At 44.2% G+C, this 70,578-nt stretch overlaps 3 protein-coding genes across 9 annotated transcripts; all 3 read left to right on the plus strand.

Moving 5' to 3' along the window:
• The first annotated feature begins 582 nt into the window (after positions 1-582).
• Positions 583-6,172, plus strand: LOC111523861 (zinc finger protein 799). 2 transcript variants are annotated; one of them, XM_023188759.2, is made up of 4 exons: positions 583-778; positions 2,884-3,010; positions 3,638-3,698; positions 4,095-6,172. In XM_023188759.2, exons 1-4 carry the CDS (start codon positions 776-778, stop codon positions 5,734-5,736), a joined length of 1,833 nt encoding a protein of 610 aa, XP_023044527.2. In that variant the 5' UTR covers positions 583-775; the 3' UTR covers positions 5,737-6,172. The 2 variants fall into 2 exon arrangements, with proteins under 2 accessions (XP_023044527.2, XP_023044525.2); XM_023188757.3 differs by lacking the exon at positions 583-778 and having other exon boundaries at positions 2,280-3,010.
• Positions 653-33,608, plus strand: ZNF442 (zinc finger protein 442). Of its 6 annotated transcripts, none has more exons than XM_023188753.2 (5): positions 653-778; positions 11,715-11,839; positions 29,884-30,010; positions 30,903-30,963; positions 31,654-33,608. In XM_023188753.2, exons 3-5 carry the CDS (start codon positions 29,977-29,979, stop codon positions 33,275-33,277), a joined length of 1,719 nt encoding a protein of 572 aa, XP_023044521.2. In that variant the 5' UTR covers positions 653-778; positions 11,715-11,839; positions 29,884-29,976; the 3' UTR covers positions 33,278-33,608. The 6 variants fall into 6 exon arrangements, with proteins under 6 accessions (XP_023044521.2, XP_023044524.2, XP_023044523.2 ...); XM_023188756.2 differs by lacking the exons at positions 653-778; positions 11,715-11,839 and adding exons at positions 15,917-15,953; positions 30,401-30,465; XM_023188755.2 differs by lacking the exons at positions 653-778; positions 11,715-11,839 and adding an exon at positions 15,919-15,953.
• A 15,076-nt stretch (positions 33,609-48,684) lies between these two features.
• Positions 48,685-60,035, plus strand: ZNF563 (zinc finger protein 563). Its single transcript, XM_023188750.1, has 4 exons — positions 48,685-48,842; positions 55,599-55,725; positions 56,971-57,031; positions 58,796-60,035. Exons 1-4 carry the CDS (start codon positions 48,840-48,842, stop codon positions 60,033-60,035), a joined length of 1,431 nt encoding a protein of 476 aa, XP_023044518.1. The 5' UTR covers positions 48,685-48,839.
• Positions 60,036-70,578: the final 10,543 nt, after the last annotated feature.

Below are 70,578 nucleotides of genomic sequence, written 5' to 3' on the forward strand. Positions count from 1 at the left end.
TTAGATATAAAGAGAGAGGGCCGGGGATGGTGGCTCATGCCCATAATCCCAGCACTTTGGGAGGCTAAGGCAGGTGGATCACCTGAGGCCAGCAGTTCAAGACCAGCCCGGCCAACATCGTGAGGCCCAGTTTCTACTAAAAAATTAAAAAATTAGACGGGCATGGTGGCACGCACCTGTAATCCTAGCTGCTTGGGAGGCTGAGGCAGGAGAATTGCTTGAACCCAGGAGGCAGAGGTTGCTGTGAGCCTCCCACCATTGCACTCCAGCTGGGCGACAGAGCAAGACTCCTTCTAGAGAAAAAAAAAAAGTATAATTGTTTTGTCAGCCGTGTCCAGTAGGAAGAAGCAGGAGGTCCTATTGAGTACAGGCAGAAAATTCCACTGAAGTGCAAATATCCCCCTGGAGGATTCAGATCACAGTGCAGGGATGAAGCCCGCCCTGCCAAGGGCTGTGTCAGGAACTTGTTCATCCAGCTCTACTCAGCTGTGCAAAATCGCTTCTTCGGTCACTCAGTCCACAGGGGGCGGGACCTAACGCTCTAGCCAATCAGGGCCATGGGGCGGGTTCGTGGGAACTGTCAATCAGGCGCGCTTCCCGGAGGAGTGTGTGTGGTTGAAAAAGCCCGCGGCGTCTTCTGCTCTCACCTGTGCTCAGCTTCCGGCTCTGTCGCTGAGAGACGACCTGGAAGTTCTGTGGCAACCTTTGTCGCGCTGGAACCGGCATTGGCAACGGGAGCCGTTGGGAGGACCTGGGCCACCGCGGAAGTCGGGAAATGGTGCGTGTCCGGGGCTGGCGTCCCGAGGCGGGGGAGGGGCTGAGTGGAACCGGCCGTATTCGGCTGTGGCTGGACTGGGCCTCCCCGCGGGCGACGCCGGGATCTGCGGACCCGGGCCCCCCTGGAGTAGCTCGGCCCTCTTAGGCCGCAGAGTGGGGCTGGGCCTGCAGCCGGGACTCCGGGCGTCCTGTCCCCTTCCTGCGCGGCGACTGCGGCCCTCGCGCCCTCTCTGGGCAACTCCGAGGCCGAAGCTCCGCGTCTCCCCAGATTGTGCGGCTGTAACCAACACAGGTTTGCGGCCCGAGTCACTGCACCGAGACGCTGAGGGCTGCAGCAGAAACAGTTAAATAGCCGGAGAGGGGAGGACACCCCCAAATCCGCCTCCCTGAGGGATTTGGGGTCTGGTCAGGGGCGGCTGCGATGTAGGGTCGCTGATTGGTGGGGACGTGACGGGCGAATCCTGGGACAGGAGGTGAAGAAAACGTATTCTTCTGCTGAGTGGGCTCCCTCGTGGGGTCTTCAGCCTGTTTGGCGCCAGCCTTTCCACTGGAATTCAGGATCTGAGATAGAATTCCGGCGACTCTTGAGTAACTCTCAGAGATCTTATCCCCAGAACAGTGGGGAAGCCGGCGGTCGGCGTCTGCTGTGACCTGACTCTCAGGGAGGCGGCCCCGTGAGGCAGCGGGGCTGAGGGCACCTGGTTAATATCTAACTGCAATCTCGCCTCCAGCCGGGTTGGCAGTTCCTGTGAGCCCGGTGAGGAGGCTGCACGGTGACGACGAGTCACCAGGCTGAATCCAGACTCGTGTGTGGGGTTTGTGTGTGGGAGGAGCTGTGTTATCTTTGGTCCTTAGTCCCTTCTTTCTTTCCAAGGGCTACCGTTTCCCCTCTGAGTCTTCCAAAGATGTAGGCAGCAGGGTCTCAAATCCACCACTGTGTTCTCTCATCCTAACTCCTCCTAAGGCTGGCAGCAAATCTTTTGGTTTCCAGCGACTTCCCCAGGCTTACTTTCTCTCCTTAATTCACAGCAACAGTGTGAACTCTTTGGCTCCCAGGCGATATTTCACTAGTTTGTTATCTTGTTTTCAGTTAGCAATGTATATGGCTTTTTCTTGAAAGAATTGTTTTGGGTTCCTGAACACAGTGGGTCATTCCTGTAATTCCAGCACTTTGGGAGACTAAGGCAGAGATATTGTTTGATCCCAGTAGTTCCAGACCAGCCTGGGGAACATGGCAAGACCTTGTCTCTAATATAAATGATAATAATAAAATTAGCTACAGAGTCCCTAGGTGGCATAGAGTATCACATTGTGAGGGAGCTGAGCGTCTAGCTCAGATCTCTTTCTCTTCTCAGAAGGACATGAGATAGCTCATTTATTCATTTACACATTATGGATTAATCTATTCATGAGGTCCAAACCCTCAGGACTAAATCGCCTCTTAAAGCCCCACCTTTTTTTCTTTTATTTTTATTTGTTACTGCCACTTTGGAGATTAACATTCAGTGTGCATTTCAAACCTAGCAGTGACTGATCAGGTGCACTCCTTCTGCTGAGTATGTAACAAAATGCCAAACTCTCAGAAGGAAGATGGGAGTTAAGGAAATACTGTATTTTTTTGCATAAACAATTTAGCCACACTCTACCCCTGTTATTAGTTACGCTTGTGGGGCCCTCCCCTAAATACATTGTCTGGACACCATGAAAGGCCCAACTTTGTGAACAAGCATTTGTAAGGACACGCACTCTCAGCACTACTAATGGTAACTCTCTTTTGCACAATAAGTAGTAGGACTTTATCGTGCCAAGGACTGCAGATCCACTGTGGAAATAGACATTAGGGGTGATCCAGGCTATGGAATTCACTCACTCAGTTCACCAAGTGGCATGTTTCTGTTCGACTGTTAATTTACCAAACATGTTTAACTCTGGCTTCAGAGTTACTGTGTAGGAGAAAGTGAATGTAGACAGAATAAGAGTGGGTTTACCATGTCATTGAATAAAATGGTTGGAAACCACAGCATCATGTGAAATGTATGAAGTGAGTATAGATTCTCAGTACTGTGATTTTCACCCTTCCTCTTCTGTACATGTGGGATGGATCAGGCCTCAGTGGCTTTAGGGGATGTGGCTGTAAACTTCACCGGAGAAGAGTGGGCTTTGCTGGGTCCTTGTCAGAAGAATCTCTACAAAGATGTGATGCAGGAAACCATCAGGAACCTGGATTGTGTAGGTAAGGATGACATCACATTTCCACTTATTTAATTGGAGACATTTATTTCTTGGTCATTCACGCTGTTCAAAGATTTAGAATATGGAAAGGGGACATGGTTTACCCTGGAAAAAAAAACCAGAGTTTAGGGGTGCCAGCTCCTGTAGCAGTTGTACATCTTCGTATAATTTTATGTCCACAACATCTTAGCCTACTGTTGATGGGCAGCATTATCAGTCACATAAGCAATGATTAATACATATATTTTATGTCATATTATTACATCCTATATTCTCACAGTAAAGTTATCTAGAAACAAAATGTTAAAAAGATAATCATAAGGAAGAGAAACGTATTTACTGTTCATTAAGTAGAAGTGCATCATCAGAAAGGTTTTCATACTCATTGTCTTCACATTGGGTAGGCTGAGTAAGAGGAGGGGCTAGTCTTATGTCTTGGGTAGCAGAGACTGAAGAACATTCATATATATGTATATACAAATGGACTTGTGCAGTTCAAACCTCTGTTTTTCAAGAGTCAGCTGTACTTCAGTGAATGCATTTTGTACGAGTGCAGTGTACATCAGAATCTTACTGTGTCTATAATTTTGTACAAATTTATAATGATTTTTCTGGGTCTACCTTTTAGGAATGAAATGGAAAGATCAGAACATTGAAGATCAATACAAATATTCCCGGAAAAATCTAAGGTAATTTACACATAAGAAAAAGATATGTCCCTGGAGCTGTTTTGAGAATGACATGAAATTTTAAAAACAAGCAAAGAAAATGAACAAGCTTAGCTTAAATTTATTTATTCTTAGAAAATGTTCTCCAAAAACACATACTTAAATGTTCCATAGCTGTTCAGTGTTTGTAAAATAGTTCCCATGGCAACAATATTATGTATCCACATATGAATACCATTGTCTTGAGAACACCTGTGGTCCAGTTATGTTGCACAACATTCCATCCATTCACGTTCAAGCAGGACACGAAGCCTACACTTTGCATGATAGTGTTAAAAATGTACATCTAATACCTATTAATACCCATAAATGATTTATAAACAGACCTTTAGTGATATATTTCCCATTTTTTTACAGATGTCGTATGTTACAGAGATTTGGTGAAAATAAAGATGGAAGTAAATGGGGAGAAACGTCTAGCCAGATTCAAGATAGTATTGTGACGAAGAACACTCTTACTGGAGTAGGTCCATGTGAAAGCAATATGAGTGGAGAAATTGTCCTGGGTCATTCATCCCTTAATTGTTACATCAGAGTTGGTGCTGGGCACAAACCACATGAGTGTCATGAATGTGGAGAGAAGCCAGATACGCATAAACAATGTGGGAAAGCCTTCAGTTACCACAACTCATTTCAAACACCTGAAGGGCTTCACACTGGAAAGAAACCATATGATTGTAAAGAATGTGGGAAGTCCTTCAGTTCTTTGGGAAACCTTCAAAGGCACATGGCAGCGCAGCGTGGAGATGGACCTTATAAATGTAAGTTGTGTGGTAAAGCCTTTTTTTGGCCCAGTTTATTACATATGCATGAAAGAACGCACACTGGAGAGAAACCATATGAATGTAAGCACTGTTCTAAAGCCTTTTCTTTTTACAGTTCCTATCTAAGACATGAAAGAACACACACTGGGGAGAAACCGTATGAATGTAAGCAGTGTTCTAAAGCCTTCCCTGATTACAGTTCTTGTCTAAGACATGAAAGAACTCACACTGGAGAGAAACCCTATACATGTAAACAATGTGGGAAAGCCTTCAGTGCTTCCACTTCCCTTCGAAGGCATGAAACCACTCACACTGAAGAGAAACCCTATGCATGTCAGCGATGTGGGAAAGCATTTCATCATCTGGGAAGCTTTCAAAGACACATGGTAACGCACACGAGAGATGGACCTCATAAATGTAAGATATGTGGAAAAGGCTTTGATTGTCCTAGTTCACTGCAGAGTCATGAAAGAACTCACACTGGAGAGAAACTGTATGAATGCAAGCAGTGTGGGAAAGCGTTATCTCATAGCTCAAGCTTTCGAAGACACATGACAATGCACACTGGAGATGGACCTCACAAATGCAAGATATGTGGGAAAGCCTTTGTTTATCCCAGTGTATTTCAAAGACATGAAGGGACTCACACTGCAGAGAAACCCTATAAATGTAAACAATGTGGCAAAGCCTACCGTATTTCCAGTTCCCTTCAAAGACATGAAACAACTCATACTGGAGAGAAACCCTATAAATGTAAATGTGGGAAAGACTTTGTTGATTTCTATTCCTTTCAAAATCACAAAACAACTCACGCTGGAGAGAAGCCATATGAGTGTAAAGAATGTGGGAAGGCATTCAGTTGTTTCCAATACCTTTCTCAACATAAAAAGACTCACACAGGAGAGAAACCTTATGAGTGTAAAACATGTAGGAAAGCCTTCAGTCATTTTGGTAACTTAAAAGTACATGAAAGAATTCACTCTGGAGAGAAGCCCTATGAATGTAAGGAATGTGGGAAAGCATTCTCTTGGCTCACTTGCTTTCTACGACATGAAAGAATTCACATGAGAGAGAAATCCTATGAATGTCAACAATGTGGTAAAGCCTTCACTCATTCCCGTTTCCTTCAAGGACATGAAAAAACTCACACTGGAGAGAACCCGTATGAATGTAAGGAATGTGGGAAAGCATTTGCTTCTCTCAATTCCTTGCATAGACATAAAAAGACTCACTAGCATTCTCTCTAAATGTATGGAATGTAGGAAAGCATTTATTAATTTTATGTCATTTCAGAAACTTGTAAGAAACACATTGGAGATAAACCCTGTGAATGTAAGCACTTGGTAAAGCCTTAAGTACTTTCAGTTTCTTTCCAATACAGTCATCCCTTGATACACGCTGGGTATTGGTTCCAGCACTCCGTGAGCCATGTCAACTCCCTTTTATAAAATGACATATTTGTATGTAACCTACCCACATCCTCTTGTATGCTCTCAATTATGTCTAGATTACTTAAAATACCTCATGCATTGTAAAAGCTGTGCAAATAGTTGTATTGTTCAGGGAATCATAAGGAAAAGAGTCTGTTTTCAGTATAGATGCAGTAATTGTGAGCCTGTCAACATAGTATATGTCAGCCAGAACATTAAAGTTTCTTTGTTTCAACCCTCACATATTGCTTTTGTTTAATCTGTTAACACTCACCAAAACCCTGGGTCTTCTCTCTTGATAACCCAAGTATAGTGATTATAACAATGATGATTATTCTGTGGCACCTAATGTTTTGATGTGCTGAGATGACTAGATGTATGGCATTGTGGGTAAGTAGTGAGACATCAGGTTAACTTGAATCTTGACAGGCCATCAGGACTATCATTTACGTTGGAAGAACCAACTATGATTATAGATGTGGACTCATTTGAAGAGGCTATGTAATACTAATGTTAGGATCTGTTTGGCTTGAGGGCTGAAGATATGTAACCATTGAATGTTCCGTCTTCTTTGCAGATTCTTAGTTATAGGAAGCTAGTTCTTCTTTTCCTTTGCTTTATATATATAAAAAAAAAAACCTTACAGTGTTTATAGGCATGTTATTTCTCGGGTGGAGTGAAAGCTTTGTTCCATTGTAGGATCTTTGAGGATCATACCTCTTTTTCACCTTTGCCTACTGAAAAACTGTGGCAAACTTTTCAAGTGTCCAAATCAGTGGCTCTGTGTTTTCTAAAGTTTCTAGATCATCATCATCTGTAGTGGATTTCAGCAGACTTTGTAGTTCCTAGTTGGTAAGAGTTTCTCTTTGCTCTTCTGTGTGTTCCTTAATGTCATCCTCAGTCATTTCAGACAGCGTTCCCCACCAACTTTTTTTTGCAACATTTTGCGTATTCTTAATGACTACATTAATAGTGGGGAAGCCCCTGAAATCACTGACTCTCTTACCCCATGATGGCTTATAACATGCATTGACTGTCCTGGGCTTTAGGGCATCTATAGCCTTTCCAGTAAGCACAATTGTATCTGTAATTGTGAAGCTCTTCAATAAAACCACTGTGGTACATTCAAGGTTAGCATCAAGACTCCATGAATTCACCCAAGGTCAGGTGGATGTAAGTCACTTTAACGCACTTGATGATGCCTTGATCTACTGATGCAGCAGTGATGTAGTTTTAGGAGGCAGAAATATCATTTGCATGATCTTTCAGGCAAAACAAAGAGATTGGAGAGATGGCCCAGAGTGTTGTCAATTCTGAAGAAGACCTTGAGTGGCAGTCCCTTCTCTTTTGAGGTATTCCATCACATCAGGAGTGAAGCACTGGTAGAAGAAAGCCTTCTTATGTTCTTGCCAGGACACAGGCCAGGAAGTTTTGCTTTTGTCCTAAAGAACCTGGTGATTGCTCAGTAGACGAAGCCTCACTTGTTCTCGTGAACTTATGCATGGCCTGACAGCACCAGAATAAGGTGATCTTTCCAGGCCTCGAACCCCAGTACCTACACTGATGGAGGAAGGTACCATTGGGCATCTTCTAGGACATGCCTGATTCATGACAATACAAGATTTACTCTGGAAGGTAGTCTTTCTTTTTTCGGTTTTATGAGCTCTCCTAGGAATGCTGTTGTTTCCCTGGCATCAGCCAATGCCAATTCTCCTGTGGTCTTCAAGTTCTTGGGCTGCAGTGTGTTGCATAGTTAGCCTAGCCAGAACTTACTGGCTTTAGACTCCTTCCTCTTGCTCTCCTCAGCCCCCTCATAGTGATGCTCATAGAGACTGAGTGTTTTTTCTTTTCGTTTTTTGTTTTGTTTTGAGATGGAGTCTCACTCTGTCGCCCAGGCTGGAGTGCAGTGACGCAATCTCCACTTACTGCAAGTTCAGTCGCCTCCTGGGTTCACGCCATTCTCCTGCCTCCGCCTCCCGAGTAGCTGGGAGTACTACAGGCGTCTGCCACCACACCTAGTTAATTTTTTTGTATTTTTAATAGAGATGGGGTTTCACTCTGTTAGCCAGGATGGTCTCAATCTCCTGACCTGGTGATCTGTCTGCCTCGGCCTCCCAAAATGTTGGGATTATAGGCGTGAGCCTCCGCGCTCGGCCTTTTTTTTTTTTGAGACGGAGTGTTGCTCTGTCGCCCAGGCTGGAGTACAGTGGCGTGATCTTGGCTCACTGCAACCCCCGCCTCCTGGGTTCAAGTGATTCTCCTGCCTCAGCCTTCTGAGTAGCTGGGATTACAGGTGCGCGCCACCACGCCCAGCTAATTTTTGTATTTTGAGTAGAGACTGGGTTTTACCATGTTGGTCAGGCTGGTCTCGAACTCCTGACCTTGTGATCCACCCGCCTTGGCCTCCCAAAGTGCTGGGATTACATGCGTGAGCCACTGCACTTGACCTGGCTAAGTGTTTTTTCAAGTATGATGTTACCATCAGCAGGGATGTGGTTCTGTGATGTGTCCTCTAGTCACACACTTAATGCTTTCTTAGTCTTTATCCTTAGTTTATCATGAACCAGAGCCTCCCAAAGTGCTGGGATTACAGGCGTGAGCCACCGCTCCTGGCCTGTATTTTCTTATTGAGAGATAGCACTTTTTGTTCCCTGGTAGCCTTTAGGGATAGGTTTGACCACCTGATTCCTTCTTAGGAGCCATTTTTGAACTTTTAAAAATTTTTTTATATATGGCATCTCAAGGGTCTCTGAATGAACGAAACAGTCTCCAAAAGCCAGAACAGTGGCCAGATGTGGTGGCTCACACCTGTAATCCCAGCACTTTGGGAGGCTGAGGCAGGCGGATTGCGAGGTCAGGAGTTTGAGACTAATCTGACCAACATGGTGAAATCCCATCTCTACTAAAAATACAAAAATTAGCTGGGTGTGGTGGCGCGCACCTGTAATCCCAGCTACTCAGGAGGCTGAGGCAGGGGAATCACTTGAACCTGAGAGGTGGAGGTTGCAGTGAGCTGAGATCATGCCAGTGCACTCCAGCCTGGGCAAAGAGCAAGACTGTCTCAAAAAAAAAAGCCAGAACAAAGTTGGCGAACTCACACTTCCTGATTTCAAAACTTATTACAAATCCATACTAATAAAAACAGTTTAGTACTAGCATAATAACACAGAAATAGGCAATGCAACAATTAGAGATGATTGACTTGTAATTCTGTTCTTGGGCTGCAAATTCAAGAAATGGATGGAAAGGGATCATGACCTGCACAAGAGATAATTTTCTGATTTTATTTTATTTTATTATTATTTTTTTTGAGACGGAGTCTTGCTGTGTCACCCAGGCTGGAGTGCAGTGGCTGGATCTTGCTCACTGCAAGCTCCGCCTCCCGAGTTTACGCCGTTCTCCAGCCTCAGCCTCCCGAGTAACTGGGACTACAGGCACCCACCACCTCGCCTGGCTAGTTTTTTGTATTTTTTAGTAGAGACGGGGTTTCACTGGGTTAGCCAGGATGGTCTCGATCTCCTGACCTCGTGATCCGCCCGGCCAATTTTCTGATTTTAAAAGCAGAGTCAATGTTGAAAAAGAGATATGTGGCTGGGCGCGGTGGCTCATGCCTGTAATCCCAGCACTCTGGGAGGCCAAGGTGGGCGGATCACGAGGTCAGGAGTTCGAGACCAGCCTGGCCAACATGGTGAAACCCCATCTCTACTAAAGATTCAAAAATTAGCCAGGCACGGTGGCAGGTGTCTGTAATCCCAGCTACTCGGGAGTCTGAGGCAGGAGAATCACTTGAACGCGGAGGCAGAGGTTGCAGTGAGCCGAGATCACACTATTGCACTCCAGCCTGGGTGACAAGAGCAAGACTTTGTCTCAAAAAAAAAAAAAAGAAAGAAACCTTGGGGCCATTGGGGCCATAATGTTATGGAATGGATGTAGAGTCAATGTTTAATTAAGGAAGGACCGTAAATTCTGATTTCACATAGTATGTCTTTGCAGTGTACGGGATGATCTATTTTTTGTTATACTTGTTTTGGGTTTTTGTAGTGATTATTCAAGTGTTTATCATGTAAATGATAATATCACAATCAGGGACAGTTTTCCAGTGATTTATGGATAAATTCCATATTCATCCACCTGGTGCAGTGGCTCACGCCTGTAATCCCAGCACTTTGTAGGCCAAGGTGGGTGGATCACCTGAGGTCATGAGTTCGAGACCAGCCTGACCAACATGGTAAAACCCCGCCTCTACTAAAAATATAAAAATTGGCTGGGCATGGTGGCACATGCCTGTAATCCCAGCTACTTGGGAGGCTGAGGCAGGAGAATTGCTTGAACCCGGGAGGCAGAGGTTGTGGTGAGCTGAGATTGCACCACTGCGCTCCAGCCTGGGCAACAAGAGTGAAACTCCATCTCAAAAAGAAACAAACAAAAACAAAAACAAAAAAACTTATTTATCCTGTATAGCTTTGGTATATTTTTGCCTTTCTGGGGTGTTTCATTTCATGTGTAATAACTTTTAGGGTTGCACATCCAATAGTACTTTCTTATAATTATTGCTTTCCTATTAGTAGTCATTTAGTTAGCTCAGGTTTTTATAGTGTTATTTGTAAATATAAAACATGCGTTACATTTTTACGTGTTCTAGGCCCAAGAATTCACCAACTAGTTATTATTTTACACAGTTGCTTTGTAAATCCGTAAGAAGAAAGGTGAGGAAATACACATTTAGTCTGGATTTTATATTCGTATAATGATCTTTAATGGTGTTCTCTGTCTTTTCTTGTGGATTTTGCCATCATTTGGTTTCAGACATAAGGACTTTCTTTCATCTTGTAGGTCTGGTGTGATAGGAACAAATTGTTTCAATATGTATGTTTTTATTCTTGAAAAAGTATTTGTTTTGTCTTTCATTTTAAACCTGAGCTTTGCTTGATGTAGGATTCGTGGTTATGTTTCAGAGCACAGCATGATAAGAAACTGTTGTGTGACAGGCTGAAAGGAGGATCATAAGCTAACAAAAGCAAGCATAGCCAGGCACAGTGGCTCCTGCCTGTAATCCCAGCACCTTGGAAGGCCAGAGCAAGATGAAGACTTGAGCCCAGGAATTCAAGACCAGCCTGGGCAACATAGTGACACCCTGTCTCTACCAAAAATTTTAAAATTAACTAGGCATGGTGTTTTTAACCTGTAATCCCAACTACCCAGGTGGCTGAGGCAAGAGGATTACTTGAGCCCAGGAGGTTGAGGCTATAGTGAGCCATGATTGCACCACTTTACTCTAACCTGGGCAACAGAGTGAGACCCTATCTCAAAAAATAAATAAATAAGTAAATAAGTACTATTTAATTCCTCTCACCATTACAGTTATCTGTATAACTCATTGTCAAAAATCAATGAACAATATAGAAACTAGGATGGAAAAAAAATTATTGTGATTAGAGAGGATAGCCATATTTGGTTGGGAGACTAAAGACAAAACATTTAAAAGTATTAGAAAACTGTTAAAACTTGGGAAGGAGTGAATTTCCTACTTATGGAGTAAACATGTACTACATTTACAATAACATGTATGCTATTGAAATAAAATCACATTTCTTGCAAAAATATATACATTTCTGAGGAATAGGGCTAATGTCTTTTTTTCTTTTTTTTTTTGAAGGTTTTTAAAATATGTTTATTTTGTATACAAAGAACTATCCTGGTTTTTCATTGGGTAGATGCCTTGGATAATCCTTTGAAGGAAGGTCATTTAGTCCAACTTAATGAAGCCTATATCCTTTGTGTAGTTACAGAAACACTGGCGGCACATATTGAGACCGTATTTCCAGATCAGACCATGCTGGTTTGAACAGATGCGACAAGAGTGAGAACCGCTGGCTCCAGTACAGCTGGTGACCCATCTTGCTCTCAGGTAAAAGCCTTTCTTTTATTTTTAAAGACAGAGTCTTCCTCTGTCGCCCAGGCTGGAGGGTAATTGGGGCATCACGGATCTCTGCAACCTCCGCCTCCCGGGCTCAAAGCGATCCAAGCGATTCTCCCACTTCAGCCTCCCAAGTAGCTGGAACTATAGATGTGCACCACCACGCCTGGCTAATTTTTGTTTTTTTTGGTAAAGACGGTTTTGCCATGTTACCAAGGCCGCTCTCCAACTCCTTAACTCAAGCAATCCACCCACCGTGGCCTCCCAAAGTGCTCGGATTACAGGCGTGAGACACTGCGTCCAGCCTAGGGCTAATTTCATGTGCAGCATCTATGTTTCCTGATGAAATGATGTAAGGGTTAATTGATGTGTCACCTCCATGGATATATATATTAATACAACTTTGGTAGATTGACGATTCCTTGTCAGAACTCACACTGGCTAGATATGCTATAAATGTAATTTAGAAAACTCAGATCCGGCCTGGCGTGGTGGCTGACATCTACTGTAATCCCAGCACTTTGGGGGGCCAAGGTGGGCAGATGACGAGGTCAGGAGATCAAGACCATCCTGGCTAACATGGTGAAACCCTGTCTCTACTAAAAATACAAAAATTAGCTGGGCATGGTGGTGGGCGCCTATAGTCTCAGCTACTCAGGAGGCTGAGGCAGGAGAATTGCCTGAACCCCAGAGGCAGAGGTTGCAGTGAGTCGAGATCGCACCACTGCACTCTAGCCTGGGCGACAGAGCAAGGCTCCGTCTCGAAAAAAAAATAAAGAAAACTGAGATCCAAATTCACTCATGCAAAATGTGCCAGAAAATTTGGAACATCAAGGAATTGTCATAAAATGTATAACTCTATTGTCTTTATCAGTGCCTCTGGCTTAAAGTGGATCTGGACTATGGATTCCTATATCTTACTTTCAGAAAAAATCACATTGAGGTGAGAGAATTCTGTAAATAAGTTCTCTTGACACATAAATTCACGAGTTGAATAGGTAGTATTTTTTGATGAAATCAGTTAATAAAAATTTGCCTTTTATTTTAAGTTCCTCTGGATGATTGCATTGATTGAAGTATATTTCATTTTTCTCTGTTTTTTTCCTTTCTTCTTTTTTTTTTTTTGAGAAGGAGTCTTCCTCTTGTCACCTAGGCTGGGGTGCAATGGCACTATCTGGGCTCACTGCAACCTCCACCTCCCAGGTTCAAGCGATTCTCCTGCCTCAACCTCCCAAGTAGCTGGGATTACAGGTGCCACCACCATGCCTGGCTAATTTTTTTGTATTTTTAGTAGAGATGGGGTTTCACCATGTTGGCCAGGCTGGTCTCGAACTCCTGACCTCAGGTGATCTGCCCACCTTGGCCTCCCAAAGTGCTGGGATTACAGGCATGAACCACTGCCCCCGGCCTCCGCATGTATGTCTTCTTTGGAAAAATGTCTATTCATGTCTTTTGACCACTTTTTAACGGTGCTGTTTGTTTTTCTCTTGTAATTTTCTTTGTTTCTTATAGATGGTAGATATTAGACCTTTGTCTGATGTATAGTTTGCAGATGTTTTCTCCCATTTTGTAGGTTGTCTGTTTACTCTGTTGATAGTTTCTTTTGCTGTGCAGAAACTCTTAAATTTAATTAGATCCCACTTGTCAATTTTTTCTTTTGTTACAATTGCTTTTGCTGTCTTTGCCATGAAATCTTTGTCTGTTCCTATGTACAAGATGGTATTGCCTAGGTCTTCTTCCAGGGTGTTTATAGTTTGAGGTTTTACATTTAAGTCTTTATCCATCCTGAGTTGATTTTTGTATATGGTGTAAAGAAGGGGTCCAGCTTCAGTCTTCTGCCTATGGCTAGCCAGTTAACCCAGAACCATTTATTGAATAGGGACTCTTTTCCCCATTGCTTGTTTTTGTCAGCTTTGTCGAAGATCAGGTGGTCATAGGTGTGTGACCTTATTTTTGGACTCTCTATTCTATTCTGAATTTTTTTCCTCATGGTTATATGAGTGTTTATTTTTGTCTGAAAGCTTTTGTAAGAATTTAAATCAACACAGTAATGAACTAAATGCTGCAATTTGTAAAAATATGCAAAATCTGTACATAAACCCCTGACATCACCTTTGACCCACTGCACCCTCTTTTCACAACTATCTAGGGAAAAGTAAGTATATAATATTATTCCAAAGGCAGTTAATGTGAAAGGCTGATGAAGCATGTGACAGAAAGATAGTTGATCCTCCAGAGAGAGAACAGAGTCTTGTGATAATAGATTGTGACTGTGCGTGCATGCATGTGTCTGTAATTTTTAAAGGCATGAATATCATTTATTCATTAGTTATAATCAGACATCATTTTTTTTCTTGTTTTTCAAACATGGCCATTTGTCTTGTCAGGAAACACTATAGTTTTCTTTTTTTTTTGAGACGGAGTCTTGCTCTGTCACCCAGGCTGGAGTGCAGTGGCCAGATCTCAGCTCACTGCAAGCTCTGCCTTCCAGGTTCACGCCATTCTCCTGCCTCAGCCTCCCGAGTAGCTGGGACTACAGGTGCCCACCACCTTGCCTGGCTAGTTTTTTGTATTTTTTTAGTAGAGACGGGGTTTCACCGTGTTAGCCAGGATGGTCTCGATCTCCTGACCTCGTGATCCACCCGTCTCGGCCTCCCAAAGTGCTGGGATTACAGGCCTGAGCCACCACACCCGGCCAACACTACAGTTTTCACAAGTTGATTCAAGATTTTGTTTGATTGAATTACACTTGATGTTTGGCTCCTTTCTTTTTAGCCATGGGTTCCCGGTTCCAGTTCATGATGCTTTTATGTCTGGTACTTTTGTTACTGGGCCAGTCCTGGAAAAATAGCTGAGAAAGCAAAACAGCTGAAATGGATAATTATTTTCTTTTTCTTCTCTTTTTTTTGAGACAGAGTCTTGCTCTGTTGCCTAGGCTGGAGTGCAATGTTGCGATCTCAGCTCACTGCAACCTCCGCCTTCTGGGTTCAAGCGATTCTCCTGCCTCAGCCTCCCAAGTAGCTAGGATTACAGGTGCCCGCCACCATACCCAGATAATTTTTGTATTTTTAGTACAGACAGGGTCTCATCATGTTGGCCAGGCTGATCTTGAACTCCTGACCTCATGATTCACCCGCCTCGGCCTCCCAAAGTGCTGGGATTACAGGCGTGAGCCACCGTGCCTGGCCGCTAATTATTTTCTCAAGCAGTAGATAAAATTTTTTTTTTCCCTAGACTGTTTATCTTTAGGTATGCTAGCTTACTCGGACTCCAGATGGCCTAGGAGCTTCAGGACCCTTTGCCAATTATCAGAGTTAGATAAGGCCTGCTCAAAACCAGAGCAAACCAGAACCAGTTGCCTTTAGATCAGGGATCCCCAACCCCTGGGCCATGGACCGGTACCAGACCGTGGCCTGTTAGGAGCTAGGCCACACAGCAGAAGGTGAGCAGCGGGTGAGTGAGCAAAGCTTTACCTGTATTTGACAGCCACTTCCCATCACTCACATTACTACCTGAGCTCTGCCTTCTGTCAGATCAAAGGCAGCGTTAGATTATCATAGGAGCATGAACCCTATTGTGAGCTGCGCACACAACGGATCTAGGTTGCATGCACCTTATGAGAATCTGGAAGATCTGTTACTGTCTCCCATCACCCCAGATGGGACCATCTAGTTGCAGGAAAACAAGCTCAGGGCTCCCACTGACTCTACATTATGGCGAGTTGTACAATTACATCATTATATATTACAATGTAATAATAATATTTAAGTGCACAATAAATGTAATGTACTTGAATCACCCCAAAACCATCCCCACTCCAGTACATGGAGAAATTATCTTCTAAGAAACTAGTCCCTGTGCCGAAAAGGTTGGGAACTGCTGGTTTAGATCATTGACACCTTATTGTAAGATGAAATCCTCACCCATAGAAGAAAGTCACGGCAGCTTTTTCGTTGTTGTTTTTTGTTTTTTGTGTTTTTTTAGATGGAATCTAGCTTTGTCGCCAGGCTGGAGTGCAGTGACATGATCTCAGCTCACTGCAACCTCTGCCTCCTGGGTTCAAGTGATTCTCCTGCCTCAGCCTCCTGAGTAGCTGGGATTACAGGTATGTGCCACCATGTCCAGCTAATTTTTTTTTTTTTTTAACAGAGACGGGGTTTCAATATGTTACCCAGGATGGTCTCGATCTCCTGACCTCGTGATCTGCCTACCTTGGCCTCCCAAAGTGCTGGGATTACAGGCGTGAGCCACCGCACCCGGTCCGTTGTTTTGTTTTGAGATGGAGTTTCGCTCTTGCTGCCCAGGCTGGAGTGCAGTGGTGCTATCTCAGCTCACTGCAACCTCCACCTCCCAGGTTTGAGCAATTCTCCTGCCTCAGCCTCCTGAGTAGCTGGGATAAAGGCATGTGCCACCATGCCTGGCTAATTTCGTATTTTTAGTAGAGACGGGGTTTCTCCATGTTGGTCAGGCTGGTCTCGAACTCCCGACCTCAGGTGATCCGCCCGCCTCGGCCTCCCAAAGTGCTGGGATTACAGGCGTGAACCACCACACCCGGCCAGCCTTTGGAACATGTGTGGTATAAAGAGACATGTTTATGATTTGTGCCTGCACATCTGAAGTTCCTTTCTGCCCATATTACAAATGTCCCCATCCCATATCTAGCTGCTTAAAATTCCCCAGCTTCCCACAGCTCTAGGAGGAGCAAGTGTCTTCGGAGCAAGAGCTGACTCTGACCCCTTCTTCTCTGGCCAGAAAATAAGTCCTGTTTTGCCTTTTTTTTGTTCCATTAGATATTCTTTCTTTGTGACTCATACAAACTAGAGAAAGAACTCAGTTTACCAGGTACACTTGTATTTCATACAAATATGGGAAATCTTTATATTTTCAAAGTCTAATGCCTTGGCTTTTGATTGGAGCATTTAATTCATTAATATTTAAAGTCTTGAAGGAGAGAGCATTTCCACACTGCACAGAGGACAGAGAAGGGCAAGTTGAGCTCCTTCATCCCTAAATCCTTCAGTGCCCCTGCCCCATCACCAGGTGCTGATCCCACTTGTAACTGGCAAAAGGGTCTGGCTGCTTGCCGCTTGTGGAAAGAAGTCAAAATAATAAGGAGTTGTGATAGGAGGGAGCGAGATTTCTTTATTATCTGTCCTAGCAGGGGAAGAACAGAAAGCAATTCCACTGTTCAATTTGTGGAGGGAACGCAGGGGTTTTTAAAGAAAGTTTGGGATGCAGAAGAGGCAAGGGGGGCTAGAGGTACCAGGTGGCGTGACTTGCTCTGGTTGCCCCCCTTGAATTATTGTCCCATTTGGTGAAGAGACTACTTCAAATTAGTCGTAGTCAGTCTTGTAGTCACTTTTCAGCTGGGTGTGGTTTCAGTCTTTGAAGCATTCTTTTGTTGGAGAGAGAATTCCAGAGGTGCCTGGTCCCTATCAGGATCCAACCCTTAAAGCTTCTAAGGAAATATATGACCAAATAAGAGAGCATGGTGTGTGCTTAATAAGTATTTAAGTAAATAAATGTGCATAGGCCAGGCGTGGTGGCTCATGCCTGTAATCCTAACATTTTGGGAGGCCGAGGAGGGCGGATTGCCTGAGCTCAGGAGTTCTGGACCAGCCTGGGCAACACGGTGAAACCCTGTCTCTGCTAAAATACAAAAAATATAGCCGGGCGTGGCGGCATGCGCCTGTAGTCCCAGCTACTTGGGAGGCTGAGGCAGAAGTGTTTGAACCCAGGAGGCAGAGATTGCAGTGAGCCGAGATCGTGCCACTGCACTCTGTCCTGGGTGACAGAGTGAGACTCCGTCTCCAAAAAAATAAAATAAAAATCAATGTGCATAAGGCATGGCAGTAGAGTATGGGAAAGGAAAGAGAGTGGAGGTTCACAGCACATTCTGAAGCTGTATTTTAAGATGAGAGGTAACATCTATCCGGTTTATCTCGAAGTTATTATCTTGGGATCGGGAAGGGAAAGAGGAAAAGGGAAAGAAGAAGAAGACAAAAAAGGTTTAAAACATGGCGACTCAGCTGCTAAGCTGCTGGTTACACACTCTGGCACTCAATTTCAGGAGTCAGAATCGGGCTTCTAAGCTTGGGAATATGTTTAACCTCCTGAAAGGGGGTTTCCTGCTGAACTGTGGCTGAAACTTCTCTGAACTAATTCAGGTTGGCTTCTTTTCCCTTCTTTTGATTCCTTTATAGAAAATTGCTGCCATATAATTCCAGATTTTCCATGCATTTAACAATTTTATTTCATTGTTGATGTGTTTTTATTTTCTGGTCTGAGAATGAGTAGATTGAGAGAGAAGGTGGGAGAAAGGCTTGACCATGGAGCCAGCGGCCTCATCCTAAATTCCTGATCCCTGGAGGACACCAAGCCTTCCCTCCTGCTTCAGTGTGGTTTGTGTGGTCTGGGCTCCCCTACTGCTCAGAGGCCAGGGGATGGCTCCACTGGGTAGTGAGTCTCGAATTGCCGGCACACACTTGAGGGTCCCCGTCCAGGAAGAAGGAGCAGGAAGAGCACATTGAGTACAGGCAGGAAATTCCGCTTAAATGCAAATATCCCGTGGGAGGGGTCAGGTCACAGCGAAGGGAGGAAGCCCACCCTATCAAGGGCTGCGTCTGGAACCGCTTCATCCGGCTCCACTCAGCTGTGTAAGATCGCTTCTTCTGTCAATCAGTTCCCGGGGGGGGCGGAACTTGGAGCTCTACCCAATCAGTGTTGGGGTCGAGTTCGTGGGAACTGCCAATCAGGCGCGCTGCCGGGAGGAGGGTGGAGCTTTCTCCACCCCTCTGAGCTCCTGGTCCCGGATCGGTAGCTGAGAGACGCCCTGGCAGTTCAGTGGCAGGCTCTGTCACACTGAGTCGTATGCTGGCAGCGGGGAGCCTTGGGGAGAACCCAGGACACCGTGGAAGCCGGGAAATGGTGAGTGTGCGGGGCCCGGCGTCCTGAGGCAGGGCGGAGGGCTGGTTGGAACCGGTCAAAACCGGCTGTGGCGGGACTCGGGCGTCCCCGCGGCGACTGCGGGGTCTGCGGACCCGAGTTCCCCTGGCACAGCCTGCCCTTGTTCCCCTCGGCCGCGGGGTTGGGGGTGGGGGCTGGGCCGGCAGCCGGGACCCCGGGCGTCCTGTCCCGTTTCTGCGCGGCGACTACGGCCCCCGGCTCCAGCGCCCTCTCTGGGGCAGCTCCGCGCCCGCAGCCCTGCGTCTCCCGGGATTGTGCGGCTGTAACCGGCACAGGTTCACGGTCGGAGTCACTGCACCGAGACTCCAAGGGCTGCAGCAGAAACAGTTTAATAGAGGGGTGGGGAAAAGACCCCAGATCCGCCTCCGTGAGATGTTTGGGGATGGGGGTGTTTAGGGGTCTGGACAGGGGCGGCTGAGGTGTGGGGTCGCTGGTTGGTGGGGAAGTGACGGGCGAATCCTGGGACGGGAGGTGAAGAAACCTCATTCTCCCGCTGAGTGGGTTCCCTCGTGGGGTTTTCAGCCTGCTTGGCTCCAGCCTTTCCGCTGGAATTCAAAATCTGAGAAACAACTTGGGCGAATCGAGCAGCTCTCCAAGATCTTATCCCCAGGCACCATGGGGAAGCAGGCGGTCAGCGTCTTCTGTGACCTGACTCTCAGGGAGGCGGCCTCGCGAGGCAGTGGGGCTGAGGGTGCCTGGTTAGTATCTAACTGCAATCAGAATCCAGATTCTTGCATGGGGTTTAGGCGTGGGAGGAGCTGTGGTCTGCGGGGTCCCCAGTCTCTTCTTTTCTTCCCAGGGTGACTGAATCCTCTTCGAGTTTTTCGGAGATGAGGGTAGCAGGGTCTCAAATCCACGACCCTATTTCCTCATTCTAACTCCTCCTGGAGGTGGTAGTAACTCCCTTGGTTTACAGAGCCTTACCCAGGCTAACTTTCCTCCTCAATTCACAGCAACATCATGAACTCCTCCCTCCTCCGCCCCACCCGTGCTAAATTTCAGAGTCCCAGTGTGTTAATTTTCATTTTGTTTTCAGAGAGCAATGTCTGGCTTTTTTTTTTTTTTTAAGACGGAGTCTTGCTCTCCAGGCTGGAGTGCAGTGATGCGATCTTGGCTCACTGCAAGCCCCGCCTCCCGGGTTCACGCCATTCTCCTGCCTCAGCCTCCCAAGTAGCTGGGACTACAGGCGCCCGCCACCTCGCCCTGCTAGTTTTTTGTATTTTTAGTAGAGACTAGGTTTCACCATGTTGGCCAGGCTCATGTCGAACTCATTACCACAGGTGATCCGCCCACCTCAGCCTCCCAAAGTGCTGGTATTACAGGCGTGACTACCTCGCCCGGCCGGCTTCTTGAAAGATTTGTGTTCCTGAACATTTCACATGTGAGAAAGCAGAGAATAACCTGACACTCGACTGTAAACAACAAACAAAAAACCTTTGTGCCTCTCCTTCTTTTCTTTCCCCTGGGTGCAGATACCTTCCCAACATTGAGAGTCCCCTTTGGAAACTTTACGGAGTGATGTGTTCTCAGCCCACTCTGCGTCTTTTCCTGGTTCTGTTTCAGAACTGCCTGGGGTTGACCCAAGAGACACACAGCTGCCCTGTCTCTGGGAAGGTCTAGTGAATATCAGCCCCTGGGTCATTTCTCCCAGTGAGCAGCCTGAGGGGGTGGGGCCTCACAGAGAACAGCTGGATGCCTGGGTGGGATGGGAGGAATATTATGGTATATCATTTCTATAAAAAGCTAACCCTTGGGACAATCACCTTTTTCCTCCCCAACCCCAGTTTCCATTCCTTGGGGACACAGGCTGGTCAGCCAATTGAATGATTGTATTTGGGGGAGAAGACAGAAATGATTTCTTCCTTCCTGACTCTCAGACTAATGAAGAGAGAAAACAGTATGTAAGCACTGGAGAACCCACTCATTCCGGTTGTGCAAGAACCTCCTATTCAGGTCATGTGTGCATGAGCCTGAAAAGCACACAGTGCAGTATCTCCTGGGGTGGTGGCGGGTGATCACTTTACTGAGCAGATGGGGGTGACTAATGTCCCAGGAGATAGGATGACCTTACCTGACACCTGAGTTAGACTTGTTTGTGTTCCAGTCAGCACTGCTCATCTCTGAGGTTGTCACATTGAAAAGAGGTATTCACTCTTTTCAGCTTCAACGTTTTATTAACTATAAGATGCATCCTGTCATTACAGATTGATAGAGAAAATAAAGTATTTCCACAGAGGCCAGAAATAGTTGGATTTCAGAAAACAGGTTATATATGTAGTCATCTGTTCCTTGTTTTTTGTTTTTTTTTTTTTTTTTTTGAGATGGAGCCTCTCACTGTCTCCCAGGCTGGAATTCAGTGGAACAATCTCGGCTCACTGCAATGTCTGCCTTCTGGGTTCAAACAATCCTCCCACCCCAGCCTCCTGAGTAGCTGGGATTACAGTCCTGCACCACCACGCCTGGTTAATTTTTTTTTGTATTTTTAGTAGAGTCGGGGGTTTCACAATGTTGGCCAGGCTGGTCTCGAACTCCTGACCTCAAGTGATCTGCCACCTCAGCCTCCAATTTTTGTTTAAAACAACAACAGGCCGGGCGCGGTGGCTCACGCCTGTAATCCCAGCTCTCAGGGAGGCAGAGGCGGGAGGATAGCTTGAGCCCAGGAGTTCGAGACCTGCCTGGGTAATACAGCGAGACCCCGTTCTCCACAAAAAGGAAAAAAAAAAAAAAAACAACAACAACAACAACAAAAACCCTTCATTTACTTTTTTTTTTTCCCCCAGAGCCTGTCAGGTAAGTTTCTTCAATTATTTCAAATGGAATTTCAGGACTTAGCAGTGATAGTATGATGAAGGAAAAATGTTTGGTCGTGCTTTGTTTATGGCTGCAGAAAAAGTGAACACATATTAACAGAAAATGTGGTAGTTATTTGATTGAATTATAAAGATATACCAAAACTTTAGTTTCTTTCCTTTTTAGGGTGGGGAATTTAGGACAATGGATAACTGTTCTGTTCCTGTTACGTATCCTTGACAGATTAATGCTAAGTTCTGTGGCACAGGACTTTCCAACAGCTAAAGAACTCAAATATTATTAATTTACTAAATGCCTTATTATTATGAAAGTAGTAACTAAATGGTATTTGTTGTCTGAAATGGATAGATACTTGTGCTTTTCCTATTTAACTTTATTTTTTATTTTTTATTTTTTTGAGACGGAGTTTCACTCTTGTTGTCCAGGCCGGAGTGCAATGGCGTGATCTTGGCTTACCGCTACCTCTGCCTCCCGGTTTCAAGTAATTCTCCTGCCTCAGTCTCCCGAGTAGCTGGGATTATAGGCATGCACCACCACGCCCGGCTAATTTTGTATTTTTAGTAGAGACGGGGGTTTCTCCATGTTGATCAGGTTGGTCTCAAACCCCCAACCTCAAATGATCCTCCCACCTTGGCCTCTCAAAGTGCTGGGATTACAGGCATGAGCCACCACTCCCAGCCTACCTTTATTTTTTATTTATTTATTTTTTTGAGATGGAATCTTGCTCTGGTGCCTAGGCTGGAGTGTAATGGCACAATCTTAGCTTACTGCAAGCATCATCTCCCAGGTTCAAATGATTCTCGTGCCTCAGGCTCCTGATTAGCTGAGATTACAGGTGCCCACCACCACGGGCATGGTGGCCCGCACCTGTAGTCCCAGCTAACTGGGAGGCTGAGTCAGGAGAATCACTTGAACCTGGAAAGTGTAGGTTACAGTGAGCCAAGATCGTGCCACTGCACTCCAGTCTGGGTGACAGAGTGAGACTTCATCTCTAAATAAATAAATACTAACTAAACTAATTAATAAATAAATACTAACTAAACCAAGTAACTATCCATGTAAGGCAGGGGAGAGAAGTGAACGGCCTTGAGTGGGGTGGAGAGGCCTGAGGCCGGTGACTCCCAGTTGAGGCCAATCTTGAGTCTGCAATGGGAGGTTATTGAAGGCCCACTTAAACTGGTTCTTCCTGGAAGCCTCCCCCGCAGGTGTCCCAACCTGATCAGTCCAGCCATGGGAGGAGGCTTTTATACTGAGAGAAGCTACAGAGCATTAGAAAGCTGAGGTGGTTGGGGTGATTCCCTGTTTGAGGTTGTATTTCTTACTGTTGTGGGGCTGTCGCTAGACATTCTTGAGTAAAATAAATCTGGATTTAGCTAAGTGACTTCATTCTAAAGGGGAAAGCGTCAAGTATAAGATCTGAGGCATCCCAGCGGGGCACAGTGGCTCACAACAGTGAAACTGGGTCTCAAAATAAAATAAAATAAAGATCTGCGGCATCTCTAAGGTTGGGCAGAAAAGTTCTTTTCTTGCTAAGGGAAGAGCAACCAAGATTAGAAGGAAGATGCAAAGGGGAGGGCAGGATGGAGGATGAGAATCAGATTTTTTTTTTTTTTTTTTTTTTTTGGGATGAAGTCTCGAGAGCTCTGTTGCCCATGCTGGAGTGTGGTGACATGATCTTGGCTCACTGCAACCTCCACCTCCTTGGTTTAAGTGATTCTCCTGCCTCAGCCTCCCGAGTAGCGGAGACTACAGGCATATGCCACTACGCCCGGCTAATTTTTTGTGTTTTTGTAGAGATGGTGTTTCACCATGTTAGCCAGGATGGTCTCAATCTCCTGACCTCATGATCCACCCATCTTGGCCTCCCGAAGTGCTGGGATTACAGGCGTGAGCCACCATGCCCGGCCGAGAATCAGATTCTAGATCAGAGAATGTTTTACTCTGACCTAAGTCTGTTCTTCAGATGGATTATGAAGGAGGGGTTTTTTGCTGGCTCAGGCTGAGGATGGGTCAAAGTTCACAGTCCTGGAGCAAGGAGAGAAACTTAAGCAAACTTTTCTTTAGTTGTATTTTGTTCAGTATGATCAGCAAAGACAAAACTGCTCAGCTAATCATAAGATAAAAAATGGGAATTTGGAGGTTCTTTATCTGGCCAAGTTATAGTTTAGAAAAGCGGGGAGGGGCATAATCTAGGTAAGCAAAGGGTGCTTTTGTTTTGTTTTGTTTTGTTTTGTGGCTGCTTGTCCAGAACACAAAGAACTGGGCTTGGGGATTTGAGGTGATTTTCTGTCGTCTTACTTATTTACCAGAGTTACAGGGCTTGGGTAAAATTCAACATTATCAGCATCCTGGTTTTGCATTCACTAAGTTGGTTTAATCAGAGTACAAATTAAAAAGTCTGTCACAGCTGATTTAGAGAAAGATACCTTTTGATTCTGCCTGATGGATAAAGCGTTTATGAATCTGAGAGTTTATCTGGGTCTGTGATATAATAAAAAATGTATTTGGATGTGCTGGGTGGGTAATCTCAGTCAAGAGGGGAAGATTTGCCAATCCCTCCCCTTCCTTTGCTGTGTCTCTCTCTTTTTGGCTATTCTTGAGATACCTTTTATAACAAACTGATAACCTTAAGCAGAGTGACTTGCTGAGTTCTGTGGGTTGGCTTAGCACATTATTGACCCTGAGGAGGGGGTCATTGGTTTTATACACATTTGATTAAAAGGAAGGTCTCTGGGGCTTGCCACTGGCATCTGCCTGGCGGCTGATGGGTTGTGATACTCAACCCTCAACTTGTGGGGTCGGTAGTAATGTTGGGTGGATACCAGTTTTTGTTGGAGAATTAGTGTTCAGCAAATGCCATACGTTTGTTGTCAGAAGTTGTGTGAGGTAAGACACTACAGGTCAGAAGCATAAGTGACCTAGAGTTTGTATTTTGTCACTCATTATAGGTTCAGTGTGTATTTATCTAGAAGCATAGTTTTGCCTCTTTTCTGTTTTCAGTTAGTTAATTTTACCATTAATATGCCCTCAGTATTATGATGAAAAGGCATTTCTGCTACTGGGTATCTACCAAAAGGAAAAGAAATGAGCACATCAAAAAGATGCCTGCAGTTGTCTGCATTTTGCAGCACTATTCACAAAGCAAAGATATGGAATCAACCTAAGTGGAAGATTGGATAAATAAAATGTGGTATGCATACTCATTGGGATACTATTCAGCCATGAAAAAGAATGAAATCATGTTCTTTGTGACAACAAGGATGGATTGGGAGGCAATTATCTTAAGCAAAACAATTCAGACACAGAAAGACAAATACCACACGTACTCACTTAAAAGTGGGAGAATAGGCCGGGCACGGTGACTCATGCCTGTAATCCCAGCACTTTGGGAGGCCAAGGTGGGTGGATCATGAGATCAGGAGTTCAAGACCAGCCTGACCAAGATGGTGAAACCCCATCTCTACTAAAAAAAAAAAAGCTGGGCTTGGTGATAGGCGCCTGTAATCCCAGCTACTTGGGAGGCTGAGGCAGAGAACTGCTTAAACCCGGGAGGCAGAGGATGCAGTGAGCCAAGATCGTGCCACCGCACTCTAGCCTAAGTGACAGAGTGAAACTCCATCTCAAAAAAAAAAAAAAAAAAAAAAATGTGGGCAAATATACCTCCCACATGTAAATAATGTGTACACATGGAAGCAGAGTGTGGAATAATGGTCCGTGGAGACTCTAGGAGGGTGGAGGATGGAGGATGATGGGCGGTTGCTTGGTGAGTACATGTGCCTTGCTGCAGTGATGGATGCACTGAAGGCTCTGACTTCATTCACCACAATGCACTATATCGATGTAGCAACATTATACCCCATGAATATATACAAACAAAACATCAAAATTTAAAAAGGAATGCACATTTCAGGATTGTATTCTAGTCCTACTGAATTAGACATTCTGGGGGAAGGGCTGGGCATGGTAGCTCACACCTGTAATCCCAGCACTTTGGGAGGCCAAGGTGGGTGGATCACCTGAGGTCAGGAGTTCCAGACCAGCCTGGCCAACATGGCAAAACCTGTCTCTACTAAAAATACACAAAATTAGCTGGGCGTGGTGATGGGCGCCTGTAATCCCAGCTACTTGGGAGGCTGAGGCAGGAGAATTGCTGGAACCCGGGAGGTGGAGGTTGCAGTGAGCCGAGATCACGGCATTGCACTCCAGCCTGGGCAACAGAGTGAGACTCTGTCAAAAAAAAAAAAAAAAAAAGAAAGAAATTCTAGGGGTAGGATCTAATAATCTACATTAAGTCCTCCAGATGCTTGTAATGCACATAAAGTATGAGAACCACTTCCCAGGAGCAGCTTGTTAAAATGTAATGCACAAAAATAGAACTAAAATGCAAAGAAAATAAACAAGTTGGAATAATGAAAAATATTTAATTGACTCCAAAGGCGTGAAGAGGTGAAAGGAGAGGGGAGAAAATACGATGAAAAGTTTTCAATTTATTTGCTTCAATCTGTTTGACATATGCTGTTGTCTGAGGCTGTGGGTCACCAGGTCCTCACACATTTCGCTGTTCATGGGACTTGAGTTCTTTCAAGTTAACCTTATGATGTTGTTGAAAATGTTATTCTTTGTCGCTAAGTGCTAACACTTCATGAATTTTTAACTCATTGAGATACTATTCATTGGGAAAAATTGCTATATTGTAGATTATGGATAGTTTAAATTTATGAAGAAATCCTAATAGCAGGTGTAGATCAACTCTCAGACCATGGATGTGTGTGTGTTTATGCCTTGTAAAGATTTATGTTTTACATATCTCCACTGGTTTTTGCTGATTAGCACTGGTGTTGAGCATTTTTTCTTTGTGGTCTTTCATCTTCTGTGAAATAATTTTCAGTCTTTTTTCATGTTTAATTTATTTGGATATTATTGCCTTGTTTCTCTCATTTTTTTTTTTTTTTTTGAGACAGAGTTTTGCTCTTGTTGCCCAGGCTGGAGTGCAATGGAGTGATCTCAGCTCACCACAACCTCCGCCTCCCAGGTTCAAGCGATTCTTCTGCCTCAGCCTCCTGAGTAGCTGGGATTACAGGTGCGCCCACCACCATGCCTGGCTAATTTTGTATTTTTAGTAGAGACAGGGTTTCGCCATGTTGGTCAGTCTGTTTTTGAATTCCCAGTCTCAGGTGATCCACCCTCCTTAGCCTCCCAAAGTGCTAGAATTGCAGGTGTGAGCCACCACACCCTGCCTTTCTTTTTGTTTTTAAGCATACTGTCCATACTAACCAGTTTTCACATGGAGGGATTGCTAGTATTTATTTCCAGATGGTGGTTTATCTTTTTATTTCATTCTACAGTTTGATGGACTTTTTTTTTTTTTTTTTTTTTTTGAGATAGAACCTTGCTCCGTGACCCCAGGCTAGAGTGCAGTGGTGCCATCACAGCTCACTGCAGCCCCAGACTTCTGGGCTCAAGGGATCCTCCCACCTCAGCCTCTCAAAATGCTGGACTTAAAGGTGTGAGCCACTATGACTAATTTTAACAGAGTTAAATTTGGAAAACTCCTCATTTGGGACCAACTTTCTTTTCTCTTTTTTGGTTGGGGGGAGACAGGGTGTCACTCTGTTGTCCAGGCTAGAGTACAGTGGTATCGTCCAGGCTCTCTGCAGCCTCTGCTTGCCTGGGTTCAGGTGATCCTCCTACCTCAGGCTTCCAGGTAGCTGGGACTACAGACACGCACCCCTACACCTGGACTAATTTTTGTATTTTTTGTAGTGATCAGGTTTCAGCATGTTGCTCAGGCTGGTCTTGAACTGCTGGGCTCAAGAGATCCACGTGCCTTGGCCTCTCAAAGTGCTGGGAATATAGGTGTGAGCCACTGCACCCAGGCTTTATTTTCTTACTTAAGGAAACTCTCGGCCGGGCACGGTGGCTCACACCTGTAACCCCCAGCACTTTGGGAGGCTGAGACAGGCGGATCATGAGGTCAGGAGATTGAGACCATCCTGGCTAACACGGTGAAACTCCATCTCTACTAAAATACAAAAAAAATTAGCCGGGCGTGGTGGTGGGCACCTGTAGTCCCAGCTACTCAGGAGGCTGAGGCAGGAGAATGGCGTGAACCCAGGAGGTGGAGCTTGCAGTGAGCCGAGATCGCACCACTGCACTCCAGCCTGGGCGACAGAGCGAGACCCCGTCTCAAAAAAAAAAAAAAAAAAGAGAAACCATATTTACTGTACATTAAGTTGAAATGGATCATCATAAATGTTTTAGCCAGGCGTGCTGGCACATGCCTGTAATTCCAGCTACTTGGGAGGCTGAGGCAGGAGAATTGCTTGAGCCTGGGAGATGGAGACTACAGTGAGCCGAGATCGTGCCACTGCACTTCAGCCTGGGCAGCAGAGTAAGATTCTGTCTCCCCCCACCAGAAAAAAATTATTTATCTGTTCTTGTGAAGCTGTCACTTTGTTGGTGAGAAAGCTTTTAGCATTTTTATACATTTGTGACTTCTATTAGGTTTGGGGATATCATTTTTTTGTTGTTGTTGTTGACTACTAAAGGTCTGATTTAGCTATTTAGGGAATATTATTGATATTCATAAGAGGTGACATTGAGTTCTTTCTAAGAACATGTGCAATCTGTCCCCTTTATTCTCCTTTGACATTATCTAATAAAAAGTTTAAAATTTTTGCATTGGGATGGTGAAGTATATTTTATTAGTCTTTTGTCTTGCTTTGCTACATTTGAGGAAACCTGTTGCCAGCTTCTAAATGTTCTGTCTTAGTGTAATCACATAGGATGGGCTGAATCCCCCAAGTAACATGTTGCAGTAAACATTTTGAAAAGTTATTTATGAATGTCATTCATTAGAGACTCAGTGCCCAGAGTGTTTCCTTGTGCCTACCTTAGTGTGTTTTTTGTTGCTTATAATAGAATACCTGAAGCTAGGTGATTTAAATGAAACAATATATGTATTTTGTAGTTCTGGAGGTGGGGAAGTCCAAGGTCAAGGCTGGACATTTGGTGAGAACCTCTTTGCTGGTGGAGATTCTCTCAAGTCCCTGTGTGGCACAGGGCATCATGTGATGAGGGAGCTGAGTGTCTAGCTCAGGTCTCTTTCTCTTCTCATAGGGACATAAGTCCAACTCTGTCACTACCCATTTATTCTTTAAGCTGTTAATCCAAGAATGGATTAATCTTGATTTTCTTTTTTTTTTTTTTTTGAGACAGAGTCTCGCTCTGTCGCCCAGGCTGGAGTGCAGTGGCCGGATCTCAGCTCACTGCAAGCTCCGCCTCCCAGGTTTACACCATTCTCCTGCCTCAGCCTCCAGAGTAGCTGGGACTATAGGCGCCCGCCACCTCACCCGGGTAGTTTTTTTTTTTTTTTTTGAGACAGAGTCTCACTCTGTCGCCCAGGCTGGAGTGCAGTGGCTGGATCTTTTTTTTGTACTTTTTAGTAGAGACGGGGTTTCACCATGTTAGCCAGGATGGTCTCGATCTCCTGACCTCGTGATCCGCCCGTCTCGGCCTCCCAAAGTGCTGGGATTACAGGCTTGAGCCACCGTGCCCGGCCTAATCTTGATTTTCTTCAGATCCAAATCCTCAAGACCCAATAACCTCTTCAAGCCCCACCTTTCATTACTGTCACATTGCGGATTAAGTTTCAGCATGCATTTTGGTGGGGACAAACATTCAAACCTAGCATTGGCTGATCAGCTATGCTCCCACTGCTGAGCATGTAACAAAATTCCAAGCTCCCCAAGAGAAGATAAGAGTTAAGCAAATACTATACTTTTTCCATAAACAGTTTATGCATACTCAGCACCTGTTGTTAGTTATGTTGGTGGAGACCCTGTATAAATCCAGTGCCAGAGTACATGAAGGATCCAACTTTGTTAACCAGCATCTGTACATATATACAATCTCAGGACTCCTCTTCTTGCACAGTGAGTCGTAGGACTTTGTCATGACAGGAATTACAGACCCACTATAAAGTAGACATTAGGGATGATCCTGGCAATAAAATTCACTCATTTAAGTTATCAAAAAGAGACTTGTTCCTATTTGACTATTATTTATACAACAACATTCAATTCTAGCATCAGAATTGCTGTGTTGGAGGAAGTGTGGACAGAGAATAAGGGTGGATTTACCATGTCATTGAATCATTGCTTAGAAACAATAGTATCATGCAAAGTTTATGAAGTGGGTGTAAAGTTTTGGTACTGTCAGTCTCAACCTTCCTCCTTTGTACATATGGAATGTTTCAGGATTCAGTTGCCTTTGAGGATGTGGCTGTGAACTTCACCCAGGAAGAGTGGGCTTTGCTGGGTCCATCACAGAAGACTCTGTACAGAGATGTGATGTGGGAAACCATTAGGAACCTGGACTGTATAGGTAAAAATGACATTATGTCTTCATTTAGTCAATTAAAGATATTTTTTTCTGGGTCACCAATGCTGTTGAATGATTTGAAATATGGAAAGGGGATATAGTTGACCCTTCAACAACACAGGGTTAAAGGGTGCCGGGTCGCCAACCAGTTGTACATATTCCCGTAACTTTTTGTTTACCACAACTTACCCTTCAGTTGACTGGTCACAAAAACAATTGATTAACACATATTCTGTCTGTCACATGTATTGCATACTATATTCTCACAATAATGTAAGCTAGAGAAAATAAATGTTAAGAAAATCATAAATACATAAAAATGTATTTACTGTGCATTAAGTTGAAATGGGTCATCATAAAGGTTTTCATCCTCATTATCTTCTCATTGCGTAGGCTGAGTAAGAGGAGAGATTGGTCTTGGTGTCCCAGGGGTAGCAGAGACTGAAGGAAATTTGTATGTAAGTGGACTTGTGAGCTTACGCCTGTAATCCCAGCACTTTGGGAGGCCGAGGTGGGCAGATCACCTGAGGTCAGGAGTTCGAAACCCACCTGAAACCCTGCCTCTACTAAAAATCCAAAAATTAACTGGGCATGGTGGTGCACACCTGTAGTCCCAGCTACTTGGGAGGCTGAGGCAGGAGAATGGCTTGAACCTGGAAGGCAGAGGTTGCAGTGAATGGAGATCACACGACTACACTCCAGCTTGGTGACAGAGTGAGACTGAGACTCTTAAAAATACAAAATAAGTGGACTTGTGAGGAACACACCTATGTTGTTCAAGAGTCAGCTATAATTCAGTGAATGAATCATGCATGATTCCATTGTACATAAAATCTTATAGTGTTTTTAGAATTTCATAATAATCTACAGTGTTTTTTCTGTGTCCACCTTTTAGGAATGAAATGGGAAGACACAGACGTTGAAGATCAGCACAAAAATCCCAGGAGGAGCCTAAGGTAATTTGCACTCACAAGAGAAAGACATGTATCTGTGGAGCAATTCTTAGGATGACAGGAAATTATATAACTAGGCAAAGAAAATGAACAAGCCCAGTACAAATTTATTCCTAGAAAATTTTCTCCAGAAACATATACTTAAATGTGACATAGCTATTCAGTGTTTGCAAAAATAGTTCCCTTAGAAATAATATGAAGAATTCGGCCAGGCGTGGTGGCTCACACCTGTAATCCCAGCACTTTGGGAGGCCAAGGTGGGCAATCACAAGGTCCAGAGATTGAGACCATCCTGGCCAACATGATGAAACCCCATCTCTACTAAAAATACAAAAATTAGCTGGCATGGTGGCGCATGCCTGTACTCCCAGTTACTCAGGAGGCTGAGGCAGGAGAAATACTTGAACCCGGGAGGTGGAGGTTGCAGTGAGCCGAGATTGCACTGCTGCACTCCAGCCTGGCAACAGAGCGAGACTCCGTCTCAAAAAAAAAAAAAAAAGAATTCCATGTGTTTATCATTGTCAAAACAGCTGGGCTCTAGTTATCTTGTACAACATTCAGTCCATTCACGTTCGAGCAGTGCATAAAGCCTACACATTGCATGATGATGTAAAATGTAAATCCAGTACCTACTAATAAATATAAAGTCATTTATAAATAAACCTTTATTAATATACTTCTTATGTTTTACAGATGTCTTATCGTAGAGAGATTCAGTGAAAGTAGCCAGATTCCAGGTAGTACTGTGAATGAAAAAACTCGTGGAGTAGATCCATGTGAAAGCAGTGTGCATGGAGAAGTCATCATGGGTTGTTCATTCCTTAATTGCTACATTACATTTGATGCTGGACACAAACCAGATGAGTGTCAGCAATATGGAGAAAAGCCACATACACATAAACAATGTGGGACAGCCTTCAATTATCACCACTCTTTTCAAACACAGGAAAGACCTCACACTGGAAAGAAGCGCTATGATTGTAAGGCATGTGGGAAAACCTTCAGTTCTTCGGGAAACCTTCGAAGACACATAATAGTACAACGTGGAGGTGGACCTTATATATGTAAGTTGTGTGGGAAAGCCTTTTTTTGGCCTAGTTTATTTCGTATACATGAAAGAACTCACACTGGAGAGAAACCGTATGAATGTAAGCAGTGTTCTAAAGCCTTCCCTATTTACAGTTCCTATCAAAGACATGAAAGAACACACACTGGGGAGAAACCATATGAATGCAAGCACTGTTCTAAAGCCTTCCCTGATTACAGTTCCCATGTAAGACATGAAAGAACTCACACTGGAGAAAAACCCTATAAATGTAAACAATGTGGAAGAGCCTTCAGTGTTTCCAGTTCGCTTCGAATACATGAAAGAACTCACACCGGAGAGAAACCCTATGAATGTCAGCAATGTGGGAAAGCATTTCATCATCTGGGAAGCTTTCAAAGACACATGATAAGGCACACTGGAGATGGACCTCATAAATGTAAGATATGTGGGAGAGGCTTTGATTGTCCTAGTTCACTGCAAAGTCATGAAAGAACTCACACTGGAGAGAAACCCTATGAATGCAAGCAGTGTGGAAAAGCATTATCTCATCGTTCAAGCTTTCGAAGTCATATGATAATGCACACTGGAGATGGACCTCATAAATGCAAGGTATGTGGGAAAGCCTTTGTTTATCCCAGTGTATTTCAAAGACATGAAAGGACTCATACTGGTGAGAAACCCTATGAATGTAAAGAATGTGGTAAAGCCTTCCGTATTTCTAGTTCCCTTCGAAGGCATGAAACAACTCATAGTGGAGAGAAACCCTATAAATGTAAATGTGGGAAAGCCTTTATTGATTTCTATTCCTTTCAAAATCACAAAACAACTCACACTGGAGAGAAGCCATATGAGTGTAAGGAATGTGGGAAAGCATTCAGTTGTTTCACATACCTTTCTCAACATAAAAGGATCCACACAGCTGAAAAACCTTTTGAGTGTAAAACATGTAAGAAAGCCTTCAGTCATTTTGGTAACTTAAAAGTCCATGAAAGGATCCACTCTGGAGAGAAACCATATGAATGTAAGGAATGCAGGAAAGCATTCTCTTGGCTCACTTGCCTTCTACGACATGAAAGAATTCACACTGGAAAGAAATCTTATGAATGTCAACAATGTGGTAAAGCTTTCACTCGTTCCCGTTTCCTTCGAGGACATGAAAGGATTCACACTGGAGAGAAGATGCATGAATGTAAGGAATGTGGGAAGACACTGAGTTCTCTCAGTTCCTTGCATAGACATAAAAGGACTCACTGGAGAGATACTTTATAAATGTGGGAAAGCATTCATTAATTTTATTTCATTTCAAAAATGTGAAATAAATCACATAGGAGATAAGCCTCAAGAATGAAAACACATGGTAAAGCCTTAAGATGTTTCTTTTGAATATGCTTATCCCCTAACCATTTGTAGGGGATTGGTGTGGTTCCAGACCCCCTAAGCGTACCGAAATCCACAGATGCTATGTCCCTTTTATAAAATGAGATTTGCATGTAACGTATCCACATCCTCCTGCATCCTGTAAATCATGCCTAGATTATTTAATTTTTCACCAACCCAAAGCTTTTGTAAAAGTAAAAATAAAAAGTAGTTTACTAAAATACCTCATGTGTTGTAAAAGCTATGTAAATAGTCATTTTATTGTATTTTTTTTAGAGAATCATGAAAATAATCCTATAATGTTGAGAACAGACCCAGTCATCGCAGGCCTGCCTACATAGTACATGTCACCTAGAATGTTACAATTTCTTTTTTTCTTTTTTTTAAGACAGAGTTTCACTCTTGTTGCCCAGGCTGAAGGGCAATGGCACAATCTCAGCTCACTGCATCCTCTGCCTCCTGGGTTCAAGCAGTTCTCCTGTCTTAGCCTCCCGAGTAGCTGGGATTACAGGCACATGCCACCTCGCCTGACTAATTTTTTTTTTTTTTTTTTTGTATTTTTATTAGAGACAGGGTTTCATCATATTGGTCAGGCTGGTCTCGAACTCCTGACCTCAGGTGATCTGCCTGCCTCGGTCTCCCAAAGTGCTGGGATTACAGGAATGAGCCTGTAATCTACAGTTTCTTTTTTTTCAGCAATCATAGATTGCTTTTATTTAATGACCTGGAATCGTGTGCTAACACTTACGAAAATCCTGGTCCTTCTTCCTTGATAACCCAAGGATGATGATGATGATGATGATGATGATGATGATTACTACAGTATGGTGCCTAATATAATTCACTGAGGTGACTAGATGGGTGGCAGTGTAGATAAGCAGTGAGACATCAGGCTCACTTGAATCCTGACAAGATGTCAGGATGATCATCTGTGTTGGATGAACCAGGTTCTGATTGCAGATGCTGAGTTTGGAAGAGACTAAATAATACTAATGTCAGGATCTGTTCAGCATGAGAGCTGAAGATGTGTACACATTGAAAGATCTATCTTCATATTTGCAGATATTTAGTTAGAAACATTGTAGGAAGTTGGTTATTTTTCTTTAAATATCCTTGCAGTGTTTGTTGGCATGTTATCCCTCAGGTGTCACAAAGGCTTTGTTCCATTGAAGGATCTTACTTGAGGATGGCAATCTTTTTGTTTATTTATTTATTTTTTGAGACGGAGTTTCGTTCTTATCACCCAGTCTGGAGTGCAGTGGCGCAATCTCGACTCACTGCAACCTCCACCTCCCAGGTTCAACTGATTCTCCTGCCTCAGCCTCCAGAGTAGCTGGGATTACAGGCATCCACCACCATGCCTGGCTAATTTTTATTTTTAGTAGAGATGGGGTTTCACTATGTTGGCCAGGCTGGTCTTGAACTCGTGACCTCAGGTGATCCACCCGCCTCAGCCTCCCAAAGTGCTGAGATTACAGGCGTGAGCCACTGCGCCCTATGAGGATTGTAATCTTTAATACTTTCACCTTGCAGAGGCTGTAGATGCCCCAAAAACTGCTGCAAATTTTTCAAGTGTCACATCTTTGATACTACCTCTTCTAAGTCTTCTGCATCATCATTATCATCATTATCTATAGAGAATTTCAGTATATCTTCAAGTTCCTTGTTAGTAAGTGTTTATGCTCTCTTATGTATGTTGAGATAGATTAAGGAAAGGAGAGATGAGAAGGTGGCTCAACGGTTGAGACAGGTTTATTGAGAGTAAACCTGAGAAGGGCTTCCAGCCGGCAGGGTCAGGTGCAAACTTTTCTTACAGCCTGAGGCTTTTTTAAAGGGCCCAGTGGGGAAGTGTGCTTTGAAACAAAATTATATTAAGGAGGGGTTAGGGAAGTCCTAGCTGTTCTGTTATGGTTAGGGCCATTATGTTCTGTTGAAGTTATGGGTGGGGCTGACATTTGCAGTTTTGGCCAGGTGGCCAAATTAGAAACTTACAACTTAGGATGGAGGGGTGTTATAAAGATGGCAATGCTCTTGTCCTGTCAGTGTGTTCCTCAGTAAAGTCTTCAAGCATGTCATAGATCATCTTCCCCACGAACCTCCCTTACTTGCAGCATTTGAGATATTCCTGATATTGCATCAATAGTGGAGAAGCTCCTGAAATCATTGACTTCCTCACTCCATGATGGCTTCCAACACCCAATGAAGTAGTAGGAGGAAAACATGGGTGTCCTCTCCTGGTAGCCTCCAGAAGAAGGTATTTCAATGTGGGGAGAGTGGTCAGCTATGTCACAGGTCACTGAGAATTTGAATAAGACAAGGAAAAAGGGTTGAGTGTAGATTTTGGCAAGTATTTGGTCACTGGGGGCCTTGATAAGAGCTGTTTCCTTGGAGTGTTCATGGGAATAACTTGCAGAGAAATATATCTCAAATAGACCTCCACGATGTTGCCTAGAGGGCAGTGTTAGGCTTTGAACTACCAACATTAACCACTGGAACTGCCCATCTGGAAGTGTCTTTTACAGTGCTGGTACAAACTAGAATACACCCAGGAAGTGATCATTTTATACATGTTTCTGTGCTACTTGCTATATCTTCTTAGTGTTCCATACATGTAATTACCTATTCCATCCTACCCCAAAGTACTGATAATCTCCATTCTACTTTCTCTGTGAATTTAACTATTCATAGAGAGAGATATATGTGGAAGTATTCATGTGCTCTTCCGTGTCTGGCTTATTTCACTTAGCAGAACATTTTCAAGGTTTATCCATGTGGTAGCATGTATCAGGAACTCATTTTTTTGTGTCTGAATAAATTTCCACTGTATAGTTAAAGCATACTTTGTTTATCCATTTTTATATTGATAAATGTGGGTTGTTTCCACAGTAATAATTTGGCTGCTATCAATAAGGCCACTGTGGATATGGTATGTATATGTCTGTGTGAGTCCCTGCTTTCACTTCTTTTGGATATATACCTAGGAGTGGAATTGCTGGTTCACAGAATAATTGGTGTAAACCTTTTTCAGGAACAGGTGTATTGCTTTACAAAGTGGCTACAATGTTTTACATTCTCTCCAGCAATGCATAAGGGTTTCTGTTTTCCACATTGTCACATATACTGGTTATGTCGTATTTTTTTTTTTTTTCATAGAAGCCAATTAATGGTTCTGTACTGGTTTTTCATTGTGGTTTTGATTTGCATTTCCCTAATGACCAATAATAATGAGCATTGGTTTTTGTTTTTGTTGGTTGTTTATATATTTTTTGAACCAGTTTGTTTTAAAATCCTATGCTCATATTAAAATTGAATCATTTGTGTTTTGTTGTTGAGTTGTAGGAATTCTTATTTAAAATTTTTAATTTTTAATATTTTGAAAAAAATTTTTTTTTTCCAGCTCCCAAGTGCTTGGAAGACAGTTGTAGGAATTCTTTATACACTGTGGGTATTAAGCCCTTATTTTATATGTGATATGCAGATGTGTTCTCCCTTTCTGTAGGTTTTCTTTTCATCTTGAGATTGTCCTTTGGTGCGCAAAAGTTTTTAATTTCGATGTAGTCCGGTTTGTCTTTTATTGGTTGCCTCTGCCTTAAATGTCATATCCAATGAATCATTGCCAACCATAACAAAATTGTCCTCTATGTTTTCTGCTAAGTAATTTTTTTTTTCTCCCTCTGTCACCCAGGCTGGAGTGCAGAGGCGTGATCTTGGCTCACTGCAACCTCCACCTCCCAGGTTCAAGGGATTCTCGTCCCTCTGCCTCCCAAGTAGCCAAGTAGCTGGGATTACAGGCAGCCACCATCACACCTGTATAAATTTTATATTTTTAGTAGAGACAGGGTTTCACCATGTTGGCCAGGCTGGTCTCCAACTCCTGATCTCAAGTGATCTGCTTGGCCTCCCAAAGTGCTGGGATTACAGCTATGAGCCCCTGTACCCAGCCTCTTCTAAGTGTTTTATAGTTTTAGTTTTAGCTTTTAAGTATAGGTCTTTGATTAAATATAAGTTACTATTTATACATGATGTAATGTGATGGTTCACTTTTATTATTTGCATGTAGATAATCCAGTTTTCCCAACACCATTTTTTGAAAGACTGTCCTTCTGCCAAAGAATGATCTTGGCACTGTTGTCAAAAATCATTTCACTATATATATAAGCATTTATTTCTAAGCTGTCTATTCTATTCCATTGGCCTATCTGTCCTTATGCCAGTACCATACTGTTTTGATTGCTGTAGCTTTGTAGTAAGTTTTGAAATAAGGCAGTGTGAATTCTTCAACATTGTTCTTTTTCAAGATTATTTTGGTATTAGAGATCCCTAGAGATTTGAAATGAATTTTAGAATAGGCATTTCTATTTCTGTATAAGAAAGAGGCTGTTAGGATTTTGATAGGGATCACATTGACTCTGTGGATTGATTTTGGTAGTATTTTAATATTAACAATAGTAAGTCTTGGAATCCATGAACATGGGATATCTTTCCATTTATTTATCTTCCTTAATTTGCTTCAGGAATGTTTTGTAGTTTTCAGTGTACACGTCACTGACTTCTTGGTTTCATTTATTTTTAAGTGTTTTACTTTTTTTGATGCTTTTATAACTAAAATTATTTTCTTAATTGTCTTTTTGATTGTTTATTCATTGTTACTCTACAGAAAGGCAGCTGATTTTTGTGTATTGATTTTGTATTCTGCAACATTGCTGCATTTGTTTTATAAGCTCTAAAATTTTATTTTTCCCTTGTAGAGTCTTCAGTGTTTTCTCCATATAGAATCATGTAATCTGTAAACACAGATAATTTTACTTCTTTCTCTCCAATTTGGATTCCTTTTCTTTCTTTTTCTTACCTTATTTCTCTAGCTGTAACTTCCGTTAGTATATTGAACAGAACTGTTGAAAGTGGACATCCTGTCTTGATACTATGAAGAATTATGCTGGATATTATGAAGAATTTATGCTTCAATATTCATAAAAGGTATTCTGTAGTCTTTTTCTGTTCTTGTAATGTCTTTTCTTGGCTTTCATCTCAAAGTGAGGCTGGCCTCACAAAATGAATTAGAATTTGTTTCTTCTTCCATTTTTTTCCACAAACCAACTTTTGGTGTCAGTAATATTGTCTGTTGTTTTTATATTCTCTATTTGCTTTATCTCTGCTCTAATCTTTATTATTTACTTCTTTGTAGTACCTTTTAAAAAATATTTTTAAAGACAGGATCCTGCTATGTTGCTTAGGCTAGAGTGTAGTGGCTATTCACAGGCATGATTATGATGCACTGTAGCGTAGAATTCCTGGGTTCAAGCAATGTTCCTCCCTCAGCCTCCTGAGCAGGTGGGACTATAGGAATGTACCACCACACCCTGTTTGTCTACTACCTTTCTAAAGAAATTTGTACTTCCTTTTCTAGTTCCTTAAACTGAAGAATTAGAATACTTATTGGAGTTTTCTTCATTTTCAATGAATGCTTTTTTTTTTTCCCCATTTGAGATGGAGTCTTGCTGTGTCACCCAGGCTGGAGGGCAGTGACGCAATCTCAGCTCACTGCAACCTCCGCCTCCCCGGTTCAAGTGATTCTCCTGCCTCAGCCTCTCAAGTAGCTGGGATTACAGGTGCCCACCACTAGATAAGTTTTTATATTTTTAGTAGACACAGGGTTTCACCATGTTGGCCAGGCTGGTCTTGAACTCCTGACCTTGTGATCCACCCACCTTGGCCTCCCAAAGTGCTGGGCTTACAGGTGTAAGCCATTGCGCCCAGCCAATCAACGCATTTAAAGCTATAAAATTTTCTCTTAGCACTACCATTGCTGCATCTCATAAGTTCTGATGTGTTAGGTTTTTGTTTTCAGTGGTTTCGAGGTATTTTCCCTTTTTCTTTTCTTTTTTCTTTTTTTGTTTTTTAATTTTTGAGACACAATCTCACTCTGTCATTCAGGCTGGAGTGCAGTGGCCTAATCAGGGCTCACTGCAGCCTCCAACTCCTGGGCTCAAGTGACACTCTTTCCACAGCCTCCCAAGTAATTGGGGCTATAGGTACATGCCAGTGTGTCTGGCTAATTTTTAAATTTTTTTTTGTAGAGATAGAGTCTTACTGTGTTGCCCAGGCTGGTCTCAAACTCCTGGTCTCAAGCAATCCTCCCATCTTGGCCTCTCAAACTTTTGGGATTACCGGTTTGAGGCACCACTCCCAACCTCTTTTTTTGAGACAGAGTCTCATGGTCTTAAGGTATTTTCTATTGCAACTTCTCATTTGACCCATTGGTTGTTGAAGAGTGAATTAATTTACACTTATTTGTGTATTTTTTTCCAATAATCTGTAGTTTTATTTTATTGTATTTGAAAACTATACATTTGAGACCAGATATGGTGGCTAACGCCTATAATCCCAACATTTTGGGAGGCCAAGGTAGGAGGATTGCTTGAACCCAGGAGGTCAAGACCAGCCTGGGCAACATAGTAAGGCCTCATCTCTACAAAATTTGAAAAAAGTAGCCAGGTGTGACGGCGTACACTCCAGGCTGTGGTCCCAAATACTCAGGAGGCTGAGATGGGAGGATTATTTAAGCCTGAGGAATCAAGGCTGCAGTGAACTGTGGTCATGCCACTGTACTCCAACTTAGGTGACAGAGCAAGACCCTGTCTCAAAAAGAAAAAGATACATCTTATTATCTCAGTTTTTAGAATTGTTTGAAGAGCTTTTGTGTTTTATGTCCTAATTATGGTCTGTGTTGGAGAGCGTTCCATGTGCACTTGACCAGAATGTGTATTCTACTATCATTGGGTGGAGTATGCTTGTATATGTCATTCTGTCTCTCTGTTTTATTTATTGTGTTGTTGAAGTTTTTTCATTTCTTTATTGATCTTCTGTCTGATTGTTCTCTCCATTCTTGAAAATGTTGTATGAAGTCTCAAACTCTTATTGTGGAACTCTCCATTTCTTCTTCATTTCTGTTAATGTTTACTTCATTTATTTTGAGCCCCTGTTGTTTAGTGCAAGTAGGTTGATAATTGTTGTACATTCTGTATGTATTGACTCTTTTATAAATAGTGTTCTTCTTTGTCTCCTTGAACAGTTTTTGGCTTAAACTCTATTTTGTATGATACTGGTGTAGCCACCCCTGTTCTATTCGGATTACTATTTGCATGGAATATTTTTCTGCATGCCCTCCCTTTCAATCTATTTGTGTCTTGAGATCTAAAATGAGTTTCTAGTAGACAGAATATAGTTGGATCATATTTTTCACCCATTCTGCCTATCTCTGCCTTTTTATTGGTGAGTTTAATTCATTTTCATATAAAGTAATTAATGATAAGAAAGCCCTTAAGGCTGGCCACAGTGGCTCATGCCTGTAATCCCAGCACTTTGGGAGGCTGAGGCAGGCGGATCACTTGAGGTCAGGAGTTCAAGACCAGCCTGGGCAATATGGCAAAACCCCTGCTCTACTAAAAATACAAAAAATTAGCCAGGCCTGATGGCATGCCCCTGTAATCCCAGCTACTCAGGAGGCTGAAGTGGGAGAATCACCTGAACCCAGGAGGTCGAGGCTATGGTGAGCCAAAATTGCACCACTGCAGTACATCTTGGGCAATGGAAGTGAGACCCTGTCCTAAATAAATAAAGAAAAATACTAGCTTTTATAATTTTCCATGTATTTCTTTTTACTAAGATCTTTATTTCCACCTACACCTTCCGAGTACCATCCAGTGCTGTTTTTTTGTTTTTGTTTTTGTTTTGCCCAATGTTCTTTTATTTCAAACTGCAAAATACTCTGCATTTCTCACAGAGCACATCTAATAATAATTTTTAAAACTACCTCAGTTTTTTCATGTGGGCATGTCTTAATTATTTTCTCACTTTTGAAAAACAGATGTTGGATTTTTAGTTGACTTTTTTTTTTTTTTTTTTGAGATGGAGACTTGCTCTGTTGCCCAGGCTAGAGTGCAGTGGTACAGTCTTGGCTCACTGCAACATCTGCCTCCCAGGTTCCAGTGATTCTCTTGTCTCAGCCTCCCAAGTAGCTGGGATTATAGGCATACGCCACTACGCCTGGCTAATTTTTATATTTTTTTCAGTAGATATGAGGTTTCACCATGTTGGCCAGGATGATCTCAAACTCCTGACCTCAATTGAATCACCTGTCTTGTCCTCCCAAAGTGCTGGGATTACAGGCATGAGCCACCATGCCCAGCTGACTGTTTTTGTTTTTACGTTTGACATAGGGTCTCACTATATCGCCCAAGCTGGTCTTGAACTCCTAAGCCAAAGTGATCCTACCTCAGCCTCCTGAGTAGCTGTGACTATATGTCTGGTTACATTTTCTTTTCTTTTCTTCTTCTTCTTTTTTTTTTTTGAGACAGAGTCTCACTCTTTTGCCCAGGCTGGAATGCAGTGGCGTGATTTCGGCTTACTGCAACCTCCACCTCCTGTATTCAAGTGATCCTTCTGCCTCAGCTTCCTGAGTAGCTAGGATTACAGGCATATGCCACCACGCCTGGCTAATTTTTGTATTTTCTGTAGAGATGGATTTTGCCATGTTGGCCTGGCTGACCCGAAACTTCTTACCTCAAGGTGTCTACCCGCGTTGGCCTCCCAAAGTGCTGGGATTACAGATGTGAGCCACTGCACCTGGCCACATTTTTTTTTCTTTTAGCACTTTGACTTTAACATCTGCCCAGTATTTTCTGGTCTCCAACGTTTCTTATGAGAAATCTACTGATCTTATGAAGGATCATTTATATGTGATGAATCACTTCTTTTTTGCTGCTTTCAAGATTCTCTTTGTGTCCTTGGCTTTTGACAGCTTTAGTATAATGTGCATTCACGTGTTTCTCTTTGCATTCATCCTACTTAAAGTTCTTTGAACTTCTTGGATGTCTACATCCATGGTTTTCACTTAATTTAAGATGTGTTCAGCCATTATTTCTCAAAATATTCTCCCTTCACCTTCTCTCTCTCTCTTCTCCTTCTGAAGTTCCCACAGTGCATATATTGGCCTGCTCAATGCCCTCCTACATGTCTCACCTGACTGCTACACCAAATTCCAACTTATTTCCAGGTCAAGGCTCTGTATAGAGTGGCTATTTTGATAGAAATTAACTAGATGCTGGCCGGGCACGGTGGCTCATGCCTGTAATCCCAGCAATTTGGGAGGCCGAGGCAGGTGGATCACCTGAGGTCAGGAATTTGAGACCAGCCTAACTAACACGGTAAAACCCTGCCTCTACTAAAAATAGAAAAATTACCCGGGTGTAGTGGCGGGCACCTGTAATCCCAGCTATTCGGGAGGCTGAGGCAGGAGAATCGCTTGAACCCAGGAGGCGGAGGTTGCAGTGAGCCCAAGGTCATGCCATTGCACTCCAGCCTGGGCGACAGAGCAAGACTCCATCTCAAAAAAAAAAAAAAAAAAAGAAATTAACTGGATGCAGGTCAGACAAGAACCTCAAGGACATCAGCCACTATAACCAAGTTTCCTGTGAGGGACACCTAGTCACTGATTAACATTTAAACATTAGTCCCTTCACCAGAATGAAGTGAACTCCTAAGCCAAAGTTAAACTTGAAAAGTGCTTTTCCCGTGAAAAGCACACTGTAACACATCACAACTAGATGTCCTATAGCCCCATCATGGCAGCACTAGAGTTCATAGCCACACTCCTGAGAGACCCCAGTGCCAAATTGGAGGAAAATACATGTGCATGGCTGCCTGCAGCAGAGGTAGTGGGGAGAAGGCCAGCTGGTCCTATGCTGAATGTTGAAATGGCCACAATTAACCACAGTTTACCATCCAAGTCATTTTCTGGAATTTTCAAGGCTTCAATAGACGGTAGTGTATTGTTTTGTTTTGCTTTTTTGAGATGGAGTCTCACTCTTCTTGCCCAGGCTGGAGTGCAATGGCATGATCTTGGCTCAGTGCAACCTCCGCCTCCCAGATTCAAGCGATTCTCGTGCCTCAGCCTCCCAAGTAGCTGGGATTACAGGCATGCACCACCACACCTGGCTAATTTTTGTATTTTTAGTAGAGATAGCGTTTCTCCATGTTGGTCAGTCTGGTCTCAAACTCCCGACTTCAGGTGGTCCTCCAGCCTTGGACTCCCAAAGCGCTGGGATTACAGGCATGAGCCACTGTGCTCAGCTGACTGCAGTGTTTTAAAATAGCTCCATCAAGCCTGGCATGGTGCCTCACACGTGCAATCCCAGCACTTTGGGAGGCTGAGGCAGGTGGATCGCTTGAGTTCAGGCGTCCAAGACCAGCTTGGCCAACATGGCAAAACCCCATCTCTACTAAAAATACAAAAAATTAACTGGGTATGGTGGTGCACACCTGTAATCCCAACTACTCAGGAGGCTGAGGCACAAGAATCATTTGAGCCCAGGAGGTAGAGGTTGCATTGAGCTGAGATGGTGCCACTACACTCCAGCCTGGGCATTAGAGCAAGACTCTGTGTCAAAAAATAAAAATAGCTCAATCAGACAGATTTTGCCAGTAAAACTGTTGTCTAGGTGGGGAGACAGCTTCTTTTATGCTTGGTACCCTGCCATCCACCCTGAATCCTCTGCCCTGAGGGGTTTGTTTGTTTTCTTTGCTTTCTTTCTTTTTTAGACAGTGTCTCACTCTGTTGCCCAAGCTAGAGTGCAGTGGTGTGATCATAGCTCACTCCAGCCTTGACCTCCTAGACTCAAGTGATCCTCCTGCCTCAGCCTCCTGAATAGCTAGGACTACAGGTGTATGCCACCATGCTCAGCTAATTTTTTATTTATTTATTTATTTTTTGGTAGACATGGTGGTTTTACTCTGTTCCCCAGGCTGGTCTTGAACTAGCTTTGGCCTCTCAAAGGGCAGAGCTAACAGGCATAAACCACTGCACCTGGCTTTGCCCTGAGTTTTTACACTAATATATTATTTCATGTCTCACATTAAATGTCACCTTCTCAGGGTTCTTCATACCACCTCAGTGACTCTTACATGTTTTTATTTGTAGAATTTTTTTCTTTGCACTTTTTAGATTCAGGGAGATCCAATTAAGGTTGATAGAATTTTTTGATTTCTTAACTGTTGAAAAATTAAATAATATAAATGAAACCAAATTGAATGGTGTTATGTTTACTTTTATCATCTGTATTGCTGTATATGAAAGTACCCTGGAAAACCATTTTTAAAAGCCTTTTTCCAGAAAGGAAAATAAAATGGCCAGACAGTGTGGCTCACACCTATAATCCCAACAGTTTGGGAGGCCAAGGTGGGTGGATCATCTGAGTCTAAGAGTTTAGACCAGCCTGGCCAACATGGTGAAACCCTATCTTTACCAGAAAAATACAAAAATTAGCCAGGCATGGTGGGACATGCCTGCAGTCCCAGCCTCTTGGGAGGCTGAGGTAGGAGGATCGCTTGAGCCCAGGAGGTTGAGGCTGCAGTGAGCCATGATGGCACTACTGCATTCCAGTGTAGGTGACAGAGCGAGAGCCTGTCTCAAAAAACAACAAACAAACAAAAAATGCTAACTGTTGCGGTAAGGGGTGACATTAATATTCACACATCCTTTCCCTGGTGCAGATTTCTCAGGGTTGTTCTGAGACCTCCAGTATTTACAGCAGGTGATGGTCACTTAGAATATTCTGTCTGTACCCTCACTAAGCAGGTAGTGACACAGGTTAAGAAGAACAGAAGCAAATAAAATGGATATGTGCTCACCCAAGACATTATATGGGAAGACTGTTTCAAATGAATAAATGAAATTCTGGGCATGAGAACAACAGGTGAATTCAACCTGGGCCAGTTTGCTTAAAAGGAACAAGTATTTATATAATGCTTAGGAGTTAGATACAGATATGACTAAGTGGGTCAGTGGTGTGGGCTGAGGTTGAGAGGGGGTTTCAAATGGATAAATGGGACATGTCCATCTCCAGGCACAGAGCACATGATGTCAGCCCTGAACTGTGAAGGTCAGGGAGTGACTGAAGCCAAGGAGAGGGGAAAGCTCACATTTAATTAGTCGTTTTACACAACAGTTTGTTAAGGTAAAAATGATTGTTAGCATGTTTGTTTCTCGAATATTTACCAGTTGGTTTTGTTTATTTGTTTGTTTTTGAGATGGAGTCTCGCTCTGTTGCCCAAGCTGGTGTGCAATGGTGTGATCTCAGGTCACTGCAACCTCCGCCTCCCGGGTTCAAGCAATTCTCCTGCCTCAGCCTTCTGAGTAGCTGGGATTACAGGCACGCACCACCATGCCTGGCTAATTTTTAGTATTTTTAGTAGAGACGGTTTCACCGTGTTGGTCAGGCTGGTCTTGAACTTGTGACCTTGTGATTTGTCTGCCTCGGCCTCCCAAAGTGTTGGGATTGCAGGCGTGAGCCACTGCACCGGGTCTTGTTTTGTTTTAGAAGAAAGAGGATCTCCCCATGTTGCCCAGGCTGGTCTCCAATTCCTGGGCTCAAGCAATCCTCCTGCCTCCCAAAGTGCAGGGATTACAGGCCCAAGGCACCATGCCCAGTGTATTTACCAGTTTCCAGATCCCTATTAAATATCTTATATATTTTTTTTCCTCTACTTTATATATAAACACAGGAAGAAACGCAAGACTGCCAATTTTTTATTCAAACAGTGGAATTGAGGGTCTTTGTCTCAGTTAACTCATCAGTGCTGGTGGGAAGCAAGTGAAGACTCTTACAGAGGCCATGGGGAACATTCCCTTTTGCCCTCTGATGTTTTGCTGAATTAATTGGAGAGAAGGCAGATTAACTGGAGGAAAAGCAGACAAATTTTATTTAATGTGTATATCTGGGAAGCTTCAGAATAAAGACCCAGAGATACAAAGGAACTTGTTCATTTTTATGCTTAGGCTTAACAACGTATGGACAGCCATGTAGAAATGTGATTATACCAAAAGAGTATGATCCAATGCTAACAGACTGAGTGGGGAAACCCATCAAGGCCTGTGTGTCTAGATTGTTCTTGGCCTTTCTGAACATGCATTCCTTCCTTCTGGGTATGAGGCGGGACCCACTCTGAAATGGAAGGTCTTATGACCTACAGCAAGCTTGTCCAACCCATGGCCCAGGACGGCTTTGGATGCAGCCCAACACAAATTCATGATCTTTCTTAAAACATTAGGAATTTTTTTTTTTTTTTTTTTGCTACTTTTTAAAAAACTCATCGGCTATTGTTAGTGTATTTTATATATGGCCTAAGATGATTCTTCTTCCAATGTGGAAGCCCCAGGGCCACCCCTGACCTACAATTAATTTGTTAGACAGTTAATTTGCTTATGGCCAGTTTTTACACAGAAAGGACAATGGAAAGTTAGAGTAATATGTTTTGATTTTATGCCTGGATTTAGGGGAAAAGGGTTCTGGATTCTATGACCCACTTTGGAGAAGAGAGATTCTCGTTTCTATTGCTAGTCTTGGTTAGAAAAGTAGGACTAAGAGTTCCAAGAATGGGACTGTTTTTCCTCTGCCCTCTGCGGAGAAAAAACTTTTGCTTCTGAGGCTTCTTCCAAGGTCTTCTTTTTGGGGTATTGTTTTCTGAGCCCCAACCACATAGAGTGGGCAGCAGAGTTTGAAGCAGTGACTCTACACTGAGCCCATTCTGAAGGTTGCAAAGGGAGGCAAATAGAGCCCCCTTTGGTGCTTCCTCTGCAGCCTGTGCTCGCCTGCACGTAGGCCGAAGCTGCGCATAGAATCAGAACTTAACATTTATATGTAGGCCGGGCGCGATGGCTCACGCCTGTAATCCCAGCACTTTGGGAGGCCGAGGCGGGCGGATCAGGAAGTCAGGAGATCAGGACCATCCTGGCTAACACGGTGAAACCCCGTCTCTACTAAAAATACAAAAAATTAGCCAGGCGTGGTGGCGGGCGCCTGTAGTCCCAGCTACTCGGGAGGTTGAGGCAGGAGAATGGCGTGAACCCGGGAGGCGGAGCTTGCAGTGAGCGGAGATCGCGCCACTGCACTCCAGCCTGGGCGACTGAGTGAGACTCTGTCTCAAAATAATAATAATAATAATAATAATAATAATAATAACAATAATAATAATAATAAATTAGGAAAATCTGGGTAAAGGGCTGATTAATTTGACAGTTTATGTAGGTCAGTGCCTTAAACTAACTTTTTTTTTGAGACCAGGTCTCACCCTGTAACCCAGGCTGGAATGCCATGGCTCGATCTCGGCTCACTGCAACCTCCGCCTCCCAGGTTCAAGTGATTCTCCTGCCTCAGCCTCCTGAGTAGCTGGGATTACAGGTGCCCGCCACCACGCCCAGCTAATTTTTGTATTTTTAGTAGAGATAGGGTTACACCACGTTGGCCCGGCTGGTCTCCAACTCGTGACCTCAGGTGATCCACCCGCCTTGGCCTCCCAAAGTGCTGGATTACAGGCGTGAGCCACCGCGCTGGGCCCTTAAATTAACTTTACATGAAACTCTCCTGCTGGTGAAAATGCACGTCTTGACGGAGGGAGCATTTCCACACTCTGCAGAGGGCACAGGGAAGTATGTTGAGCTCCCAGAGTCAAATCCTTCAGTGTCCCAGTCTCATCACCAGGTTTTGGTTCACTCTGGAGTTCCATTTCAACAGTCAAGAGTCTGGCTGCCAAGTCTGGGAATATTTTTAGCCTCCTGAATGGGACGTTTGCTTGTGAAGTATGAGGGCAGCAGGCTGCTTATCTGCACTAGTTCAAGTTTTTGCTTTTTTTTTTCTGTTTTGATTCATTTATTCATTTATTGCTGCCATATGATTTCAGTTCTTCCACACATTTGATACTTTAATACCGTTCTTGACCTGTTTTTATTTCCTTGGCTGAAAATGAGTAGATTGAGATGCAAGGTGAGAGAGGAAGGCTTGACCTTGCTGCCAAGAATCTCATCCTCAAATCCTGACGCCCGGTGGACATCAGGCCCCCCTCCTGCTGCAGTATGGCCTGTGTGGCCTTGGGCTTCCCTCTGCTCTAAGGCCAGGGAAATGGCTCCAACGGACCGTGAGTCTGGGATTCCCTGCAAAACACTTGTGACTCCTTCTCCAGGAGGAAAAGGCAGTAAGGGCCCGCTGAGTACGGGCAGGTAATTCTGCATAAATGCAAATATTCCCTGGAAGGGATCATTATACAGCTCTGGGAGGAAGCCTGCCCTGTCAAGGGCTGTGCCTGGAACTCGTTCATCCTGCTCTACTCAGCACTGCGTGATCGCTTCTTCTGTCACTCAGTGCCCAAGGGGCTGGACCTGGAGCCCTATCCAATCAGAGCCATGGGGCGAGGTCGTAGGAATTGTCAATCAGGCGCGCGGCTGGGAAGAGGGTGCAAGGTTCAAAGAGCCCGCGGTGTCTTCTCCACGCCCCTGCGCTCAGCTTTAGCCTCGGTCACTGAGAGACGCCCTGGAAAGTCTGTGGCGGCCTCTGTCACACTGGGACCCCCACTGGCAGCGGGAAGCAGAGGGAGTACCCTGGAACATCCCGGAAGCCGGGAAATGGTGCGTGTGCGGGGTCAAGTGTCCCAAAAGTGGGGAAGGGCTGGTTGGAACCGTCCAGAATCGGCCGCGTTGAAACCTGGGCCTCCCCCCCCTCCCCCCGTCAGCTCCGGGGTCTGGGACCCGAGTCCCTCTGGCGCAGCTCTGCTCTGCAGGGTGAGGCTGGGCCGGCAGCCGGGACCCCGGGCGTCCTGTCCGGTCCCTGCGCGGCGACTGCGGTCCGGACCTCGGAGCCCTCTCTGGGCATCTCTGCGCCCGGAGCCCCACTTCTCCCCAAGATTGGGGGAGGGTCATGGAAAGGTCATGGGGGGAATCCCCACTCGTGTGTGGGGTTCGTGCGTGGGAGGAGCTGTGATCTGTGGGATCCTCAGTCTCTGTTTTCTTGCCAAAGGGGACCGGTTTCCCTCTGAGTCTTCAAAGGTTTGGGAAGGCAGGTGTCTAATGCCTTATCTTGTCTCCTCACCCTAACTCCTGGGGCTGGCAGTAAATCCCTAGATTTCCAGATTTCGCCCTGCATTTCATAAAGCTGATTCCTCTCTGTCACAGGGGAACGACTGCTATCTGGGCCGGTAATGCTGGGATAAAAGAATTTTTACCGAGACAGTTGTAGGTAGAGTAATATTAGCGAAAGTAGGAAAATCCATCGCAAGGGAGGCCATGGGAAGCCTGCAGGAGAGAAACCGAGGCTTGTGGGCGATTTTATAGAATGGAACTTAGACTGATTGATAGCGCCAAGGCAGCAGGGAGCTTAACTTGCATTCCTCTGTCAGCCCCGGTGTTTGATAAATTGAGGCGTTTGATGGTGAGCAGGAAGTCTGTGAATTAAGTGCGTTATCTGGGCAAGAAGGCCATGTCTTGGGCCATATGTCTTGGGCCATAAAGAAAGTTAGATATGTACAGGAGTTCCAGACCAGCCTGGCCAAGATGACGAAACCCCTTCTCTAGTAAAAATACAAAAATTAGCTGCAAGTGGTGGCACATGCCTGTAATCCCAGCTACTCGAGAGGCTGAGGCAGGAGAATCGCTTGAACCCATGAGGCGGCAGTTGCAGTGAACTGAGATCGTGCCACTGCACTCCAGTCTGGGTGACAGAGGGAGACTCCGTCTCAAAAAAAAAGAAAAAAAAAAAAAGAAAAAAGACAAAGTTAGACCTGTAACTTACCTGCATTCTCTTTTGTTTAAATTCTCTGGACATGAAGATAGACAGATTTATAGCTTATTTGCTTTATCTTTCTGCTTTCCCCTGTTCCCCTTAGCCTTTCCCTAATTAAGATTTTAACAACCTTTTCCCCTGTTCCCCTTAACCTTTTCCCTAATTAAGACTCCACACTGTCCTCAGTTCACAGCAACATAATGAACTCTTTGTCCCCTAGGCTGTATTTCAAACAAATGCAGTATTTTAACTGTCATTTTTTCCCTCCAGGTAGCAATATATGACTCTTTTTTAGAAGATACGATTTTTGTTTGTGAATATTTCATATGTGAGGATGCAAAGAATAGCCACCTGTCAGGTGGTTTAACCACTCCGCTGTAAAAACGAACAAGAAAAATGTCTGCGCCTCTCCTCCTTTTATCTTCCCTGGGCACAGGCACCTTATCTCAATGTGTCTGGGTTGAGGTTCCCCTTTGGAAACCACCGGCTGATGAGTCCTGAGCCCACACTATCTTCTCCTGGTGCTGGCTTTGATAACTGCCCGGGACTGGCACCAAGTGGATACAGCAGCCTTGTCTTGGAGGGTAGTGAATATCAGCCCCTGGGTCACTCCTCCTGGAGGACAGCCTGAGATGCAGGGCTGGGGCCTCCCAGGGGAAGAGTGGGATCCCCTGTGGTGGGAGGATTCCCCTGGTATCCTCTTGTAAAAAATTAAGCCCTGGGATACTCAATTTTCTCACCCCAAGCCCAGTTTTCATTTCTTAGAGACATGGCTGGTCAGACACTCAGTTGCTGGTATTGAGGGGGTAAAATCGAAATCATTCCCATCCTTTGAATTCTTTTAGACTAGTGAAGCAAGAAAAACTATCCGAAAGGTCAAGGATATCTTACCCCAGTGACGTGGTGCAAGAGCCTGAGAATACACAGTGTGGTGTCTGGTGGTTGGGGGTGGGGAGTAGTCACTGAGCACTTCAATGAGCAGCTTGGGGCTGGGGGATGTCCCAGGTGACAGGAGGACCTGACCTAACCCTTGAATGAGACTTGTCTGTGTTCCAGTCAGCACTGCCCCTCCCTGGGGTTGTCAACCTTGAAAAGATTTGTTCACTCATTTCTGTTCAGTTTTTTCTTAACTGTAAAATGCATTCTATCATTAGAGATTGATAGAGAAGATAAGATGTTCCTAAAGGGACAAGAGAGAGTTGGATTTCAGAAAACAAATTATATAGATCTAGTCGTATATGCCTTTAAAAAATTCTTGTTTACTTTTCTGTCATACTACACAGAGCCTGTATAGCAAGTTTCCCAGGTCTGTTTTGTTGTTGTTGTTGTTGTTGTTTAGTTTTTTAATTGGATTATCTCAAATAGAATTTCAGGGTTTAGCAGAGAAAATGCTACCAGGAAAAATAAATTGGAAAAAACTTTCTTCCATGATGACTACAGAAAAATGAATACTGTCTCAAGGCTCTTAAAATACTTTTTCTGGTATTAGAAAGGTAGAACCACATTCAAAATGGAAGCTGAGGTAATAGAGCGAATAAAAATTCATGAAAATAAGCAGATCTGTAATTAGTTGATTATTGTATATGGAGGTGTTAGGCAGAAGATTGATTATTCTCCTGGAGTTAAGAATTTGTCCCTGTTCTTTGGGTTGAAGTGGCTGTCATTTGTATCACTGTCTGGCAATACCTGCTGTGCCATAGTTTCTCATACCTTAAATAGATGCTCTTGTGGCCGGGCGCGGTGGCTCAAGCCTGTAATCCCAGCACTTTGGGAGGCCGAGACGGGTGGATCACGAGGTCAGGAGATCGAGATCATCCTGACGAACACGGTGAAACCCCGTCTCTACTAAAAAATACAAAAAAACTAGCCGGGCGACGTGGCGGGTGCCTGTAGTCCCAGCTACTCCGGAGGCTGAGGCAGGAGAATGGCATGAACCTGGGAGGCGGAGCTTGCGGTGAGCTGAGATCCGGCCACTGCACTCCAGCCCCGGCGACAGAGCGAGACTCCGTCTCAAAAAAAAAAAAAAAAAAAAATAGATGCTCTTGTTCCAGAATTTGCCGTTTTCCATTGGACTTTGTACCCATCACTTTGCTAACACCATACTCTCCTGATTACTGTAGACTTCAAAACCTTGATGTGTGGTAGAGAAAGGGCTTCCCTGTCTTAATTACATAGGGTTGCTATACTAGATTGCCATAAACTGCATGCCTTAAACAACATTTGTTCATTTATCAAAGGGGTAGAGGCTGGGAATCCAAGTTCAAGTAGGTCATATCTCTGGTTAGGGCCCGCTTCCAGGTTTAAAGATGGCAATCTTCCCCTTGTGTCCTTACATAGTGGAGATACGTCTGTAATGTCTGTCTGTTTTCAACTAGGGCAATGTTGGCCTTATAACATCAATTAGAAAGTATTACCTCTGTGCCGGGCGTGGTGGCTCACACCTGTAATCCTAGCACTTTGGGAGACTGAGGTGGATGGATCACCTGAGGTCAGGAGTTCAAGACCAGCCTGGCCAACATGGGGAAGCCCTGTCTCTACTATGCCCTGTCTCTGGGCATAGTGACAGGTGCCTGTAATCCCAGCTACTCTGGAGGCTGAGGTAGGAGAATTATTTGAACCTGGGAGGCAGAGGTTGCAGTGAGCCAAGATCGCGCCATTGCACTCCAGCCTGGGCAACAAGAGCAAAACTCAGTCTCAAAAAATAAAAATAAAAAGAAAGTATTTCCTACCTCTGCTTCTGTTTTCTGGAAGACATTGTAGAGAATTGGTATCATTTCTTCCATAAGTATTTGCCATAAATCACCAGTGGAACCATCCTTGCCTGTTCCTTTTTCTTGGGATATTTATCATTTATTGATTCAATTTCTTCAATAGATGTAGGCCTATTCATATTACTTGGTGTTACTTTTATGAGTTTTGGTAGATTGTATCTTTTATGAAATTGGTCCATTCCATGTAATTTATCAAAAATGTGGCCATTCAGTTGTTTCTAATATTTCATGGTGCTCTTAATGTCCATAGGGTTAGTAGTGATGGCCTCTCTTTTTTCTATGTTAACTTTGCTGTGGGCTTATCAATTTTACAGATCTTTTCAGTGAATCATCTGTTGGTTTGTTGATGTTTGTTTTGTTTTTTTGAAATGAAGTCTTGCTCTGTCGCCCAGGCTGGAGTGCAGTGGCGTCATCTCGGCTCACTGCAACCTCCGCTTCCTGGGTTCAAGCGTTTCTCCTGCCTCAGCTACTGGGTTACAGGCATGCGCCACCAAGCGTGCCTAATTTTTATATTTTCAGAGGACGGGGTTTCACTATGTTGGCCAGACTGGTCTCAAACTCCTGACCACATGATCTGCCCACCTTGGCCTTCCAAAGTGCTGGGATTACAGGCATGAGCCACCGCGCCTGGCCTTGATGTATGTCTTAATTACAATCTGTTGTCCCAAGTAGTTGCAGGCTATTTGTGTATTTTGCACCGTTTTTCAGCATTTCTTATGTTTGACCCTAACTGGATTCCATTGTAGATGAAATAGAAAAGAGAGCCTTGTTTCACACCTTCTGATCATCCCCAGAATGATTGGAAAATACAAAGACAATAATTTGTGAATAACATCTGATCTGCTTTCTCTAGAATAGTGACCAGAGTTCCACACTGGGATCTCAGGCTGCTGTCTTCAAGACTGGCACAGAGGTGGGGAGTGATTGGGCCAAGGACAAATAAAAGCTCCACTTTGTTTATCTCTTTGTTAATGGTATGGGGTGCTGAATATTATAGTTTCAAAATCCTTTATCTGTTTTTGAAAAACTGTCACTTTGTTGGTAAGAGGGTTTTTGTTTGTTTGTTTTTGAGACAGAGTTTTGCTCTTGTCAACCAGGCTGGAGTGCAATGGCGCAGTCTTGGCTCACCGCAACCTCCACCTCCCGGGTTCAAACAATTCTCCTGCCTCAGCCTCCCAAATAGCTGGGATTAGAGGCATGTGCCACCACACCCGGCTAATTTTGTATTTTTCGTAGACATGGGGTTTCTCCATGTTGGTCAGGCTGGTCTTGAACTCCTGACCTCAGGTGATCTGCCCACCTCGGCCACCCAAAGTGCTGGGATTACAGGTGTGAGCCACTGCGCCCAGCCAGTGAGAAGCTTTTTTTTTTTTTTTTAAATCATTTTTAGATGTTTGTGACTTCTATTAGATTTGGTAATGTAATTTTATTTATTTATTTTTTGAGACAGAATCTCACTATATTGCCCTTGCTGGAATGCAGTGGCTCAGTAATGGTTCACTACAGTCTTCATGTCCTGGGCTCAGGTGATCCTGCCACCTCAGCCTCCCCATTAACTGGGACTACAGGTATACCACCATGCCTGGCTAATTTTTTTTGTATTTTTTTTGAAGAGACAGGGTTTTGCCCTGTTGCCCAGGCTAGTCTCAAACTCCTGGGCTCAAATGGTCCATCTGCCCTGGCCTCTCAAAGTGCTGGGATTACAGGCATGAGCCATGGTGCCCAGCTGGTAGTGTAATTTTTAGTTATTTAGATCTGTTTTAGTTATTTAGGGAATCTTATAAATATTCATGAGAGATAACATTGAGTTCTTTTCTAATAATACAGTCTCTCATTGCCCTTCTTTCCTTCTCCTTTGACATTACCCAATAAGATGTTCAAAATCTTTCCACTGGGATGGTGAAATATCTTTTATTATTTGTCATGCTTAACTACATTTGATCTAGAGGAAACCAGTTACCAGCTTCCAGATTTTCTGTTAGTATAATCCCGGAGGATGTGTCAAATCCTCCAACTAACAAGTTGCAAAAAAACGTGATATTTTATCTACCAGGCTCTCTCATTAGAGACCCAGTGCCTATAGTATTTTTTGGTGGCTGGTTTAGTTTGTTTTTTGTTGCTTAAGAATAATCTGAACCTGGATAATTTATACGGAACAATATTTGTTTTTTACTGTTGTGGAGGCTGGGAAGTCCAAGGTTAAGCCTGGGCATCTGGGGAGAACCTTCTTGCTGGTGGGTACTCTGCAGAGTTCCTAGATGGCACAAGGCATTACATGGCAATGGCTGAAGTGCCTAACTCGGGTCTCTTCCATCTTATAAGGACACCGGTCCCTTTCCTGAGGTCATTTATTTATTCATTAAGCCATTGATCCATGAATAGATTAACTTATTCATGAGGTCTGAACCTTCAAGACTCAATCATCTTTTCAATTCCCACCTTTTATTACTCCCACTTTGCGGATTAACTTTCAACATGTGTTTTGGAGGGGACAACCATTCAAACTTAGCAGTGGCTGATCACAAACAGTTTATATACAATCAAGCCTGTTATTAGTTACACTGGTGTGGCACTCCCTAAATCCAGTTCCTAGACACCATAAAAGGTCCAACTTTGAGAATAAGAATTGTAAGGACATGTAGTCTCAGGACTGCTAATGGTAGCTGTCTTCTGCACAGTCAGTAGTAGGACTTTGTCAGTAGGACTTTGACAAGAACCGCAACCCACTACAGGAATAGACATTAGGGTGATCCAGGCAATAAGACTCATTTAACTCACCAAGAAGAGACCTGTTCCTATTTACCTGTTTGGTAAAGTAACTTTTTAATGTTTCAGGACACAGTGGCCTTTGAGGATGTGGCTGTGAACTTCACCCAGGAGGAATGGGCTTTGTTGGGTCCATCACAGAAGAATTTGTACAGATATGTGATGCAAGAAACCATCAGGAACCTGGACTGTATAAGTAAGGATGGTATCATGTCTTCACTTAATCAATTACAGACATTTGTTTCATGGTCATCAGTGCTGTTCAGTGATTTGAAATATGGAAAGGGCATGTGATGGACTCTTGAACAACACAGAATTCAGAGGTGACAGCTCTGAAAGAAGTATTTCCTCATATAATTTTTTGTCCACCACAGCTTAGGCAGCCATTGACCAGCAGCCTTATTGCTAACATAAGCAGTTGATTGGCTGGGCATGGTGGCTCACGCCTGTAATCCCAGCACATTGGGAGGCCAAGGCAGGCGGATCACGAGGTCAGGAGTTCGAGACCCGCCTGACCAACATGGTGAAACCCCGTCTCTACTAAAAATACAAAAGTTAGCCGGGCATAGTGGCATGTGCCTATAATCCCAGCTACTCAGGAGGCTGAGGCAGCAGAATCACTTGAGCCCGGGAGGCAGAGGTCGCAGTGAGCCGAGATCATGCCACTGCACTCCAGCCTGGGAGACACAGCGAGAATCCCTCTCAAAAAAATAAAAAAAATAAATAAAGTTGATTAATCCATATTAATCCATATATTGTAAGTCATGTATTACATAATATATTCTCACAATAAAGTGAGCTAGAGAAAGAAAATACTGATAAGAAAATCATAAAGAAGAGAAAGTATATTTACTATTCATTAAGTGGAGGTAGATGATTAAAAGGTCTTTATCCTCATCTTTACATTGAGAAGGCTAAGTAAGAGGAGGGATTGATCTTGGTGTCTTAGGGATAGCAGAAACTGAAGAAAATTCATATATAGGTGGAGCTGTGCAGTTCAAACATGTGTTGTTAAAGAATCAACTGTAAGGCTGGGTACAGTGGCTCATGTCTGTAATCCCAGCACTTTGGGAGGCCGAGGTGGGAAGATAACTTGAGGTCAGGAGTTTGAGATTAGCCTGGCCAACATGGTGAAACCCCATCTCCAATAAAAATACAAAAATTAGCTGGGTGTGGTGGCAGGCACCTGTAGTCCCAGCTACTCAGGAGGCTGAAGCAGGAGAATCGCTTGAACCTGGAAGGCAGAGGTTGCCGTGAGCTGAGATCGTGCCAGTGCACTCCAACCTGGGCAACAGAGTGAGACTCTGCCTCCACCCCCAAACTGTACAGAATTAACTGTAGTTTGATGAATGAATCATGTATGATTGCAGTATACGTAAAATCTTAGTGTTTTATATAATTTTATAATAATGTATAGTGATTTTCTGGATCTACCTTTTAGGAAACATATGGGAAGGCCAGAATACTGAAGATCAGAACAAAAATCCTAGGAGAAATCTAAGGTAATTTGCACTCACAGGAGAAAGTTATGTTTCTGAAGTGATTCTCAGAATGAAAGGAAATTTTAAAAACAAAATGAACAAGCCCAGCTTAAATTTATTTTTTATTTTTTAAAATTATTTTTATTATTAGCCGGGCGCGGTGGCTCAAGCCTGTAATCCCAGCACTTTGGGAGGCTGAGACGGGCGGATCACAAGGTCAGGAGATCGAGACCATCCTGGCTAACGCGGTGAAACCCCGACTCTACTAAAAATACAAAAAACTAGCCGGGCGAGGTGGTGGGCGTCTGTAGTCCCAGCTACTCGGGAGGCTGAGGCAGGAGAATGGCGGGAACCCGGGAGGCGGAGCTTGCAGTGAGCTGAGATCTGGCCACTGCACTCCAGCCTGGGCGACAGAGCGAGACTCTGTCTCAAAAAAAAAAAAAAAAAATTATTTTTATTATTATTTTTAGTCAGGGCCTTGCTTTGTTGCCCAGGCTGGAGTGCAGTGACATGATCTTGACTCACTGCAGCCTCAACCTCCCAGGTTCATGTGACCCTCCCACCAGAGCCTCCTGAGTAGCCAGGACTACACGTGCACACCACCACACCTGGTTAATTTTTGTATTTTTTGTAGAGACAGGGTTTTGGCATGTTTCCCAGGCTGGTCTTGAATTCCTGCGCTCAAGTAATCTGCCTGCCTTGGCCTCCCCAAATGCTAGGATTACAGGCGTAAGTCACTGCACCAGCCTAAATTTATTTAGTCTTTAAAAATTTCCTCCTAAAACATAGTCTAAGAATTTACATATGAGGCTGGACATGGTGGCTCATGCCTGTAATCTCAGCACTTTAGGAGGCTGAGGCGAGCAGATTACTTGAAGTCAGGAGTTTGAGACCAGCCTGGCCAACATAGCGAAACCCTTTCTCTACAAAAGTACAAAAGTTAGCTGATCATGGTGGTGTGCACCTTTAACCCCAGCTGCTTGGGAGGCTGAGGCAGGAGAATTGCATGAACATAGGAGGTGAAGGTTGCAGTGAGCCAAGATTGCACCATTGCACTCCAGCCGGTGACACAGCAAGACTCCGTCTCAAAAAAAAAAAAAAAAAAAATTAGCCAAGTGTGTTGGTGCACACCTATAATTCCAGCTACTCATGAAGCTGAAGTAGGTTGATCATTTGAGTTCAGGAGGTCAAGGCTACATGAACCATCATCCTGCTGCTGCACTCCAGCCTGGGTGACAGAGCAAGATCCTGTTTCAAAAAATAAATTAATTAATTAAAAGAAAAAAAAAAAAACAAAAGCCCTGCTGGTGTTGGGTTGTCTTGCATAGCATTCAGTTCATTCATGTTCAAACAGGGCTTGAAGCCTACACTTTGCATGGTAATGTTAAAAAGGTATATCTGACCAGGTGCAGTGACTCATGTCTGTAATCCCAGCACTTTGGGAGGCCAAGGCAGGTGGATCATGAGGTCAGGAGTTTGAGAACAGCCTGGTCAACATAGTGAAACCCCATCTCTACTAAAAATACAAAATTAGCTGGGCGTGGTGGCGTGCGCCTCTAATCCCAGCTACTTGGGAGGTTTAGGCAGGAGAATTGCTTGAACCCGGGAGGAAGAGGTTGCAGTGAGCCGAGATCATGCCACTGCACTCTAGCCTGGGTGACAGAGCAAGACTCCATCTCAGGGGAAAAAAAAAAAAAAAAAAGAAAAAGTACATCTGATACCTATTAATACACATAAAATCATTTAGAAACAACTATTTAGTAACGTACTTCTCATTTTTTATAGATGTCATATGGTAGAGAGATTCAGTGAAAGTAAAGACAGTGGTCAATGTGGAGAAACATTTAGCCTGATTCGAGGTAGTATTGTGAACAACAGCATTTGTCCTGGAGAAGATCCATGTCAAAGCACCGAGTGTGAAGAAGTCATAATGGGTCATTTATCCCTTAATAGCCACATCACAGTTAATGCTGGATACAAACCTTGTGAGTATCAGGAATATGGCGAGAAGCCACATACAGATAAACAACGTGGGAAAGCCTTCAGTTATCATCACTCCTTTCAGTCGCGTGGAAGGCCTCACACTGGAAAGAAACGCTATGAGTGTAAGGAATGTGGAAAAACCTTCAGTTCTCGTAGAAACCTTCGAAGACACATGGTAGTGCAAGGTGGAAACAGACCTTATAAATGTAAGTTGTGTGGGAAAGCTTTTTTTTGGCCCAGTTTATTGCGTATGCATGAAAGAACGCACACTGGAGAGAAACCGTATGAATGTAAGCACTGTTCTAAAGCCTTTCCTTTTTACAGTTCCTATCAAAGACATGAGAGAACGCACACTGGGGAGAAACCGTATGAATGTAAGCAGTGTTCTAAGGCCTTGCCTGATTCCAGTTCCTATATAAGACATGAAAGAACTCACACTGGAGAGAAACCCTATACATGTAAACAATGTGGGAAAGCCTTCAGTGTTTCCAGTTCCCTTCGAAGACATGAAACCACTCACAGTGCAGAGAAACCCTATGAGTGTAAGCAATGCGGGAAAGCATTTCATCATCTTGGAAGCTTTCAAATACACATGAAAAGGCACACTGGAGATCGACCTCATAAATGTAAGATATGTGGGAAAGGCTTTGATCGTCCTAGTTTAGTTCGATATCATGAACGAATTCACACAGGAGAGAAACCCTATGAATGCAAGCAGTGTGGGAAAGCATTATCTCATAGCTCAAGCTTTCGAAGACACATGATAATGCACACTGGAGGTGGACCTCATAAATGCAAGGTATGTGGGAAAGCCTTTGTTTATCCCAGTGTATGTCAAAGACACGAAAAGTCTCACAGTGGAGAGAAGCCCTATGAATGCAAGCAGTGTGGGAAAGCGTTATCTCATAGCTCAAGCTTTCGAAGACATATGGTAATGCATACAGGAGATGGGCCGAATAAATGCAAGGTATGTGGGAAAGCCTTTGTTTATCCCAGTGTATGTCAAAGACATGAAAAGACTCACTGGAGAGAAACAATATGAATGTAAACAATGATAAAGTCTTCTATATTTCCAGTTCCCTTTGACATCATGAATAAACTTACACTGGACAGAAACCCTATAAATGTAAATGTGGGAAAGCCTTTCATAATTTTTATTCCTTTCAAAATCATGAAACAACTCACACTGGAGAGATACTATATGAATGTAAGGAATGTGGGAAAGCAATCAATTCTTTTTAAATACCATTGTCAACATATAACAACTCACAGAGCAGAAAAACCCTGTAAGTGTAAAATATGTAGGGAAGCCATTCCCTTCGGTCATTTTGAAGCCTTCATTCATTTTGGTAACTTAAAAAAGTACATGAGGCTGAACACAGTGGCTCACGCCTGTAATCCCAGCACTTTGAGTGGGCAGATCGCTTGACCTCAGGAACTTGAGACTAGCCTGGGCAAAATGGTGAAACCCTGTCCCTACAAAAAATAGAAAAATTAGCAGATGTAGTGGTATGCACCTGTAGTCCCAGCTACTTGGGAGGCTGGGGTGGGAAGATCTCTTGAGCCCAAGGGGTGGGGGTAGCAGTGAGCCAAGACGCACTGCACTCCAGCCTGGGCAACAGAGCCAGACCCTGTCTCAAAAAAAAAAAGTACATGAAAGGATTCACTCTGGAGAGAAGTCATATGAATGTAAGAAATGTAGAAAAGCGTTGAATTCTCTCAGGTCCTTGCATAGACATAAAAGGACTCACTGGAGAGATACTCTATAAATGTGTGAAATGTAGGAAAATATTCTTTAATGTTATTTCATTTCAGATAGAAATAATTCTCATTGGAGATAAACCCTATGAATATAAACACATAGTAAAGCCTTAATTAGCCTCAATTTCTTTAAAATACAGTTATCCCCTAATATGTGTAGGAGATTGGTGCCACCACCCCCTGGGCATACCTAAATCCACACATGGCAAGTCCCTTTTTAAAAAAGACATATTTGGGTTAGGCACAGTGACTCGCATCTGTAATCCTAGCACTTAAGGAGTCCAAGGGAGGTGGATCACTTGAGCCCAGGAGTTAGAGGCTAGCCTGGGTAACATGGCAAAATCCTGTCTCTACAAAAGATACACAGATTAGCCGGGTGTGGTGGCATGTACCTGTAGTCCCAGCTACTAGGGAGGCTAAGGTGGGAGGATCGCTTGAGCCTGGGAGGCTGAGATTCCAATGAGTCAAAATCACATCACTGCACTCTAGCATGGGCAACAGAATGAGACCCTGTTTCAAAAAATAAAAATAAAAAATATTTGCATATTTCTTTTTTTTTTTTTTTTTTTGAGACAGAGTCTCACTCTGTTTCCCAGGCTGGAGTGTAGTGGCACGATCTTGGCTCACTGCAACCTCCACCTCCAGGGTGCAAGCAGTTCTCCTGCCTCAGCCTCCTGAGTAGCTGGGATTACAGGCGCCTACCACCACACCCAGCTAATTTTTGTACTTTTAGTAGAGACGAGGTTTCACCATGTTGGCCAGGCTGGTCTTGAACTTGTGACCTCAGGTGATCCACCCTCCTTGGCCTCCCAAAGTATTGGTATTACAGGCATGAGCCACCGCACCCAGCATTGAAGTGCATTTCTAATAGACAAGTAGTTTTAATTGCCTCTTCTTTTATTGTTTTGTTTAGAGATAGGGTCTCACTTTGTCACCAGGATAGAGTGCAGTGGCATGATCATAGCTCACTGTAACCTCGAACCTGGGCTCAGGGCATCCTCTTGCCTCAGCCTGCCAAGTAACTGGAACTAGAGGCACACCCTGCCACACCTTGCTAATTTTTTCTATTTTTTTTTTTTTAGAGATAGAGGTCTCACTATGTTGCCCAGGCTGGCCCCTTGCTCCTGGCCTCAAGTGATCCTCCAACCTAAGCCTCTGAAAGTGCTGGGATTGCAAGTGTGAGCCACTGTGCCCAGAGATATGTTTAATTCTTAGATGGTTTTAAAATTGCTGTATACTAAAGAGCTTATGAAACACGACATTTTGGTATTTGTTGTGACTTTACCACTGGCCTCTTGGAGCAAAGAAAACCCTTCTTCTCCATCACTTTCAGCCCATCCCCGAGCAGGATGGGCTGACTGACAATGGGGACCCTTTTGCTGCCTGCTGGTGCACACGCTTCCCTGAATCCCAGACTGAGCACATTGGTTGCCATGTGCAAGCGCTACAGCCTCAGCACACTGCTGACTACACATGCATCCTCCTGATCAGTTCCCATGAGTGGCCATTCCTGCACTTCAGGAGCGATGGGCCAGGCCATACCAGTGCTGGGAAGGCGGCCTTGCCCTGACCACATCATCTTCTTAAGGATGTCTCACTTGTCTCCTCTCCCAGTTCCAGCCCCAGCCCCTTGCTGCCCCCACCTGAGATGTTCTGTTAATTCAAATATCCCAGTGGTGAGGAATATGCAGTACCCTTATGGCTGGGTCAGGTTAAGGGGGAAACTTGTAAGATGCACTTCTGAAATTTCACAGGGAAGTGTGGATCTTCAAATTCAGCTTCTGGTTCAGCAGGTTCAGCAGGTTAGGGACAGAGGGTGAGAGTCTGCATTTCTAACTCGCTCCCATGTGCCATCGTGTTGGTCCATGGAACATAGTTAGAGTGCTGAGGTAATAAAAGACAAAGTTAGATAGGCAGTAAGGTTACAGTTTTATAGGATAAGTTATACTTTTAAAGATAGGTTACACTTTTTTTTTTTTTGAGACAGAGTCTCGCTCTGTCATCCAGGTTGGAGTGCAGTGGCGCGATGTCAGCTCACTGCAACCTCTGCCTCCTAGATTCAAGTGATTCTCCTGCTTCAGCTTCCAGAGTAGCTGGCACTACAGGTGTCTGTCACCATTCCTGGCTAATTTTTGTATTTTTAGTAGAGACGGGGTTTCACCGTATTGGCCAGGCTGGTCTCGAACTCCTGACCTTGTGATTCGCCCATCTTGGCCTCCTAAAGTGTTGGGATTATAGGTGTGAGCCATCGCACCCAGCCTTTTATAGGATTTTGAGCAGAAAAGTGATGTTTGGTTTGTGTTTGAAGAAGCTTACTCCTACTGGTGAGCAGAGAATAGATGGTAGAGGGGAGCTGGGAGATCAGCTTAAAAGCTGTAGTTGTAGTTTCAAGAGAGGTTGTGCTGGCGTGGGTTTGGGTAATGTTAGTGGATATTGACAGAAGGTTGTGTATTGAGAAGTTTAGTTATGAACCCAAGCTGTGTTTTTGGAGGCAGGTTCCAGGGTGGGGAAAGGCCCCATCAATCCCACTAGTTAGCAGTTCTGGATATAAACAGAGGATCAGTGGTGATTGTCTTCAGTGCAGTAGAGAAGAGTGTGTGGCTCTAAAATATGATGGTAGAAAGGGTTCTCACACTAGTCTGAGAGGTTACGGGAGGCTTCCCCAGTGGGACTAATTCTCAAAGCCTGAAGATGGCCAGGTGCGATGGCTCACACCTATAATCCAACACTTTGGGAGGCTGAGGTGGGCTGATCACTTGAGGTCTGGAATTCCAGACCAGACCAACCTGGCCAACATGGTGAAACCCTGTCTCCTTTTTTTTTTCTTTTTTCTTTGAGAGGGAGTCTTGCTCTGTCACCCAGGCTGGAGTGCAGTGGCCGGATCTCAGCTCACTGCAAGCTCCGCCTCCCGGGTTCACGCCATTCTCCTGCCTCAGCCTCCCGAGTAGCTGGGACTACAGGCGCCCGCCACCACGCCGGCTAGTTTTTTGTATTTTTTAGTAGAGACGGGGTTTCACCGTGTTAGCCAGGATGGTCTCGATCTCCTGACCTCATGATCCGCCCATCTCGGCCTCCCAAAGTTGAAACCCCGTCTCTACTAAAAAATACAAAAATTAGCCAGGCGTGGTTGCACATGCTTGTAATCCCAGCTACATGGGAGGCTGAGGCAGGAGAATGGCTTGAATCTGGGAGGTGGAGGTTGCAGTGAGCTGAGATCATGCCACTGGACTCCAGCCTGGGCAAAAGAGTGAGACTCCGTCTAAAAACAAAACAAAAGAAAACCTGAAGGTTGACTAGGAGTTACACAGGCAGGGGCAGCTCCCAAAGGATTTCTGATGGAGCAAAGGAGAGAAGAGAGTCAACTATGAGTCTTATTTTCAGAGCCCCTGGGTGCTGCCCATCACTCAGAGGAGCAAGGCCAGGGGACATGATTGGAGGGGAAATGAAGGGTTATGTTTTGTAATCACTCATGGCATGTTTGAGTCAAACAAGCGAAGTGTTGACCAGCGTATTGGATCTGGAGCCTGAGAGATCTAAATGAAATTTTGAGAACATTATCATATGGATGCTATTTGATGCTCTGGGTCTAGCAGAGGCCACCTTGTTTCAGGGTAAGGGGCAAAGTATAGCAGAAGACAAATGCTCAGGAGACCAATGGCTGTCCACCTCCAAGGTTAGCAGGAGGGACAGCCTGCAATAGACTGGGCAGGCCAGTGACTTAGGAGGAGAATGAATTGGGTGTCCCTTCCCGGAATCCTCCAGGAGAGCGTATTTAAAGATGGGAGAGTAGTCACCTATGTCACGAAACCAAACTGAGTTTCCTTTACTTCTATCTATATTCTCCTGTATAAAAGTCCTCCAGCTGTTTGGAAGGCTGAGCTGGGAAAATCACTTGAGCCCAGGAGTTTCAGGTTATGGTAAGCTGTGATCATACCACTGTACTCCAGCCTGGGCCACGAAGTGAGACCCCAGCTCTTTAAAAATAAAAAAAGTCCTCCAATAAACTGTTTTTAGCCATTTTCCAGTAAGAAAAATAAAAAGTTTCATGTTGTAGTAAGGGTGGGATTAACATTCACACATTCTTTCTAGGGTGTGGACTTCCCAGGGTTGTGCTGAGACCAGTATTTTTAATTTTATTTATTTTATTTATTTTTATTTTTTATATTTTATTTGTTGAGACAGAGTTTCACTCTGTCACCCAGGCTGGCGTGCAGTGATGCAATCTTGCCTCACTGCAAGCTCCACCTCCCGGGTTCAGGGGATTCTCCTGCCTCAGCCTCCTGAGTAGCTGGGACTACAGGCACCCGCCACCACACTCGACTAATTTTTTGTATTTTTAGTAGAGATGAGGTTTCACCGTGTTAGCCAGGATGGTCTTGACTTCTTGACCTCGTGATCCGCCTGCCTCAGCCTCCCAAAGTGCTGGGATTATAGCCGTGAGCCACCTCACTTGGCCAAGACCTCCAGTACTTACAGCAGGGTGATGGTCAGCTTAGAATATTCTGACTGTACCCTCAGTAAGCAGGTAGTGACACAGGTTAGGGAGAACAGAAGCAAATAAAACAGATGGCGGTCTTTACCCAAGATACTACAGCCTATATTGGAAGATGGTTTCAAATGAATTATTCAAATCAAGGGACATGGACATGAGAGAGCCACAAGTGGATTCAACCTGGGCCAGTTGGACTGCTTACAAGGAAAAGGTATTTACACAGTGCTTAGCGTTTAGCTGCAGAAATGATTGGATGGGTCACTGGTGAAGGGGATGGGGTTGAGGCACAGAGCACATGCTGAGAACCACAAATTGTGAAGGTCAGGGAGCTGCTGAGATATAGGAAAAAGGAGAGAGCTTATGTTTGATTAGTGTTTTACATAACTTTGTTACCAATAAAATAATAGGTTGCTAGCATGTTTGTTTTCTCAAAGGAACAATTATTTATCAGGTTTGTTTGTTTATTTATTTATTTATTTATTTATTTATTTTTATTATTATTTTTTTTGAGATGGAGTCTCGCTCTGTCACCCAGGCTGGAGTGCAGTGGCCGGATCTCAGCTCACTGCAAGCTCCGCCTCCCGGGTTCACGCCATTCTCCTGCCTCAGCCTCCTGAGTAGCTGGGACTACAGGCGCCTGCCACCTCGCCCGGCTAGTTTTTTGTATTTTTTAGTAGAGACGGGGTTTCACCGTGTTCGCCAGGATGGTCTCTATCTCCTGACCTCGTGATCCGCCCGTCTCACCCTCCCAAAGTGCTGAGATTACAGGCATGAGCCACCGCGCCCGGCCTTGTTTATTTGTTTTTTGAGACAGAGTCTCACTGTGTTGCCCAGGCTGGAGTGCAGTGGCACAATCCTGGCTCACTGCAACCTCCGCCTCCCAGGTTCAAGCAATTCTCATGCCTCAGCCTACCAAGTAGCTGGGATTACAGGCGCATGCCACCACACCTGGATAATTTTCTTTTTTAAGATGGAGTTTCACTCTTGTTGCCCAGGCTGGAGTGCAGTGGGGCAATCTCTGCTCACCACAACCTCCGCCTCCCGGGTTCAATCGATTGTCCTGCCTCAGCCTTCCCAAGTAGCTGGGATTACAGGCTTGTGCCACCACACCTGGCTAATTTTGTATTTTTAGTAGAGACGGTTTCTCCATGTTGGTCAGGCTCCAGACCTCAGGTGATCCGCCCTCCTCGGCTTTCCAAAGTGCTGGGATTATAGGCATGAGCCACTGTGCCCAGCCTAATTTTTGTATTTTTAGTAGAGATGGGGTTTCGCCATGTTGGCCAGGCTGGTCTCGAATTCCTGACCTCAGGTGATCCGCCTACCTTGGTCTGCCAAAGTGCTGGGATTATAGGCGTGAGCCACTGTGCCTGGCCCAGCCTACTTTTTAAATGCATATAAGATCTCTTAGAGTTTTCTTCCTCTATTTTACATATAAACATAAGAGGAAACCTGGGACTCTGTTGGCTTCTTATTCAAACAGTAGGATTGAGGGTCTTTGTCTCATTTAACTTCCTAGTGTTCGTAAGAGGCAGGTGAATAACCTTGCAGGGGCCATGGGCAAAGTTCCCCTTTAGCTTCTCATGTTTTCTGAAAAATCAATTCACAAAAGGAAGATGAATTCAAAAAAAGGCGCACAGAATGTATTCGTTGTGTATATACAGGAGCTTTCAGAATGAAGACTAAGAGATGCAGGGGAAATTGTACATATTTGTTCTTATGTTTAGCAAAGTATGGACAGCCATATAGAAATATGATTGGACAAGGCTGGGCATGGTGGTTCACGCCTATAATCCCAGCACTTTGGGAGGCCGAGACGGGCAGATCACAAGGTCAGGAGTTTGAGACCAGCATGGCCAACATAGTGAAACCCTGTCTCTACTAAAAATACAAAAATTAGCTGGGCATGGTGGTGGGCATTTGTAGTCCCAGCTACTTGGGAGGCTGAGGCAAGAGAATCACTTGAACCCAGGAGGTGGAGGTTGCAGTGAGCCGAGATTGTGCCACTGCACTCCAGCATGGGCGACAGAGCAAGACTCCATCTCAAAAAAAAAAAAAAAAAATGATTGAACAAAAATGGTATGATTTAATGCTAGTTAACTAAGTAGGGGAACCCAGCAAGGCCTGCCTGCCTAGATTCTTCTTGGGCTCTCTGAGCATGCATTCCTGCTTTCTGGGTATGGGGCAAGACCCTCTTTGGAATAGGGGTCGTATGACCTACAGTCAAACAAGATAGGCCAGATAAATTATGCCCAATTTTTACATAGAATGGCAGAAGGAAAGTTAGAGTAATATGTTTAGGAGTTATGGCCAGCTTTGGGGAAAAGGGATTCCAATTTCTTTTTTTTTTTTTTTTTTTTTTTACAGAGTTTTTTTCTTTTTGTCCAGGCTGGAGTGCAATGGTGCTATCTCGGCTCACTGCAACCTCCGCCTCCCAGGTTTGAGCGATTCTCCTGCTTCAGCCTCCCGAGTAGCTGGGATTACAGGCATGTGCCACCACACCCAACTAATTTTGTATTTTTAGTAGAGACGGTGTTTCTCCATGTTCACCTGGCTTGTCTCGAACTCCCGACCTTAGGTGATTTGCCCACCTCTGCCTCCCAAAGTGCTGGGATTACAGGAGTGAGCCACCATGCCCGGCCTAGGGGTTCCAATTTCTATGACCCATCCTGGGGAAGAGGGATTCTGGTTTCTATGGCTAGCCTCTGAGGAGAATGGGACTGAGAGACAGGAGGGCAGGAGAGATTCAGAGAAAAACTTTTGCTTCTGCCTTGCTTCTGAGGCCTTATTTTTGGGGTATTGCTGTCTGAACCCCAGCTACCTGGAGTGGGCAGCAGAGCCTGAGGCCAGTGACCCCATATTGAGACCAGTCTAGAGCCTGCAAAGGGAGGGAGATGGAGCTCCCCTTGGGGTTTCCTGGGCAGCCCTCCCTCCCCTGCTGGCGGCCTCAAGCTGCTCAGAACAGCCCCAGGAGTGTGGATTCTGAGAAGCTGCGGAGCCCTTGAAAGCTGGATGGAGATCCACATGTAGGTGCACCTAGGGGGTTCTGTCCTTTCTGAGGTTGTAAATCTGGGTGCCTTGGGACCGTTTTCTGGACAGTTGTGCATTGTATAAATAGCTTTCCCTTTTGAGCAGTCTAACTGGCACCGGGTGAATCCATCTTTGGCTCTCTAAATCATTGAATTAAATTCATTAGAAACCATCTTCCAGGCTGGGCGTAGTGGTTCACGCCTGTAATCCCAGCACCTTGGGAGGCCGAGGTGGGTGGATGCCTTGAGTCCAAGAGTTTGAGACCAGCGTGGGTAACATGGCGAAACCCCAGCTCTACAAAAAATACAAAAAATTAGCTGGGTGTGGTGGTAGGCACCTGTAGTCCCAGCTACTCAGGAGGCTGAAGTGGGAGGATCACCTGTGCTCCAGAGGTCAAGGCTGCAGTGAGCCAGGATCATACCACTGCCCTCCAGCCTAGGTGAGGGAATGAGACCCTGTCTCAAAAAAAAAAAAAAAAAAAAAAAAGAGAAAAAAAGAAACCACCATCTTCCAGCATAAGTCTGTGATATCATGGGTAAGTTCTGCATCCAGTTTTGTTTTTCTGTCTTCCCTAACCTGTCATACTACCTGCTTATGGAGAATATAGACAGATTTTTTTTTTTTTTTCTTTGAGACAGAGTTTCACTCTTGTTGCCCATGCTGGAGTGCAATGGTGCAATCTCGGCTCACCGCAGCCTCCGCCTCCCAGGTTCAAGCAATTCTCCTGCCTCAGCCTCCCGAGTAGCTGGGATTACAGGCACGCGCCACCACAACTGGCTAAGTTTGTATTTTTAGTAGAGACGGGGTTGCTCCATGTTGGTCAGCCTGGTCTCAAACTCCTGTCCTCAGGCGATCCGCCTGCCTAGACCTCCCAAAGGGCTAGGATTACAGGCATGAGCCACTGCGCCCAGCCAGAGTTTTTTTTTTTTTTTTTTTTTTGAGACAGAGTCTCGCACTGTCGCCCAGGCTGGAGTGCAGTGGCATGATCTTGGCTTACTGCAAGCTCCGCCTCCTGGGTTCATGCCATTCTCCTGCCTCAGCCTCCCGAGTAGCTGGGACTACAGGCGCCTGCCACAATGCCCAGCTAAATTTTGTGTATTTTTAGTAGAGAGGGGGTTTCACCATGTTAGCCAGGATGGTCTCCATCTCCTGACCTCGGGATCTGCCTGCCTTGGCCTCCCAAAGTGCTGGGATTACAGGCATGAGCCACCGCGCCTGGCCCAGACAGAGTATTTTAACCTGACCATATTTTGTAAATACTGGAGGTCTCAGCATGCTCAGATGTGTTGGTTTGGGCATGCATAGAGTCAGTGGAGTCAGACTGTAATTTCTAGATATCAGGAAAATCTGCGAAGGTCAGACTTTGACAAAGACCCATTGGATTGCCTTGTGGAGAAAGAGGTTATGAATTTGACAGTCTATGTAAGTCAGTACCTTAAACTGACTTTAGGTGAGTTTCCTGCTGGTGGAAATGAAGATCTCGAAGGAGAGAGTGTTTCCACACCCTGGAGAGAAAACAGGAGGGCATGGTGAGCTCCCAGCATTAAACCTTTAAGCATCCCTGTCTCATCAGCAGGTTCTGATCCACTCGGAGACTCCATTACAGTAGTCAGAGTCTGGCTTTCTGTGAAAGGAAAACAGAATCTCAGGACCCAAACCTCATTATGCCAGTGGGAAAGTTAAGGTTGGGAAATGAGTCACACAGAAACTACCTTTCTTGTTCTCAGATAGATACAATTTCACATGCTGACTTTAATCTTCTCTAAAAAGTAAATATGAGCATGTGATGAATGCAAAAGTGACTCCTCCTCCATCTCTTTCTTTCCATATGTACAATGTAGATCCATAAAGCACTAATCAGAGCCTCAGAAGAATGTGACCAATTGCGTACCCCCACCTTTTTTTTTTTTTGAGATGGAGTCTTGCTCTGTTGCAAGGCTGGAGTGCGGTGGTGCGGTCTCGGCTCACTGCAACCTCCGCCTCCCAGGTTCAAGCGATTCTCGTGCTTCAACCTCCTGAATAGCTGGGACTACAAGCACGTGACACCACGCCTAGCTGATTTTTGTATTTTTAGTAGAGATGGGGTTTCACCATGTTGGCCAACATGGTCTCGATCTCTTGACCTCTTGATCCTCCCGCCTCGGCCTCCCAAAGTGCTGGGATTACAGGCATGAGCCACCACCCCCGGCCTACTCCCACCTTTTTTTGTTTTTTTTCCTCTTCTCCTTCCCCTCCTGCCCTTGCTTTCCTCTTTAAATATTTAAGTCCCAAAACCCTCTTTGGAAAAAGCAGAAGACACAGATCT

This window comes from Piliocolobus tephrosceles, chromosome 21 (assembly GCF_002776525.5).
Source record: "Piliocolobus tephrosceles isolate RC106 chromosome 21, ASM277652v3, whole genome shotgun sequence".
NCBI classification, from domain to species: domain Eukaryota; kingdom Metazoa; phylum Chordata; class Mammalia; order Primates; family Cercopithecidae; genus Piliocolobus; species Piliocolobus tephrosceles.

Coding starts and splice junctions, on each gene's coding strand:
- LOC111523861 (XM_023188757.3), top strand. CDS start 2,875: ATGGATCAGGCCTCAGTGGCTTTAGGGGATGTGGCTGTAAACTTCACC. Junction 3,011..3,637: donor CAGGAACCTGGATTGTGTAG/GTAAGGATGACA, acceptor TCTACCTTTTAG/GAATGAAATGGAAAGATCAG. Junction 3,699..4,094: donor TATTCCCGGAAAAATCTAAG/GTAATTTACACA, acceptor ATTTTTTTACAG/ATGTCGTATGTTACAGAGAT.
- ZNF563 (XM_023188750.1), top strand. Junction 55,726..56,970: donor CAGGAACCTGGACTGTATAA/GTAAGGATGGTA, acceptor TCTACCTTTTAG/GAAACATATGGGAAGGCCAG. Junction 57,032..58,795: donor AATCCTAGGAGAAATCTAAG/GTAATTTGCACT, acceptor CATTTTTTATAG/ATGTCATATGGTAGAGAGAT.
- ZNF442 (XM_023188751.2), top strand. CDS start 18,719: ATGCTGGCAGCGGGGAGCCTTGGGGAGAACCCAGGACACCGTGGAAGC. Junction 18,776..29,883: donor ACCGTGGAAGCCGGGAAATG/GTGAGTGTGCGG, acceptor GGAATGTTTCAG/GATTCAGTTGCCTTTGAGGA. Junction 30,964..31,653: donor AATCCCAGGAGGAGCCTAAG/GTAATTTGCACT, acceptor TATGTTTTACAG/ATGTCTTATCGTAGAGAGAT.